Raw genomic sequence first — 72,089 nt, 5'->3', positions numbered from 1 at the left:
ATGCTGGTTGAGAGAACAATCTAGCAGTCTTTAATGAAATCAAGTATTTAAATACCAATGTCTTATCAATCTTGCTTCTGAGGATATCAGGGCCATAGGAGAGAGTTGTCCAAGTTGTGTGTTATGTAGTTCCAGGGATCTTTCACATGGGTGATGCAGATGTATGTTACATATGAAATTACATATGAAAGTACACAGTCTAGGGGCGCCTGGGTGGCTCAGTCAGTTGAGCGTCCGACTTCAGCTCAGGTCACGATCTCGCGGTCCGTGAGTTTGAGCCCCGTGTCAGGCTCTGGGCTGATGGCTCAGAGCCTGGAGCCTGCTTCCGATTCTATGTCTCCCTCTCTCTCTGCCCCTCCCCCGTTCATGCTCTGCCTCTATCTGTCTCAAAAATAAATAAATGTTAAAAAAAATTAAAATAAAAAAAAAGAAAGTACACAGTCTAAACAAATGTTAAGTTGTTAATTTTTTTAAGTTTATTTATTTATTTTTGAGAGAGAGACAGCATACACAAGTAGGGGAGGGGCAGACAGAGAATGGGAGAAAGAGAGAATCCCAAGCAGGCTCCCCACTGACGATGTGGGGCTCAAACTCACAAACCACGAGATCATGACCTAGCTGAAGTTGGACACTTAACTCACTGAGCCACCCAAGTGCCCCAAGTTGTTAAATTTATAACTAATTAAAAGATAAAATGAATACGTAAAAAATATTTTGATGTAAGTACATATAATTAATTGAAATAGATGGTTATATGCATTCTTCATAAAAGGGTGAAATACTAGGAATTCTTCATGTCTAAACTATGTTTTCAATAAAAGTCATCTATTATGGTTGAAGTCTTCAAAAATGTATGGAGACAAAAAAAGAGAATTATTTTTAAATAGATATATTGTACATAAAATCATATCCTTTCTTATCTTGTTTTTTAAATTATTTTGTCTTGACCTGTCAGTAAGAATTTTTCCCCTGACTTCTCATAATTCAATATCTGAAACCCAGAAAAATGGCTGTTTCCATCTGTTTCACTCAGAGTGATCAATATTTAGTTAAGTTCATGCATAATAATGAATATATATCTCCCAGAACGTGCTTTGTCAAATTTTGGTATATAATTTGGTCCAGGATCAGACCTTGACAGAAGGGTATCTGCATTTTCATTTTATTTTACAAGGGATGTGGGAATGCTGACTATCTACTTTCTACTTTTTCGCCATATTATTGTTTTGTAAAGGAAAGCATTCTGCCACAGTGAAATAGACATGTGTTTCAGAAAATTCTCCCTTTAGGCCCAAACATGGGCTAACTTCAATAAATGAAAGTGGCATAGTTTACAGAATTGGTTTTTCACTAAGTACTTGAGTTGAATCAGCTTTTTAGATGCCTTCAAATTTTTAAGGGAAGCAAAAGAAAAAGCATTCTTCCAAGCATCAAGAAAACACTTTACCACAGATAACTGTCCCATTTAATTTGCATTCCAATGCATACCAAACTGAAAAACAGCAATACTCAGAAGGCCAACCGATGGAAGGCTTCCCATCAAGTAATAAAGCGATAGGTAATAAGAGGGAAGGGGGAAAGGACTGGGAGAAATGACTTAGTAGAATCGACTGGTTAGCTGCAAATTTTCAAGTTCAAATGATCAGTTGTTCTTCCTGCTTTACTACTTACTACCAGCAACTCTTCTGCCAGAAAAGAAAGAAAGAAAGAAAGAAAGAAAGAAAGAAAGAAAGAAAGAAAAAGAAATAAGAAAGAGGAGAGAAAGAAATTTTTAAAAATTCCCAGACAGCGTAAGAAATCAGCTCACAAACCTCATTATTGATGGCGTCAGGTGGTAAATCAATGCCAGAGGAAAATCAATGGTAAAAATATTTTTCAGTGATGCATACAGATGAAGAGCCTCAGCAGCATTTCTTGATGGAAACCACAAAAGTCTGCAGCCACCCATGAGTCACCACTTCATAGGAAGCAAGAACTTATCTGGTGCTTTAGGGATACTAATTTGCCCCATATGAGTTCCTCTGTTGTAAGTGTATGCAACTCCATGAAAAGAAAAGAAAAGAAAAGACATGGAGAGTCTGCTGATAGTAAAATGTAATTTCTCAGTAGTGTTTTGTTTTTTGAACACTTACTACATACATGGATATTTAATAAATTTAGAGATTGGAAAGTTTAAAAGTTGGAAAGCATGCCCAAATTGAAAAGCATGTCAGTTTTTCATTTGAAGAGAGTATGTGAAAGTAATTTTCATTTCATGGAAAGATAATGTTCTAAAAATAATTCCATATCAAAGGATGCTTATTTAAGAATAGGAAAATGACAAGAAAGCAATTTTGAAGAATCCTGATTTATAACCTATAATACCAAAATGCCCTTACACTGCACAACAATTTTCTTTCAAAATCATAGACCAGCTCAGATCAGAGCACTTTCTGACCCCAGGGCTCATGGATCCTGTGAAGTGATCAGACTAAGATTAGTCCTTGGTGAATTGGGGAACTGATACTACAAAATCAGGCTTATTTTGTCATTAAAGAAGCATAATTTAGGTCCTCATTTATACAGGTGTATGCCAAGGTTCTGGGAGGAGCACCAAAAATATAATTATGTATATTTTCCTAAAGAAGGTCTCTCATTGTAAACTTCAGGAGCCTTAAAACTTGGATTTGCCCCTAGGTGTAACCCAGTCTAAGTCTACTGAGATGAATGTGCTCCTTAGTAAATGAAAGAGTGTCTATAATTTTGCCACAATTGTATCCTCATCAGGGGAGAAAAATTATCTTCTTGAAATAGATTATATGACTTTCACCAAGGCGAGAGAATGCAGAATCCTATATCAAGAGAAAAACAGTACAGAATTCCTAACAAGATTTTAGTTACCTCTTAGAGGAAATGAAGCACAGTTTAATGAGTATTATTACTGTAAGTAATTTATGAACTTCATATTTTTAAATGTTTTTACTTGCATTTGTATTATATTTTAAAAATTTGTATTATATATAGCCTGTTTCCACATACTGATTTGCAGTGAAACACCCAAAGTTGTCCTTAAAACTGTGGCAAGTGGCTGAAAACTGTCAAGCCAAGATGGAGACTTTCTCTAATGCCTCACAGTCAAGTTAACCCATTATGAAACTCCATTGGCTTTTACTCTAAAATATTTCCAGATCATTTTCTCTTGTCACCTTCTCTACAACTACCACCAACACCATTATCCTTTCTTGCCTGATTTTTCCAGCAGTCTCTTGACTCTCCTCCATAATTCTACCCTTCACCTCCCCCGCATACTTGCTTATTCTCTGCATAGCAGTCAGAGTGATTCTTTTAAAATAGAAGTCAGGTCACGTCATTCTCTGCACAGACTAAAGTGTAATTCTAAAAATGGCCCACAAGGTCCTTTGTGATCTTCATTTGTTACCTCTCTTCTCTATCATCTTTCTGCCTTATGTTTTACTTCTTTCTCCCTTGATTACTCTGCTCCAGCAATACTTCTTGCTGCTCCTTGGCCATATCAGGCACATTTTTATCTCAGTGCCTTCCCATTTGCTGTTCTCTCCAGACATCCACACGGGTCATTTGCTTCCTCCTTCAGGTTTGGCTCACATGTTACCTTTTAACCAATACCTTCTTTGGCTGTCATATGTAAAATTGCAGCTTTACCTTCAACACTGCCTATCTCTCTTCTCAGATTTATTTTTCACATTAGCATTTATTGCCTTTGATAACTGTTTTATTTTATTTTATATTTTTGCTCATTGTCTGCTATTTTATACTAGGTGTGAGGACTATAAAGGAAAGGCATTTCGCCTTTTGCTTACTGGTCAATTCCCAGTGCCTAGAATGGGACAGGTGCTTACTAACTGTTCAATAAGTACTCCTTGAAGGAATGAATACATTAATGAGTGATTGAGCAGAACAATACATGTGGGACTCTCAATTAGCTTCTTATTGTTTTCAGTATAACTTAAAGTATTTTGCAAAGTATTAGAAGTCCTTCATGGTGTGTCCTCAACTGATTTTTCCAGACTCATTGCTTAACATTTCCCTTCTATACTCTGCCAACCAGTCAGGAAAGACTATCCATTATTTCCTTAATACCCCAGGCACTTTCATGCCTCATTCTCTTGTTCACACTGTGCTATCTCCCTGGAAAGTCTCTTTTTATCTTTTTTTCATTCTTTCCTTAGCTAATTCCTACACATCTCTAGAGACCTAATTCCAATGCCTTTTTCTTCTGTGAAGTCGTCTGTGACTCTCCTAGACAGAATTAATTAATCCCTGCACAGTGCTTCCAGAGTAGATTTTATGTGTCTCTTTTAAAACAATCAAATTATATCACAGTTATTTATAACCCCAGCATGGAATACTGTGTCTGACACATAATAAATATTTGCTGAATAAATCAATATCTAAGAGCTCCATCTTTCTAGGCCCAAGATATCAGGTTAATTCATATGTTTTGCCTCCAGTTTCCTACCAACCTGACTATAACCATATTACTGTCTTGGTTATTGATAATTAGTATCCATTAATCACTTGCTACATACCTGACACTATTTTGAACACTCTAAAAATAAGATTTTAAATCATTAGAATGAGTGGTTTCTATATAAGTCCTGCTTGAGGAAACTGAGTCATAATATGGTTAATAAAGGTCTGCTTACTGAAAATGGGCTCTTGGCCATCAAGCTATACCATCTCCCAGTGAAATGGTTTATCCAGAAAGCCTATGCTGCATAAGAAACTATTCAAATATACAACATCTTTCACTTTCTGAGTGTCATTAGTAGAACATATCTTCACAAGGTATATAAAACTCATTAAAGAATATTAGACTAAATCATGGTCCATTGACAATATTTGAGTGATACTCCAAAATGTATATAAATTCAGGAAGATTTATGGGATTAACCAATGAAGCACTAAATATTTTAATAACTGACAAAAGATAGAAAAAGTGTTACACTGTAAGTAGAAATTTTCATACAAGAAATTCCCCCTCCCACACAAAGAGAATTAGCTCCAAAGAGAGAGTGGGGATTTATCAGCATGCCCATCCAAGCCTCTTCGTAGCCCTAGTTGCCTTCATTAATCTTGGATAACCTCTAAATAAAGGGAAGGTTCAGGGGTGCCTGGGTGGCTCAGTTGGTTGAGCAACTGACTCTGGCTCAGGTTGATTCATGGTTTGTGGGTTCAAGTCCCATGTCAGGCTCTATGCTGACAGCTTGGAGCCTGGAGCCTGCTTTAGATTCTGTGTCTGCCTCTCTCTCTGCCCTTTCCTGCTCATAATCTCTCTCTCTCAACAATAAAAACAACATTAATTTTTTTTTAAATAAAGAGATGGTTTAAAAAATGCAAAATGTACATGAAAAAGGGTGATGCATTTATGAAGGACTACTCTTATAAGGGAGTTGTAGAACAAAAGGGGTACTTATCACTTATATTTAATATTTCAAAAATACTCCTACTAGATTTTAATCTTATTTTAAGAAAAAAAATTGGATTTTAAAAAGTTAGTTGGGAATTCTAGTTTCCAGTCTAGCATGTAATGGAAATCATCACTCTGTCCAAACAACAAGTAAAAAGATAATCAAACTGAAAAATCAATAATCATTCTTGGATTCATCAGAGAAATGAGGTCACAGAGCAAACCACTGTTCCCCAAATTAGAGACAGAGATGAATCACAACTTACTGTAGCAGAAACCCCTGAGCGGGAACCTCTGCAGGACACAAGGACAGGAAATCTAAACTTTAAATTGACAAATTGCTGGAAACTCAGTGTGGGTAAGTCTGAGAGTTAAAAACTCCAGGGAGATCTAGTCCAAAGAAAGCCCCCCAGCTTCATGAGTTTTACCTTCAGGAACTCTACCAGGTCCTCATAATAAATATTAGGAAAAACTCCCCTCTACTTTCTGGCAAGGACAGGGAAAAAGGAATCATTTTGAAATATGCCAGAGCATTCTGTTCTTCACAAGGTCTGCTCTGAAAAAAAAAAAACAAAAAACCTGTTTTCTGAGACCATAAATTACTGGGATTTTTTTCAGAGCCTAACCAACCTGGAAGGAGAAAAATGCCCACCTCCATCCCATGTTGGCCCACCTGTCCCACCTAATGGTGCAGGAAAACTGAGAAGTACTTGTGAAGTTCACAGGCCAGAGGCATAGGTTTATTATTCACAGAACTATAGGACAGTTTACCAATACATTACTAAAGGTCCATTTATTGCAGTTCCTTTTAATTAATGTTCACTTATAGAAAATTATAAGGTATAATAAAAGGCAAAAACCCCACATGGTTTGATAAGATACAGCAAGCACAGAAACAGACTCAGATATGTCCAGGGTATTGGAAACAGACTGGAAATTTAAAACAACTATGACTAAAAGTAGATATGATAAAGTAGAGAGCATGTAAGAACAGATAGGCAATGTAAGCAAAGAGATGGAAATTTTAAGAAAGAATCAAAAAGAAATCCTGGAGGTAAAAGAGACACTATAATAGAAATGAAAAAATAACTCTGTGAGCTCTTTAGTAGACTGGACATGGATGAGGGAAAAAATCTCTGATCTTGAGGATATCTCAATAGAAATTTTCAAAACTGAAAAGTAAGGAGAAAAAAGACAAAAAAAAAAAAAAAAAGAACAAAATACCCAAGGACTGTAGGATAACTACAGAAAATGTAACATACACATATTGGGAATCCCAACAGGAGAATAAACAGAGAAAGGACCAAAAGCAATACCTGAGGCAATAATTACTGAGATTTCCCCCCCTCGAATTAATGTTAGATACCAAAACACAGAACTGGGAAGCTCAGAGAACATCAAGCAGGATAAATGCTCAGGAAATTCACCTAGACACTTCATATACAACTCCAGAAAATCAAATATTAAAAAAAAAAAAAAAACAAAACACTGAAAGAAGCCACAGGACTAAAACACCTTACTTATAGGGAAGCTAAGATAAGAATTATACCTGGCTTCACCTCAGAAACCATGCAAGCAATGAGAGTGAAATATTTAAAGTGTTGAGAGAAAAAAAAAAAAAAAACACCAACCTACAATTCTGTACCCTGAGAAATGATCTTTCAAAAGTGAAGAAGAAATATTTTCTCAGGCAAACAAAAATTGAGAAATTTATTGCCAGTAGACCTGCCTTGTAAGAAGTGTAAAACAAGTTATTGAGAAAGAAGGAAAATTATATAGATCAGAAATATTAAAAAAAAATAGAGAACATGAAGAGGATCAAAGGAATAAGTGAAAATAAAATAAAAGCACTTACTTCTCAAGTCCTTAATTGATTTAACAGATAACAGTTTAAAATAATAGTAGCAACAATGTGTTTACTATGTATACATATTATATATTTGTGTTCATGTGTATAAATATATATATTGTATATATTGACCCCTGAACAACTTGGGGGTTAGGGGCACCAATCCCCATTCAGTTAAAAATCTGTGTATAACTTTGGAATCCTCAAAAACTTAACCAGTACCGCTTACTATTGACTGGAAGCCTTACCAATAACAAAAACAATCAACTAACATAGATTTTGCATGATATATATATTATATACTGTATTCTTACGGTAAAGTAAGCTAGAGAGAAGAAAATGCTATCTAGAAAATCATAAATAAAAGAAAATACATTTATAGTACTGTAATGTAAAAAATCAAAGTGAAAGGGACCACACAGTTTAAACCTATGTTTTTCAAAGGTCAACTCTGTGTGTGTGTGTGTGTGTGTGTGTGTGTATACATATATATACATCCTGTATACGATATAGTGTCATTTGAAAGTCGACTTTGATTATTTGTAAATATATACTGCAAATTATAGGTGAATCACCAAAAAAAAAGCAAAAAAAAAGTATAACTGTCTAAAAAGGAGAGAAAATTGAATAATTTCAAATGTTCATTTTGAAACCACAAAAGTCAGAAAAATAGTGGAAGACAAAAATAGGAGGAAAGAACAAAGGCAAGAAATAAAAAAAAAACAGTAAATTATATGGTAGATATTGTTACAACCATATCAATTTGAACTTTAAAGTTCAATGGTCTAAATACAACAATAAAAGACAAAATATTTTCAGAATGGATCATAAAATTATATCCAATGATATGTTTTCTACAGGAAACCCACTTTAAAAGTAGAAACACACATAGATTTAAAGTAAATGAATGGAGAAAGACACACTAATTTGAACACTAATCAAAAGAAAGCAGGTGTAGTTACATTAATTTCAGATAGAACTAATTTCAGAGCAAAGAAAGTTACCTTGGGTAAAGAGGAACATTAAATAATGTTAAAGGGGTCAGCAATAAAGACATAATAATTCTTAACATCTATGCATCAAAATATGTAAGAGCATCAAAATATGTGAGGCAACAAATGATACAATTTCAAGGAGAAATAAATTAATCTACTATCATAGTTGGAGACTTTAACTCTCTACCAGAAACGGACATGTCTAGCAGACAGAAAATATGTAAGGATATAGTTGAGTTCAACAATGCCAACAATCAGATATAACTGACATACACAGACTACTTCATCTAACAGCAGCAGATTATACATTCTTCTCAGACTTACAAGGATCATTCAAGAAGACAGACCACATTCTGGGTCATAAAGCATACTTTAACAAATCTAAAAGAATAAAAATCATACAATGTCTGCTTTTAGACTACAATGGAATTAAACTAGAAATCAGTAAACAGAAAAGTAGCTGGCAAATCCCAATATATGTGGAAAATAAACAGCACACTTCTAAAGAACACATGAGTCAAGTAAGATCAAGAGAAATTATAAAATATTTATAACTAAATGAAAATTAAACTACAACCTATCAAAATTTGTGGGATGCAGTGAAAACATTATTTTGAGGGAAGGTCATAGCATTGAATGTATGTATTAGAAAACAAGAACTATCTAAAATAAATAAACTAAGCTTCCAATGTAGGAAACTAGAAAAATAAGAGCAAATTAATTCTAAAATAAGAAGAATAAAAAAATACGGGGCGCCTGGGTGGCTCAATTGGTTCAGCAACAGAATCTTGGTTTCAGCTCAGGTCATGATCTCACAGTTCATGAGTTACGAGCCCTGTATCAGGCTCTGCACTGACAGCGTGGAGCCTACTTGGGATTCTCTCTCTCCATCCTTCTCTCTCCTTCCCTCCTGTACACACTTACTCACTCACTTTCTCTATCTCAAAATAAATAAATAAACCATTAAAAAAGAAGAAAAAGAGGGGTGCCTGGGTGGCTCAGTCAGTTGAGCGTCCGACTTCGGCTCAGGTCATGATCTCACGGCTAAGAAGTTTGAGCCCCGCGTTGGGCTCTGTGCTGACAGCTCAGAGCCTGGACCCTGCTTGGGATTCTGTGTCTTCCTCTCCCTCTGCCTCTTCTCCACTCACACTCTGTCTCTCTCTGTCTCTCAAAAATAAATAAATGCTAAAAAACAAAAAAAACAAAAAAAACAACAACAAAAAAAAACCACTAAACCCGTGTTGGTGGCTATGTTGGTTAAGATCTGACATCAGCTCAGGTCACGATCTCGTAGTTCGTGGGTTCAAACCCCGCATCAAGCTCTGTGCTGACAGCTCGGAGCCTGGAGCCTGCTTTGGATTCTGGGTCTCCCTCTCTCTCTGCCCCTCCCCTGCTCATGCTCTGTCTCTCTCTGTCTCAAAAATAAATAAAGCATAAAAAAAAAGAAGAAAAAGAAAGAATTAAAAATTAGAACATGAATCAAGGACGTTGAAAGGAATAAATCAATGGAGAAAATCAACAAAACCAAAAGGCAATTCTTTGAAAAAATAAATAAATAAATTAGAAGTCCTCTCACCCAGGTAACCAGGGGGTGAAAAAAAGAAGAAACAAATTACTAGTATCAGAAAGGAAAGGGGGCTATTACTATTGATCCTATCATATCAAAAGAATAATAAAGGACTATTATGAACAACTCTATGTTCCCAAACTGGATAACCTAAATGAAATGGACCAATTCTTTGAAAGACACAATCTGCCAAAACTGACACAAGAAGAAATAACAATGTGAACAGACCTAAATTAATTAAAGAAATTGAATCAGTAATTAATATCCTTCCCAAACAGGAAGCATGAAGCCCAGAGGAGTTCACTGGTGAATTCTATAAATATTTAAAAAAGAAATTATACCAATTTCCTACAGTCTCTTCCAGGGGCTAGAAACAAAAGGAATATTTCCTAACTCATCCTATGAGACCAACATTACTCTAAAACCAGCACTAGAGAAAATTTTTTTACAAGAAAAGATCTTTTTACAAGAAAAGAAAATTACAAGACTGTATTATTCATTAGCACAGATTAAAATCCCTCACATAATACTGACAAATCGAATCCAATAATATATATAAAGAATTATACACACAACCAAGTTGGATTTATCCCAGGTATGGAAGCCTGGATCAACATCAACAATTAATGTAATCCATCACATCAACAATGTAAAAAAGAAAAATCACATGATAATATCAACAGATACAGAAAAAGCACTTGATGAAGTGCAATATGTATTCATGATAAAAACTCTCAGCAAACTAGGGATGGAGAGAGGCTTCTTCAATTTGACACTATCTACAAGAAACCTACAGCTGAAAAAAAAAGGAAGAAAAAAACCTACAGCTAACAAAATACTTACTGGTAAGATACTCAAAGCTTTCCCATTAAGATTCAGAATAGGGCAAGGGTATTCCTTCCTAACACTCCTTTTCAACATCAGAACTGGAAGTACAAGTTAATGCGATAAGACGAGAAAAGGAAATAAAAGCGATACTAATTGGGAAAGCTGAAATAAAACTGTCTATTTTTACAGATGATATGATTTCTATGTAGAAAATCTGAATCAATTTAAGAAACCCTGGAGGTAAAAAGTAATTATAGCAAGATTGTAGGATACAAAGGTAATTTACTTTCCTGTATACCTGCAATGAATAAGTGGGATTTGAAACTAAAAACACAATACCATTTACATTAGCATCCCACAAAATGAAATACTTAGGTATAAATCTAAGAATCTGTACAAGACATATACATAGAAAACTATGAAACTGATGAAAGAAATCAAAATAACAAATAATGGAGCAATATTCCATGCTCATGAAGACTCATGACATATTGGCAGGATGTCATTTCTTTCTAACTTGATCTACAGATTCAACATTTCCAATTAAAATCCCAGAAAGTTATTTGGTGGATTTCAACAAAATAATTCTAAATTTTATGAACAGACAAAAACCCACAATAGTCAAATACAATATTGAAGAAAAAGAACAAAGCCAGAAGATGACACTACCCAACTTCAAGACTTACTACAAGCTTACAGAAATCAAGACAATGTTTTATCAGTGAAAGAATAGACAAACAGATGAATGGCACTGCATAAAAAGTCAAGTAATAGAACCATATAAATACAATCAACTTTACAAAGAAGCAAAAGCAATACAATGACACAAATACAGTCTTTTCAACAGCGGTCCTGGAACGACTAGAAATCCACATGTAAAAAAACTTAATCCAGACATAGACCTATACCCTTAACAAAAATTAACTCAAATCGCATTATAGACCTAAATATAAAATGCAAAACTATAGAACTCCAAGATAACATAGGAGAAAACCTCAATAACCTCAGGTATGGTGATGACTTTAGATATAACACTAAAGGAATGATTCATGAAAGAAGGAATTGATAATGACCTAATTAAAATTAAAACAACTCCTTTGTGATAGGCCCTGTCAAGGGAATAAGACAAGTGACAGATTGGGAAAAAATATTTGCACATCACATTTCTGAGAAAGAACTATTGTGCAAAATATACAAATGGCTCTTAAAATTCAACAATAAGAAAACAACCTGATTTAAAAATGTGCCAAAGACTTGAACAGGCGCCTAACCAAAGAAGATATATAAATAGCAAATAAGCATATGAAAAGATATTCCATACCATATGTATTTAAACAACAATGATCTACAACATATCTATTAGAATGGCCAAAATCCAAAACACTAACAATACCAAGTGCTGAGGAGGATATGGAGCAACATAAATTCTCATTCATTGCTAATGAGAATGCAAAATGGTACAGCCACTATGGAAGACATTTTGGAAATTTCTTACAAAACTAAACATAATCTGACCATACAACCCAACAGTTGTGCTTCTCAATATTTACCCAAAGGAGTTGAAAACTTATGTCCACACAAAAACCTGCACAGGGATGTTGATGGCAGCTTTATTTATTATTGCCAAAACTTGGAGGCAATGAAGATGTCCTTGAGTAGGTGAATATGTAATGAATATGTAAATAAATTGAGGTACACCCAGACAGTGGAATATTATTCAGTGTTAAAAAGGAAATGGGCTGTCAAGCCAGAAAAAGATTTGAAAGAAAGTTGAGTACATATTACTAAGTGAAAGAATTCAATCTGAAAAGTCTAATATTTTATGATTCCAACTATATGACATCCTGGAAAAGGCACAATTGTGGAGACAGTAAAAGGATGTTGGGAAAATATATAACTGCCAGTTGACAAGTGAGCCAGACCCAAATGATTAGAGGCTCCTCACCCCATCCTTTGTCTTTGAAATGTGGGTTCTGCTTATCTTTCCCACTCCCAGAAGCTGTTCCAAGGACATGGCCTTGAGATAATGATGTGGTGTTGATAACACTTACATGGTATATGTGACTGAACCCAGTTAAGATTTGGCAGGTAGGTGCAGGGATCCATTCATTTGCTGCTGCCCAAGACAAGCTTTGTATACAAGTTCCTTTTGCTTATTAAACTGCCAGTTACCAAACTGGAGTGGCCTGCCTCTCTCTTCAGACTCTCCCTTATCTCTGCTTATGGGGGTGATTTAAGACTCTCCCAGGGTGCTCTGGAGATAATTGTAAATTACCAAACGATTAGTAGTGCCAGTGACTAGGTGCCAGGGAGGGGTGAATAGGCAAAGCAGAGAGAATTTTTAGGGCAGTAAAACTACTCTGCATTATTTTGAAATGGTAGATACATGTGATTATGCATTTTTCAAAACCCATAGAAATGTACAACATCAAGTGTGAACTCAAATGTAAACTGTGAACTTGGGTGACAGTGTTATGTCCATGTAGGTCGATTGGTTGTTAAGAAATGGTCCAATCATGTTGGCTGTGCACACATTGGGGGACAGAGGGTATATAGAAATCTCTGTACCTTCCACTTATTTTTTTCTCTCAACCGTAACTGCTTTAAAAGAAAGTCTATAAAAAAACCTCTCCAGAACCAGTTTTTATCAATAAAATTTACAGTTTTACTTAACAACTATTCATTTTTAAAATAATCAAAATAAAAAGCTAGATGTTTTGAAGGTTGTCTTCTTATATCCATTAATTCATACTTTATTAAGTATTTAATAGTATTTAATAAAACAAATCTTCTTTACAGTAACTATTTAGGCATTGCCCTTTTTGAACCAAAATGTCTTCTCTGTCTCCCTCTTTGTTTTGAGTTGGCCAAGAGATATTTAAATAAGTTGGATTGTATAGAGAGCATTTTTTAAAGTGAGAGAATAATCCTTTGCTTCTCTTCAATCTCTGCTAAGGTGGCTTTTTAAAAAAAATGTTAGTATAGGATGAAGGCAAAACTTGTCTATCTTTCAAATTCTTAGCTGTTGAAAAGATAAAATTTCAGATACTTCTTAACAGCACACAATGACTGGTCAGCACCTCTCTGGGGTATATGGATTTTGGATTATGCCATAAAAGATGACTTTTTCTTGATTGAGGTGAAAGGTGGAACTAACCTAGGAGATGAACTCATGGGTAATTCTATAGATAAACACTTTCAGAGTAAAACTGTAAATGTAATTTTCTGATGAAAACCCAGAAAGGTTTTTTTTTTTTTTTAAGCCTTCCAATCAAAAGTCATCTGAAAACTTCTGGAAAATGAATCTGGAAGATTGAGAAGAATTGCAGAAGATTTAAGAAGAACACGGGTACTGGAAAAAATTTAGAATTATTCTCCAATAGATTTATCCCTGCCGGTCCTTACCAATCTGGCTTACAAAGGGCCTCAGAGAAATATTTCCAATCCATGATAGTGAACTGGAAGCTACTGTTTAGCATGACTCAGGTCAAAGTACAGTACTAAGCCCAAAATGCTGTCTACATTCCTTTGTGGTAGAATTTGGATTCAAACACTGTCCTTTTGGAAAAGTTGTGGCTACTGTGATTTAAAATATCTACTGTGAAACAGATATGTTTATAGCAAGTGATATTTACAAATGTTGTAGACAGCTCCCCAACCACCTCCACCATCAATAGCACCTGCTTTTTTTAATTTTTAAATGTTTATTGTTAAGAGAGAGAGAGAGAGAGAGAGAGAGAGAAAGAAACATGTTTGTGCACATGTGCATGCATGAGGAAGGGGCAGAGACAGAGGGAGACAGAGGATCCAAGCAGGCTCTGTGATGTCAGCACAGAGCTAGATATGGGGCTTGAACTCATGAATTGAGATCATGACTTTAGCCAAAATCAAGAGTCAGCCTTTTAACCAAACGAGCCACCCATGTACCTCAGTACTTGATTTTTTTTTTAAGTCAGATAAAGTCATTAAGTAAGTCATAGTTACTTATGAAGGGAGAGTACATGGTGGCCCAAATGCAGAAGTGGTATTCCTTCTGATTTTCTATGTGCAGAACTCACTTCCTCCATATAACACAAGTTACCATAAAAATAAAAGTGAAAAGAGTCTTTTTGTAATCAATTATCTATTTTACGCGCACGCATGAGCACACACACACACACACACACACACTACTATATAGTAAAACAATATCAAAATCAGTGTGCCCTTTCAGTGTCTTTCTAGAAACCCTATGGAATCCAATCCAGTGTGCTTTGAAGAAATCTTTGCTCTCATATTGGAGAGCTATTTTCTAACGAGTGCAAAAATTATAAGGGATTAATATTGGTCACCATGAGAACAAATGGACATCTGTAAGAATTTCCTTTGACTTCTCAAGATCCAATTAGGACATCCCTAGTGATCCTGAAGGCAGTGGATCAGACCACAAAATATTCAGTTAGTTCCGGATACGTGCTGTTGGCTTCATGTAACATAATGTCTTGCCTTTCAACAATACTTTATATAATGGAATTCTTTTTTTTTTTTTTCTCAGCTATGGCATACCTGGCTCATTTTTCTTTACTTTTACTGAAAGAGGCATCACTAAATCTCTTAGCAGTCTTATCATTTTTAGACTTCTTAGGAAGTCTGATCATCTTTGGTCATCTCTGGTCACAGCAAACTCATTAACATTTCAAATCTAATCATGATCTGAAAGAATCTTTATAGCTTGTGTCCTATGGCTGGCATTTATCTCTGCTGTTTACTGATTTCCACAACTACTAAATGTGCCAATTAAAGTGATTAGGGAATATATAAGGAATCATATAAACTAAACATCAAAATGTAAAAGATTATGCCTTTAATAAGTGAATACTTTAGGAAAATATGCAATGTACATTTTGATAGCAACTTCATCAAGAAAGCATATTTCAATATTATTTTTGTTTACTTTAAGTTGTCAGTCATTAAAATTCATTAATGATTATAAAATCATTTACCAGTCCAACCAGACTCCCAATATTTTCACTGGGGAAAAGGAAAAATATATCTGCAAGCTCCTATGATAGGGAAATCTCATTTACAAAGCAGCCTGAGAAATGTTTATTTGGTAAGACTGATTAAAAGCATTATTAAATATTCATCAACTCTCCACTTCATTCCTTACTCTTCTTTTATTCTGCTAGCAACACTGACAGATAAGGTTCTATATATTCTAACACTTACATAATTGAATGCAAGCAGAAGTATACCTAACTTCATACAATTGAGAAAGACGTTCAAAAAGCTAGAACAGAGACTAATAGTTGGAAATTCTTCTTTTTTTTAATTCTTTATGGACAAGGGACAACAACAAAAAATAATGTTATATTTGACTATAGAGCATTTCTCTTTGTTTAAACAGGAAATATTTATCGCCTCAAGTATTAAGTTTCAGATTATTTTATTTTGGTTTAATTTTTTTCTGTCTACTTTACAGCAAACACTGAGATCATATAGGTGTGACTAAAGAATTACATCTTCAGTTCCCTTCCAACAAGGTGACCACTCTGCAAGAACTCCAATTCTCAGAAACAGTGACTCATATCCTGATCAAGCACATTAAAGGTCATCTAAGTAATGCCAGGAAAGGATGTGGCTCCCTGCCAAGCCTTCTCTTCCCAGTTTTTAAGTGAAAACAATGGTCATGTTTCAAATCAGTACATGCAGTCTTATTGACAAACTTTAGTGTTCTGGCTATAGCCATAGGATTGATATCACAAATGAAGTATTCTGAGCTAGTTCAGTAGCACCTGGAACATCAAGAGATTGAGATTTGTGACTATTTGTCACAGCACTGAAGTTAAATGGGCATCTGGTTTGACATGGGGCAAGAGGCAAAAAAATATATTATATTACACAATAATCATATTCTAATGCTTATTGTAACATTTCCTGAAGTGAATGACAAGAGTAGAATATCATTAACAAGGCTGTACAATTTAACACGGCAACACTCTTAAAAAGAAAAGAACATTGGCTTTTGTCATAATTCCATTAAGTATACCCAATTTGAATGACTGATGAATGGCACTTTACTACTTTCCTGTCTAAATTTTAGCAGCATGGTGGGATTGAACTTTTGAACTTGTGTCCACATGCATATTTTACTGGAGAGTCCTGTTTCATGTTTTAAATGGGTGCCTGCAATAGTGCCATAGGGGGAGATGGAAATGTTGACTGTTACAAATAAAAGTACATCCTTGTTGACAGCAGAATTCACCATCTGAGAATGTGGTATTGAGCTACAGAAAGGCTGCAAAGTAAAAAACAAGTAGGAACAACAGAGGGATGACTGTCATTCAGAAGATCACAAGTGTGACTGAAACTAGGTTCAGCTACTATATAACTCCAGTTTTCCTTGTCTCTTTCTTTTTTACCATTTCCTGCCTACATTTATTTTGTCACCACTTCCTTATTTTTCTCAGTAAGATTATTCTATATGTTGAAATTCACTGCAGATCTGCAAAAAATCTAAAGTCACTGCCCTTTTGGATTTTGCTAGGAATGAAATCATTGGTCTAAATGCCTCCTTTCCTTTCATTTTCCATACACCACTGACTTCCTTGCCCTTTTCTTCCTTCAGCGTATTCTTTTAGAAAAATTCTAATTCTTAAGGCTACTGCAGCCATGCTGGATGTAACTGGAAAAAAGCACCACAACCATATAGACAGTGTTTAAATGCAGTTTAAATTCATGACCATGAACTTTAAGGGTTCCCTGCTGGTCTCTAGCAGTCCTACAACACTTCACTTACCCATTCAATAGTACACCTTCCTAGGTGACTATTTTTGTAACTTCTCTCTTCTTAAACCCCTAATGCCTCCTCCTCCATTTCTACTCTCAGCCAAAGATGGTGCTTTCTATACCACTGGGAAAATAGAAACAGACAAAAGATAACTTGCTTAAGCTTCCGCTATCATATCTACCCAACCACCATAATCTGTACTTATGCATTTGCTTCCCTTCTTGTTAAAATAGATGGAGTCCTTGAATTTCTAAGGCCATCACTTCCACTTTTGCACTAGATCTCAGTTCTTGTCTGTTGCTTCTGGAATTTTCCCTTCTGAAATGCTTCATCAATTTTTATTTTTCCCCTTAGTCATATAAACATGCTCTTATTTCTTCCATTAAAAATAATAAAAACTTTTCTAGCTCTATATTCCCTTCTGATCCCTTCTTCTACTTCATAGCAAAAAATTCTCAAGAGAACTATCTATAATCCATCTCTAATCCCATTTTTCTCTTAAATTTATTCCACTCAGGCTTTTCCCTCACCACATACCAAAAAGGTGTTAACAGTCATAGATGATGTCCACAATACGAAATCTAATGGTTATTTCTCAATCAATTTCTTTAGCCATCAGAAGCATTTAATCCAGTGAATCTTTCTCTCATACTAAGTACCTCTAAATTTAGTTTTCCTTCAGCCTCAGTGACAGCTCCTCTCAATGCTTCACCAATTCTCCTCCTGTTCCCCAACATCTTGATGCTGGAGCGTCCCAGGGCTCACTCCTTTGTTCTTATCTCTAGACACAATCATTTCCTTGGAAGTCTCATTTAGTCTCTTTCAAAATCTCATCCAGGTTTTAACTACCATCTATATGGAAATAACTGTCATATTGTATCTTTAGTCAGATGTCTTTCATGAACTCCAGACTCTTATATCCAACTGTTTATCAGCATCTGCACTTAGATGTCTATTAGGCATCTCAAATTCAGTTTACTAACCTGACTCTTGGTATTACCCCTCAAATCTACTTTACTCACAACTTTTCTGTATCAGTTTACAACAACCCCATCTTCTCCTTCCCCAGGCCAGGTACTTTAAGTCATTCTTAACTCCCCTCTTTCTTTCACACACCAAATACAATCAGAAAATGCTGATTTTTCTCTCCAAGCCAGCTTCCTAACTTATCTCCTTGGCTTTTTCCTTGTTGCCTTATAGCCTCTTTCCAATACGGTATCCAAAGTGATTCTTTTAAAACTGGTATTAAATCTGTCACTTCCCTGCTCAAACTCTAATAATTTTACATTTTATTGCCTCATAAGGGCCAGTAGCTTACAAAGCCCTACATGATATAGTCCTTATACCTCTGTGACTTCATATCCTTCTGTGTTTTCTTTGCTCAGTTGGTTCAGCCCTACTGGGTCACCCTGCTGATCCTTGAGCAGTAGCCATAACTCAGCCTTAGATCCTCGGTTCTGCTGTTCCTCGTGCTCAATGACAGCCCCTCAGGTAATGGATGACTGCTCTCTCATCAGCTTCAAGTGTTCGCTGAAATAACTCACGTTCACTGAGTTCTATCATGATTACTCTAAAATTGTAAACTGCCTTCCACCCCTCACTCTCTGAAGTGGCCCCATTCTATGGCCCTGCTTCACTTTGGCTTTTATTTCTTAGAAGGTATAATATAATATTTTTTCATTTAAATGTGCATTATTTATTATTACATATTATTAGTATCTTAGAATATAATCTTAATTAAAACAGTTCTCTGCTATTTGGTAGTAGATCCTTGATATATATTTGTTGAATGAACAAATAATGCATACTTATAATCTGAGAAAAAATATGTCCACATGAAATCAGGGAGATAAAAGGAAAGAACTGGGGATAGAAAAACAAGAAAAGGCTGTAAAATATCTTTCAAATGGGTTCAAAAAGGAATAAAAAGAAAAGTAAAAAGGAAGTTAAAGGGGAGGATAGAAGTTGAAGTTTGGGGGAAATTACTGTAGAAGAGTTTCAAAGGATAAGGTGGTTACAATTTGATATAGTAATTTTAAGACTGGATAAAATAATTTCAGCATTGGAATTATTTTAAAATATTTTAATATATATTAATATAGATAATATATATTAATACAGGACATGTTAATATATGATAATTAATATATATTAATATAATATATGTTAGCATATGATAATATATGCATTGGCATAAAATATTAATAGTAATTAATTTTAATAAATGTTAATATAAATAATACATTAATATATTGCATATATATATATATATATATATATATATATATATAACGTGCAAAACTCTGCCTGTATTCTTCTCCATTAACATTGTTGCTGGTATGCAAATAAAACCAGCCAACAAACTGGCTTGCAGTAATACCTACTCCACATTAATTAACTCATAAAATATACATCAAAGTTCCTATTTCCCCTCTTCCTTAAAAATGACACTTTCTAAGGGTCAAATTCTGTGATTTTTCATTCATAATATACACAGATGTACCTGCTTCCCTTGATGAGTTTGATTTCTTTCTTGCCTTACTTGACATTTTTATGAAAAAGGGTCTTTTTATTTCTGACAACAGACAGATCAGTCTACTATTATAGACTCCCAACACTTGGAAACCATAATTAATAATTTGTGATTGAGATTGCCTATGGCCCTAATGTATTTTCCCCACAGTATTTAGAATTCCTCTGCTCCCACCTGCTCAGATCCCTTTTTGTAATCTCTATCTCCATTCTCTGTTTAATTCACCAATAACGCTATTAGTGTCCCACCTCCCCACCCCCTATCAAGCTGATAAGCTGGTTGTATTCTAAACTATCAAATATTCAAGTTAACCTTTGTACAATTATTCTTCTGATCACCCATACTTAACTTTTTTAGAGCCATTCTGACCTTTCACCTACTTTTGAGAACTTTCTACTATTAAATTAGTTTCAAATCAAGTTGCTTTGAGTTGTTTTTACTAAATCTTACTCCCAAGACTCTCTTTCTATTTATTCTATTAATCCTACTAATCTTCTGGTTCGAGTCATCTTGTCTCATCTCTGGACTTTGAATATAAGCTTCTAAATAAGTTCATCCTCTCTTAGGTCATTTCTTCTCTAAACAGTTTTCTATACCACATCCAGATTGTTCTTCCCACATGACTGTAGTGTTCAAGCCATATAATGATATTAAAACTTTAACGACTTTACATGGCATAGTATATTAACCTCAGATTCTCCAGACTAGCACAAAGGACTTTTTACAGTCAGGGATCACTCTGTTTCAAATATATATGGATATATTTTTTCAAATATATATGGATAATTTTACATATATAATATATGTTATATTATCCTACATATATATGTCATATAAACTTTTCACACATCTGTGTATATTAATGTACATATTTATCATTGTATATATATACATACATGTATGATTACATATGTGAGTATATACATCATATATGTATATATAGTGTATATATATAAATGTATTGTGAGCCAAATTATGTGCCAAATGTGTAATGACTATTGGAGTTTATCCCAGGAATGGAGAATTGTTACAACACTCAAAATTCAGTCAATGTAATTCAATGTCAATCAATGTCAGTTGACTGAAAAAGAAAAAAAAAAACACAGACTCATCTCAGTGGATGCAGAAATTTTTTAAACATTCAATATTTATGATAAAAAAATTTCAGTGAATTATAAATAGAAATCTCAATATGATAAAAGGTTTCTATTAGAAACCTATAACTAACTTACAGCAAATCATATTTAATAGTTAAAAATTGCTTTCCCAAAGATCAGAAATGAGATGATTGATTATGTCTACTTAGACTACTCTTATTCAAAGCTGTAGTGGAAATCCTAGTAAATGTAATAAAAAACGAAAGAAAGCCACATTTAGATCCAAAAGAAAGATGCAAATTTTTTAAAACTGATAGATACTATGATCATCCTAGAGAATCTAGAAAAGAGCTACTAAAATGAATAGGTGAGTATATTGGTTCTCAGTTTACAAGGTTAAATTTAAAAATTCAGTTGAATTTATATGTAGTAGCAATGAATGACTGAAAATTGACATAAAGAATACCATTTACCTTAGTATTAGAAAACCTTAAATATTTAAGGGCTGTATCTACAAAACTGTGTAGGATTGAATACTGAAAATTTCTAAACCTGTTTGAGAAAAGTTTAAAGAAAGACAGTAATAAATTTTTTTTTGGTACTGAAACACTTGAAGATGTCAATTCTTCCCCCGCCCACCCCCCACAAAAAGATGTCATTTATTTCCAAATGTATGTAGTTTTGATGCAATTCTGAACAAAATCCCCCTACTTTTTTGTAAATATTGACAAGTTGGTTCTAAAATGTTTATGAAAAAAGCAAAGGATCTAGAAAAGTGAAAATACTTTTTCTCTCCCCTCCCCCACACTCTCTCCCTCTCTCAAAGTAAATAAATAAAATTTTAAAAAATGAAAACAACTGTGGGGGGGTTGGAGAATACACTTTACCTAAATTCAAGATTTATCCTAAAGTTACAATAATTTAGATACTGTGGTATTGGGATAAGGGCAGACCTATAGATTTGCAGAACCCAAAGGGAGTACAAAAGTAAACTCATAGGTAGTGGGTAGCCTTTAAGATGGCTTGTAATGATTTTTTTTCCAGATATTCACATCCTTAGGAATTTCTTCCTCCTCAGTATGGGTTGTATTAATGCTTCACTTCTAATTAATAGCATACAACAGAAGTGATGAGATAGTGCTTCTAAGATTAGGTTGTAAGAAGACTGTAGCATCTATCCTGGGTGCTCTCTTATAACTGGATCTTCCACTCTGGAGGAAGAAAGCTGTCCCTATGGAGAGGACCACCTGGCAAAGAACTGGTATCTCTAGCCAATATCCAGTGAAAACCTAAGGCAGGCCAATAATTGCATTACTGAGCTTGGGAGCAGATCCTCCCTTGAGTTTTGACTAACGCCTTGACCTACATTCTGATTACAGCCTTGTGGGAGATCTGAGCCAGACTACTTAGCAAAACTGCTCCTGGATTCCTAACCCACAGAAAATATGAGATAATATATGTTTAATGTTTGCAGCCACTAAGTTTTGTGGTACTATATTATATAATGATAGATAATACAACATAGATGGTCAATTGGTATTTGCAAAGATGTCAAGACATTTTACTGGAGAAAGCATGATTATTTCTATAAATCATGTTAGGACAATTATACACCTGGCTAAAAATGAACCTGGATCCTCACCTCACACATATGAAACAAAACTAAAAATGAATTCTAGAGCTAAAAGCCTCAAACTCAAAAACATCTAATCTAAAAGAAAATGTACCAAAGTAAATCACTGAAACTTTAGGTTACATGATTATTTCTTAAATAGAATTCAAAAAGCAAACTTTAAAGAAAAACTGAATAAATTCGATTGAAGTTAAAAAGTCCTGCTGTTTGAAAATGACTTAAAATAAAAAAGCAAGACATAGGCTGAGGAAAAATATTAGCACAACACATATCTGATAAATGATATGTATCTAGAAAAACTCTCCAAACTCAACAATAAGGAAACCAATAATCTAATATTTTAAAAAATAATTAAAGATTTGAACAGATACTTCTATTCAGAAGTACCAATGGTAACTACATATCATAAACAGATCCTCCTCCTCACTAGTCATGAAATGGACATTAAAACCACAATAAGAGGTCATTATACACATATAAAATGGCTGAGCAAATAGCAACTTGGCAATAACAAGTGTTGGCTAGAATGAGGTGCAACTGCAATTTTCACGCATTGCTGCTGGGAGTGCAAATTGCATAGCCACCTGGAATCAGTGGCTGAGTATAAATCTAGTAGTTGCATTCCTAGCAATCCATCCAAGAAAACAGGAAAACACAAGCCCACACAAAGTCCTTTTTGTGAATGTTTACAGTTTATTTACAATCACCAAAATTCAGAAATAAGCCAAATATCCATCAGTAGGTGAATATATAAAAAAAATATGGTTCATCTTTAAAGGGAATACTACTCAGCGATAAAACGGAATGAACTGCTGATACACTCACAACATAGATGAACTTCAAAATCATTACGCTAAATGAAAACATCTAGGTATCAGATTCTGTATACTATACACCCTCCTATTTATATGACATTCTGGAAAAGGGAAAAGAATAGGAAGAGAAATAAAGTAAGTTGTTTCCAGTGGGTTAGCAATCACCTACAGAGGAGAATAATTTCATCTTTTTGTGGTGACAAAAATATTCTATATCTTTCTTGCGGTGGTCGTTATATAATTATTTGTTTATTCAAACTCATCCAACCATATACCAAAAATAACGAATCTTAATGCATGTAAAATAACATAATAAACTTGACATAAATAATAAACTAGAGAGTAAAGGAAATATGTGTATAGAATTAAACAACAAACATAAAGAGAAAATAATAAGAAAATGTGAAATCTGAATATTTCATTTAAAGAATTTTAAAAATTAAAAGAGACTGAGAAAAAAATATTTCAACATATAAAACAAGATAGATTAATTTCTAAATGTATGGAGAACCTCTATAAATCATTAAAAACATGATAGCCCAGTAGAAAAAAGAAATGACTGAATGGTAAGAATGGCCATCATAGAGAAAAAATTCAAATAGCAAAAAATTATTCCCACATCCTCCTAAAATACTAAGATCACAAGTAATCACAAGTATGAAAATAAATATAAATGAGATATATTTTTCACCAGTGTTGTCAAAAATTAATAATTTGATAAGACTTGATGTGGATAAGAAAAAACATACATATACATAATTTTTAGGGAAAAAAATCATGGTTATTCTACTTATGGAACCATACATTGGTGTAGCCTTCTTAGACAATTTAGCTATCTGCATCAGAACTGTAAGCATATATATTTTGAATCAGTGATTTTAAGCCTAGATATGTACCATAAAGGGATGCTTGAATGGGGACAAAAACAAATATGAAATATGATTTTTCAGCTTTATAGGTAATAGAAAAATGTTGAAAATTTTAAATTGTCCATATATATGTAAATATTTTAAATTATAATTCTATATCAAGGATTACTTACATCCATTAAAAATAATGTCATATCTATACATAACTACACAGAAAAAATTACCCAAGATATATTGCTAATGGAAATAAAAGTCATAGAATATGTGTACAATATGATCCAACTTATATACTATGTGTTTATGTACATACACCTATAGCTATGTAGATACAGAGATTGTATACAAGTATGAATAGATGTGCATAGATAATGCTTTGAGGGAAAGTACACCAAACTCATAATAATTGTAACCTAATGAAGAGAAATAGGATTTCAAGAGAGTGTTTGCAAGAAAATTTCTCTCTCTCTCTCTTTTTTTTTTCTGTGTTTCTATATCATTTATTTCTAAAATTATCATGTATTCCTTTTTTTTCTAATAAAAAAGTAACAGATAAATAAGACACAGTGCCAAACTTTAAGGAGCTTACACCCCAAGGTGAGGACAGACATCTCAACCAATAATTGGAATGCAATGTGGTATGTTCCTTGATAAGAATGGATACCAAACTGCTGTGGAACCATACAGGAAAGAAGACATCACACTGTCATGAAAACCTGGAGAAGGTTATACAGAAAAAAAAAATTATGATTAAGTGACTCATCAGTAGGTAAAGAAGAGAAAAATTATTCTCGAAAGAGGTTATCAAATACAGTGAATGAGCACAGACTTTCAAATAAATCAACTAACATGTGCTAAAATCTTGGCTACCTTATATACCAGCAGAATCATTTTGATGTATTACCTAACTTTCAAAGCCGTATCTGTAAAATGGGTATAATATGAACATCTCAGACAACTTGAGAAATGATAGTATCATTAATATGATAGGACAGAAAGCCGGAAGATTGGGTTTGAGGAAGACAATAATGAGTTTCATTTTTAATATGTTAAATCAATATTTTTGAAGATTACAATTTATGAGGCTGAGGATAAAGAATAACAAATCATGAACATACAGGATATATTTAAATTCATGGCAGTGAATTAACTGGCCAAGAAGATTGTGTCTACTGAGAAGAGGCCCAAAGATGGTTCCCCAGGCCTTGCCAGTCAATTGTGGCCCATGGACCAGCAATAAGGGCATCTTCTAAGATCTAGTTTGAAATGCAAAATCTCCAGATCCACCGTAGATCTGTTCATTTTTTTTTTTGAGAGAGATAGAAAGCGCACATGAGCATGAGTGGGGGGGCGGGGAAGAAAAGGATGGAGGGGGAGACAGAGAGAGAAAGAGAATCTTAAGAAGGCTCCATGCTCAGCACGAGCCCAATGCAGGGCTCAATCCCATGACCCTGGGATCATGACCTAAGCCGAAATCAAGAGTCTGACGTTCAACCAACTGAGCTGCCCAGGTGCCCCCACTCCGTATCTGTTCAATCATAATCTGCATTGCCCTCAGGCAATTTGTAAATGCAGTAAAATAATAAGCACAACACTAAGAGAACACCATATCTTGAGGGTCAATTAGAGAAGAAGGGATCAGCATGTAAGAGAAAGGTGTAACCAAAGCAATAAGTTGCATATTCCATGATATTTATAGACAACATGGTGAGAGGAGTCATGAAAAATCCATCAAGGACTTAAAGTTTATTTTTCTTAAGAGAAAAGCACTGGTGGTGTTAAATATTATTCTTTTTCCCTGGTCCACTCTAATCATGTTTATTGTGCATTTGACACCTTCCATTATCCTTTCCACAGCTCATTATTTTAGTAGAAATTGTGCTGCTCTCTTCACACTGAACATGATATTGTCTCTGTTGCACCAGCAGCAACTTTGTGTTCATTCATATACACATATTAAAGAGTGGATTATCATTAATTATGCACTAAAATGTTCTTGGCAACAGACTAAGTGACAAAACATTTGCTTTTGTCAGAGTTCTATTAGGTGAACCCAAGTTGAACCATGGAGAAATATGACACTTTTCTTTATTTTAATTTGTATCACAAGGTCAGGATCATGACAGTGACTCTATTTTGCACATTATTTTCTCTATCATTGTAATGATGCTAATGGAATTCTTTTAACTAAACTGTTTTCATCAGGTCTACACCCTATTTATTTCATATTAAGAAAAAATTTCATGTTAACATTACTTAATCTACTGAAGTTTCAATTCAACAATTAAAAAATGCTTTTCTGAAGGATATCATTGGTTAAGAGAGTTTAAATGATGTTTTTTTACCTTTAACAGCTAATTCAAGCAGAAATTGGAATAAATAAAATTACAATAATATGTCTGTATAAGTTCTAATTATAGATCAAAGAAACACTTCATTAATAAACAGCATATGTTATAAGTTGCATTTGATTATAGAAGTGATTGGAGACTTAGAGCTTACTTTTAAGTATGCATAAAAAGAAGAACTGTATAAAGAAATTTTTTGAGGTAAATCTAATGCTAGTTTTTATGCTAATGTAAATTACATTATAAATTTTCTATCGATGAAGAGTTCTGGGTCGGAAGTAATTTTAAACAACTTCAGTACATTTTCTCTTGGTACATGGTAGACCCTCAGTAAGTAGTACACTATACCTACCACATAGTTCCCTGAGTAAAAATTCCACAAATTAAGGAGTGAACTGTTGGTTTGCTACCAACATTTCTATAACTAAACTAAAATTTAGTTGCAGAAAGGCAGCATGAATAGGAGAACATGCTGGGTTCTTTAACTCATTTTTCAGGGATAGGCTACACTACACCTGGATAGAAAAGACCTTATCTATTCACTCTACATTTATTTGGTGTCTGTAGGGTGCCATATTATGTTCCTAAGAAAAACAGTATTGTGTGAGATTAGCATTCATATACGGCTTTGTTTGTCCATTCTTTTGTTTTTAAAGTGTATTAATTAAATTTAAAAACAGTTAAAATTAGGCAGAGTACTTGGAGCCTCTAATGGGGAAAGAAATGTGACTAAAACTGTATTTCCTGACTCCAAGTATAGTGTTTCTTTAAAACGGACAAAATCCTACTGACTAAACTCCTGCATTTGATTGAATTGATATTATGTAGATCTATTCACAGGCACCTTATATGGGAACAATTAAACAGAGACTTTTTTCCTTACTTTTGCTCAATCACAATGGATTTCTTGAGTCGCTGTAAAGCCAGAATAGGAAAAGATACTGGTTGAAATACCTTTATGTTAGCACTAGCAATTCTGAGAACCCTATGTGATATGTATTCCTCTATCATAGCACACTACCAGACGACTGCCAAAAATGTCAAACGTCACACTCACACACACACACACACACACACACACACACCACATATATACATTAGGTAGGATACATGATAAGCTATCATGGACCTTTGTGCTTTGCTTAACCTGATTTCTTTCTCTGATAGAATGTTTCTTTTATATAGTAATATGAGAGATGCTGCCAGACTTTCCATTAGAGTAACAAGTTCAACATGTTAACATGGAAACAATCACTGATAAAGAAGCTATGTTAGAGGGATGAATTCTAGTATAGTAATAAATGACTTAGATTTTCACACAAGTGTCAAGTCTATCAACAAGTAAAGGAGGCTTCTATTATCAATATGGGTTTTGATTGCAGATTTATAAATGGCTAAATAAAATGTTAGGAAGTTGAATTTGTTAGTGCCAATCCCAGACTGGCCAACATGAAAACAGTGAGGCTGTCAATTTGTTATATTCCTGTAACACTATTTTCCTTATCTCAAATATATACCCTTACCTTTCAGTAGCCTCAGGGTCTCTTAATGTCTCCTATGTTGCAGGATTGCTTCTGATGGTCCAGTGGGGGATTCCTTTCCTCTGCACAACAGAGTATTACTAACTCTTCTGCCCAACCTTGCCAGTCATATCCCATCAACAGATACTATACCTATATCTCACACCCATAGAATCAAACTTTATGCTCACATAAGTATGAATATTAAAATATGTAAGTGAGCATCATGTACAAACTTATTACAACATTTATATTTTACAATATTTCTTAAATACTTCCTTTGGATATTGGAACAGTATTTTACCTGATTTTTGTAAATGCCATTACATAAATGTAGAGGGACTTTCAACATTTCTCAAATGACATTTTGAGATAGCATCTACAACAGCTATGTAGGAATGCACTGTGTGAATGATGCACATAGAAAATTACAAATTACTTTGACAATAATCTTGTTACAAGTTTGCATAAATTGATTTAACTGCCTATTAGGGCAGAAATATATTAGAACTTCTTCATTTTTCCTCTATTCAGGCAAATAAGTCTTAGGGAGTTTAATACAACTTTCACAATCTTCCTACAGGTTACATATCTATTTCGGCTGTTTAATTTAGTTGCTTACAGCGCTGTATTGAGATTGAGGTCTGACCCATATTAGTCAGGTTGCCTATTTTAGCATTCTGAGTCAAGCTTTCCCCCTCTCCAGCTTTACTGAGGTATAGTTGACAAATAAAATTGTAATCTATTGAAAGTGTACAGCATGATGACTTGATGTATATATTTACTATGAAATGATTAACCCAATCAAGCTAACTAATCTATTTATCACCTCACATTGTTACTTTTTATTTTCATTTTTTGGTGAGAATACTTAAGATCCTCTCTCTTAGCAAATTTCAAGTACACATCACAGAATTATTAACTATAGCCATCAAACTGTATATTAGACCCTTAGCAATTTTTCATCTCACAACATAGGCCAAGTTTCTCAATGCAGTTCCATCACCATAAGCAATATATCCTAATGAAGACCCACAGAATCACATATGAAGATCGTAATAAATAAATCACAGTTCAAGTCTGAATGTCTAAATGGCCATTCTGTCAAGTCTTTCTTCTCCATCAAAGACATGGGCACGTTAAAGTTTATTTTCATTCTACACAGCAGTCAGAAAAGAATTTCCTTAATTGACGGTTGTTTTCAGGTTATAAGGCCATTATTACAAAATTGATTCTGAAAATTAAATAATAATTATTATATTTTCTTCTATGTTCCCCACTATCTCCTCTAAGCACCATTTTAACTTCTAGTTATAACAGAATGTAGATCATGCATTCCCAGAAAAAAATTTAACTCTGACACACACACACACACACACACACACACGCACGTATGTATGTATACATACACATGTATAATCTGAGTACATAATATACACATATAAATGGAGATACGGAGAATGGAGAGCCAGGTAACTACAGTGCATATGACTTCAAAGGACAACCTAGCAAGTGTGATTCATGTATATTTAAAAGAGCACTTGTGAGGATGTACATTATCTATGTTTCTCGTATAACTTCAGGAACATAGCTATTCGCTATCTATACTCCCCCCCCCCCCCGCAACCAAGGAGCCTATTTCTTCTATCAAAGGAAGTTAAGTGAAAGTAAAAGTTACAGAATGCTAGTTTATAATCTGATGTTTTAAGAGTAGAGAGCAAGCACCCCACCTGCCTTTTACAAAGTCTCCTTCCAAAACACTAACAGTATATTTTAGGTAAATTTTGGTGCCATTATAGTCCATCTGCTCCTTAATAACTCAAGGCTCAATGGAATTAAAGCTTTTTAACCTCCACATGCATGTTTTATAAATAATTTCTACATAGTTTTGAGTCTTCATTATATGTTTCCTTTGGCATTTTTACTTTGGCCTGATAATTTAAGGCCCAATACTTGAGGCAAGAAACAGAAAGTATACCCTCTTTTTCTCCACATATAAGGTGTAAAGCCTTCGTAAAATGATCCGTATCTCCTTGATAGTCTTTGGCCATATCTCTCCCTCTACCCCCAACCAGGCTACAGATTCTTCCAGAATTCTGTTTACAGATATGTAGTGCATTTTTCCCTAGCAATAGTATTTTTATTTTTATCTCACAGCTACCAAACCATTAACCAGAAGGAAGCTCATAAGCAAGGTACAAGGCAGACAATGTCTGTGATTTCCAGGAGAAGGTCATAACCCTGAATTTTTTTTTAAATAACTATTACAATGAGGAACAGGGTGCAGCCACAAAAGGAATAGTTATAATTTATGCCTGACTTACTTCAGCGGAATATAGTTTATTTATAAACTGCTTATGGCAAACTCTGTATGCCCCTGTTCAATGCATGTGCTGAACTGTCTTCTGGTAAATTATTTAAATTACACCTAGCAGTAATTCCTGAGGACTTTCATACTTCATTTTCTCTATTAATGTAACAGGGAAAAGCTGCTTTGCGAGGATTGCTCTAAATTCCCAGAGTGTGAGTTCCAGACTCTGTATGTGTTGCATTATGCCTGTCAAAAAACTTGTCTTCTCCTGAAATTTATTACTGAAGTTTCTCCACCCGAGCTACTCATTGAAGCCTTACAGAAAGCTCATACATGATTTAAGCTGCTAACAGCACTGAAAGAAATAGGTCAGGTTAAAAAAAAAAAAAACTGAATTTAAGCTACCTTCACTTATTACTTATGCAAGATTATGCATAATTTAGCACACTGCTGAATATGCAGGGCCAGAATAATTGTTTACCAAAATATTTACTCTGAGTTGGTACCTGTGTTTTAGTGAGATAAGGTGACTTCTCAGCATTTGCTAATCACTTTTGAATTAAAAAACAATGAGTGAGTTTTGATTGGATTGATAACTGCACAACAGTCTATGTAAACAGAGATCTTGTTTAACAACTTCATTCAAGTGAAATACATGATACTGTTGTACAGATTGAACAGTTTCATTAAAGTCATTCCATTTTAGAAAACATTTCTTCTTTTTTTTTTTTCCCCTTGACTAGAGTCCTATCGCATGCACATACAAGTGTTGCAGAAAACCTCTCTATAAAATGAGCTATTTTTTTCTTTCTAATTTAAGTTGAACGTTGCATAGCATTTTTCTAACATTTAGAAGCAGACCAAAGGGGTGAAGAGCCATTAACATGAAGGAGAACTTTGGGTTGAAATAGGATCTTTGCATCAGCTATTTTCCAAATGTAGAAGTGTTTAATAGAATAGAAACTATTCGGCATAAGAATACATTTTTTGCAGCTTTTCAGGACAATTTTTTAAAAAATAACCTTGTTCCTTACCAGGGAGTGTTTGTTGGTGTTTAATTTATAAAATGAAGGTTAGTATCCCCTAAATTAAAAGTTTAAAATTCCAAAAAGCCATCATACTAAAATGTTAACTTAAAAAGTTGGAAAAAAAAAAAGTTGAAAAACATGTTTCAGGGGTGATATAAATTCATTAATGCCCACAATTTGAATAGATCCAAATTTCATTCCCAATATAAATTTTTATAATTCTGAAAGAATTGTCTATTTAAAGGCTTACCTTGGACAAGTCAGAGTTTTTATTTTTTTTAAATAATGAGAACTCATGAGAGAAAACATAAGGATGAATCTTAATACATTTAACTTAATCTTCAGAAATAATTCCAAAGTAGACTTAATTAAAATAGTTTTAGAAATATAGAAATAAATGTTACTCAAAAATATAGAAATAAATAGAATAAAATACCATGAAAAGGAACATGGCCTACAATAAAAACTACTTATAACAACTATGGCCACAGGATTTATTTATGTTATATAAAACATTTAAAAATTGATAACAAGTATGTATGTATAAAATATATATATAAATATATATATATTACACACACATATGTAAAAAAATATAGAAATATATGTAAAAAATATAGAAATAAATATATGTAAAAAAATATAGAAATAAATAGAATAAAATACCATGAAAAGGAACATGGCCTACAATAAAAACTACTTATAACAACTATGGCCACAGGATTTATTTATGTTACATAAAACATTTAAAAATTGATAACATGTATGTATAAAATATATATATATATATTACATATATTACACACACACATATATGTAAGCAAATCCAAAGGACATAACGTGAACAATTTACAAAATAGAAATATAATTACTATACAGAAGAGAATATGTTTATAATTTAAACAATTAAGTAACATTGTTTTCTATCAAACTTGATTTTAAAATTATGAGTCACCCTAATGAGGGTGAAGTAGAATGAGAAGTTAATGGCAAAATCATTTATGTAAACAAAAAATGTTAAAATACTCAAAAAGCAAATATAAATCTTCAACATGTTATTTTATTTGTTGACATTGAATATGAAAATTATGAAGTCAAGCAACATGGAACTTTTTCATAAAGTACATTTTTTTAAAGCTTAATACAAAATTGTAACTACAAGATGGTATACCTAACATGTATATCGATATGTACTGGGGTTAGAGAGAGAAATCAAATGTCAATAGTGGGGGAATCATGGCTTTATAAATAAGTTTATCTTTCATTTTGTTTTAACTGATTATATGACAACATTAATTATAACATACTAAACTATGTTATAAGCACGTTAGTACTTACTGATGTTTCTGAATTAGTTCCATTTAAGTCTCACTACGATCCTATGAATTAAGAATTAATGTCTTTCGGGGCGCCTGGGTGGCGCAGTCGGTTAAGCGTCCGACTTCAGCTAGGTCACGATCTCGCGGTCCGTGAGTTCGAGCCCCGCGTCGGGCTCTGGGCTGATGATGGCCCAGAGCCTGGAGCCTGCTTCTGATTCTGTGTCTCTCTCTGTCCCAAAAATAATAAACGTTGAAAAAAATTAAAAAAAAAAAAGAATTAATGTCTTTCTAAATGGTTTAAAGAAATTTCTTTGTGGTAGATTGGTGGAACATTTGCCCATTTAACAAAATTTTATTCCCTGATATATTTTCAGTGGCAACAAAAATAAAATAATTGCCCCAGAACTAATGTTTAGAGTGGGATGATACTTTATTGACATATATCTATTATGTTTTATAAAATTAATGTGGCTATAACCAGCTAAATATGTTCACATATATTTAATGGGGCAATGTGTAACACTTCTGGTAGACAAATTAATAAATATTCTAAAGTATGCTGCTGTAAAAAATGGGAAATTGGTTGATATTTAAGTCCATTTTGTCACTTTTTTCCAATAATTGTACTGACTTGAAAGAAAACTACCGTGAGCACTTTTGCTCAAAGACACCATACGTTGGTCCTACTGACTAAATCAAATACCACAAAAATCAAAAAATCATTCTGAAGAAATTGGAACAACAGATTGCCAACATATGGACAAATAACCATATATTAGTATTAATCTTACAATTTTTCAAATAATGATAATTTCAAATGGTCACAGCATAAGCATATGCATAAGATTTATTGCATAAGCAATAAATCTAACAAGGCTACGTGGTCATAAAATACATGAATTCCAATTAAATATTTCTCTGTATTTTTGTGTTCAACAAAAATATAACTCAAATATGTCATATGGATAAAAATAGAGTATTTTTAATAAGCATATATATCTTATTATATTTATTAATAGGCTGGGGGTCATAATTAAGGATACTCATCTTAATATTTATACACACAAATACAACAAAATTATTTATATTTTTATGATAATTTTATTATAAATTTCACCCTAGTCCCCAACTCTTATTTTTGCTTTTTATTTTCTCATAATTGCTTTTGCACTTTGTTCATGCTTATATGAAACTGAATAGGGTAGAAATGAGAAATATGAGCTAATGACATTAACTTGATAATATTTTATGTGTGACAGAAAATTACTGTTTTCTTTTCTACAAACTCAATTTTAAAAGGGCACTTCAGGGGCGCCTGGGTGGCGCAGTCGGTTAAGCGTCCGGCTTCAGCCAGGTCACGATCTCGCGGTCCGTGAGTTCGAGCCCCGCGTCGGGCTCTGGGCTGATGGCTCGGAGCCTGGAGCCTGTTTCCGATTCTGTGTCTCCCTCTCTCTCTGCCCCTCCCCCGTTCATGTTCTGTCTCTCTCTGTCCCAAAAATAAATAAACGTTGAAAAAAAAAATTTAATAAAAAAAAAATAAAAGGGCACTTCATCAGATTGTTTGTTTGTTTGTTTTTTAATGGAAGCACTAGAAACTAGCTATGATGTCAGACTTCCCACCAGGAGCAAGTTACCACAGACTATCTCATAGAATATTGGATATTCCATCCATATTAGATAAAAAATAAAACAGAAAGTATCTGCAAGGCATATATAAAACTGATAATTAGTATCTATATTACAGGAAGAACTCAGAAGTTAAAAAACAGGAAAATGCCAAAATATTAAAATTAATTAAAATATTTTTTTTAAAGCAAATGACTTGAAAAGATAATTCACAAAAGAAGAAATCTAGGGGCACCTGGGTGGCTCAGTCAGTTAAATGTCTGACTTCGGCTCAGGTCATATCATGGTTCATGGGTTCAAGTCCTGCATCAAGCTCTGTGCAGACAGCTCTGAGCATGGAGCCTGCTTAGGATTCTGTCTCCCCCTCTTTCTGCCACCCGCCTCCCCCCCCCGCATTCACACTCTGTCTCTCTCTGTCAAAAATAAACATTTAAAAATTTTAAAAAAATAACAAAGAAATCTAAACCTCTCCAACTCCCTCTCTCCTGTCCCCATTAATCAGGAAATAATCCAGTGAGATGTTGTCTCACATTCAATAAATATGGAAAAAAAAAAACTGGAATTCTGGAAATATCCAGTGTTGTCAGGATATAAAGGAAATAGTCACTTTATTTACAGCTGGTAGAAGTATTAATTGTTAAAATAACATAAGAGAACCAATGTAATAATATCTATACAGACAATGGTTCAAGTTCTTTGCAACTTTAGTCAGAGTATATACTCTCTCCCTATATTCTCTCTATATATACTTGAGAGGCGAGGGGTTGAGGACATGGGCAGGTGGGTGAAGAGGAATGGGATATACAAGCTTCCAGTTATGGAATGAATAAGTCATGGGAATAAAAGGCCCCTCCCAAAAAAGTATATACTCTAAAGACACTTCCACATGTACACAAAAGGCATGTACAAGAGGCTCATAACATCATTGCTTGTAATAATTTTTTAACAAAAATAAGCCAAGTATATTTTAATAGGTGAATAAACAAAAATTGGCACAAAGTGGAATATCATTAAGGGACAAAAATAAATGGAACCACAAGTCTCAGATTTTCAAAAATATAATTTTTGGTGCAAAGAGTAAGTTGCTCAAATATTTTTGCAGTATAAGCCATCTTAATTTAGAAACATATAGCCAATGCTATATGTCGTTTAAATGTATTTATTATAAATATAAAGAATTGCAAACTCAGGATGGGAGTTAATTCTTGAGGAGAATGAGAGATCTGACAAACACAGGGGTTTCTAATGATTTTAAAGTTTTATTACTGAGGCTAGTGGGTGTTTCTTATATAATTTATACTTTCTAATACCTAATATATTTTATAAATAAAATATATCAATGCCTATTTGTCCATCTATGTAGGCATAAATTGGACTACAGATTATCATAAACACACATAGCATCAGGATATGTAATTAATATACATCTAGTATAATACCTAAGTAAGAAAATTAACATTTTAAGAGAAGTGCTTAAGAGAAGTAGTAAACCAAATTCAGTATTTTTCCCTTATTACTTGAGGCTAAATATCTTCTTTTGTCCTTTTTAAAAATAGTCTGTGTTAGGTATAATCAGCCAAATACTTACATAAAATAATGCATTTTTATACTGCATACAGCTAGAAATATAAAAGGGATGTTATTGCAGTTTATTTCTAATCTGTGTGCAATGACAGCTTAGTGCTATGTCCTCATTACGGACTGTGAATCTTAAAATTCACAGTCCTGCTTCCTGATTGGAAGGGTTGTGTGCTATTCAAAAGCCCCATAAATCAGGCAGAATAATTTTTTCATTCAGTAGCCTTTTCTGAATCAAATGAACTTATTATGAAAAAAAAATTGCACTGTTAATTAAGGTATTATTAACAATAACTTATGTGAAATGTTATTTTTCAACCAGAGGGTAAGTGCATTGTCAACTGCTATATGAGAACTAGTAGAAGCATCATGCTTACACTTAGATTACTGGTGTGAAATATTCTGTTCCTAATCATGATTTCCATATTGGTATGCTATACAGGCCAGGAAGCAGGAGCAATTAATTTTAGGTTTACAGTCTCCCCAGTAAATATCATGCCAAGTCTTGCTATTGCCTATCACTGGGGGTGGGGGTAATTTATGTAATATAAGATCCCTCACAACCAATATAATCATTTATCCTATGATCCCATATCATAACCAAAGCCTTAACTTCAATTCTCAATTTGAGAAAAAAATTTCAATTTTCAATTTGAGAAAACAAAGTTGGGGTTCTCTCAGACCTACTTTAACTATTTTACCACCTTCTTTACTACTATGAACCATTTATTCAATAATTTTCATATAAAATTCCTAGATACATTTGTTCATTACTACTTTATTTATTACTGAGGAACTATATGCTCTGCACTGTACTAATCTCTGATGATACTATGTTCAAAATGAATACAATATATACTCTGTAGGAATTTACAATCTATTGATGAGAAAATGATTAGCAAACAGGGCGCCCAGTCAGTGAGACTGCCCGGCATGAGCTAGGGATCAACTGTTCTCAGAGAGGCATTTACCTCAGTTTTAGAAAACTAATAGCAGGCTTCCTGAAGGGGGCTCCATCATCTGGGATACAAAGAATGAATAGGAGACAGGCCAGAGGTTAAGGGTGGGGTGGGGTGGGGAAAAGGTGTTCTAGGTTGAGGGTGGGCCACCTGGTCAGCAGCTCTGAGTTGGGAGAAAGCATTTCTAAAGCTCATCCTTTTGGTTAAGTGCTCTTATTTGGAACAGTAACTAAACCTGCATATATAGCTACAGTGAGCCCTCGATTTATGTCTTTCTTTCATTCAAAATGATACAAAAACTTTTATTGCAGAACACCCACAATTAATCCCACTCCACATTTATCAGTGTTCCACTGAGGATATGGATGCTTTAAACATGGTAATAAACAGTTGTTTGTATGTTGAACTGTATAATTTTTTACATTTATCAAAGCATATCCAACTATCCCATAATTCTTCTCAGAGGTTATGCATTCCATTTTATATTTATCTCACCCTCCACATCTAGATGAGTGCTTTGAAAATAGTGCATATTTAGCAAATATGCTAACTGATAATGAGTAAAAATAAATATCCTACTTAGGACTGTGATTAAGAAAATACTGGCAATAGGAGCTCCTTTTGGATTTTACTAGTAATTAGATATTATCTTACTAATGTAATTTTTTCAATTATAAGAAATACACAATCAATATGTCACTGAATGTTATTATTCCTATACATATAGAAGAATATATGTCTCTCTTGTGTACAAATATAAAAGCATGACTATTGAAATTTCATATAGAATTATATGGCTTTTGTACTAAATGTTAGTCACTAAAGCCCCTTAACAAATGAAGAAAATGCTACATAACTTACATTTTTCTTTCTGTCACAAATGTTTATCAGTTTCTTTGAATTTTATCTAGCTAAAAATATAAATCTCAGTATTACCAAATAATGTTTTATATTAGTTAGTCATTTTTTTATTCCATTTAATGCAAATTGAACTCTCCTTAGCTTCACAAAAATAGTACGTGCGTGTTTGGGAGATCCATCTCAAAATTTCATACTCAAAATGAAAACCAAAACTACTACGGGAAGCTGAGAGATTTGAACCTTAGAGGCAACCGGCCCTAGAATTTTAATGTTCCTGGGATATTTCATTTATTTTCTTTGATTCCTTCTACATGTTATTTGCATTCTCTTTCTTTGTAGACCTGCACTTTCCACGTGGCCACTGACAGTTCCAAAGTTATACATTTTACCAGTTTTAGCCACCAGAGAGAGATAGAGAGCCCTTTTTTGAATCCCAAATTTCCAGGTAAGGACTATGGTCATTCCCTAGGTCAAGCTAGGGTCAAGTGTTTACTGCTGGACTGAGAGTGAACATGGTAAGAGATTACTATGATGGATTAGCTTGAGTCAGGGAGAACTTTTGGAGGGCTAGCTGTCATATCATTTGGATAAGGTTAATTCCCAACTGAAGGTGAGAAATCTGATTAGCTAGCTTGAAGCACACATGCTAATTTCATTTATCTTCCACTAATAATAATAATAAAGATTATCCAGTTGTTACCCAGTGAATTTCAAAAAATTATTTCCAGAGATTAAAGGATATCTGTTTTAATACAGAGAGGAAATATCCTATGCTAAATATATATTCTCTATATCACATTAATGCACCTGCGGTTAAACAGACATGGTTCATCATTTATTAGGGTCCTTAATACCTGATAATTTTATAGTATTAATGATTTTAAGCATTTGTATCTGCGGGTGCTCAGGAAAAAGTAAAGTTGAAAAACCATCTTAGACATCATTGGTGCTGAATCAAGATAAACATGCAAAAACAGGTCAATTAAATTATCTTTAAACTAGCAAGACCTGTCACAACAGATGTCATTTAGTCATCTGTATGAGGAAATCAAGAAACTATCTAGTATTTCAACCTCCCAAAGTAGGGTCTTTGCTAAAATGAGAAAGAGCTTTGGTTACACTAGCTTGAGAATTCTGGACTGATCAACATTTGTATTTTTCATTGTAAATAAATCATCATTCAATGTTTGATGTAGCATTTTCTGTGAATGTGATTAATGGGTGTCCAGCTCTGTGGAACCTATGAACTCTTGGTGTGCTGACCAAAACAAATTGCTGATCCTGAAAGGCTGGGGACCAGGCACAGGGACAAGGCAAGTTTATCAATGGAGACATAGTATGTTAGTGACCTCTGAGTGGTCAGCCTGCATCACCCATCAACTCCCTGACATAGTCTTTAAAGTGAAAAAGATGCACTTATTTTGTTTTGGTAGTTTTTATATAAATACAAACATTAAACAATTATTAAATACCAGAGAAAACATCACTGTTTCCCCCAACCCTTTTCTTTGTAATTGATTTCTAAGGGAAAACATTTTCATCACTTTTTAAGGAGACCACAGTCTTCTTACCACGTCAGCATCAGACCCCTGATTATATTTCATTCTGGGCTTACTGTGCACAGTCTGTTGGCTGCAAACATATATTTCTGCCAAGTTAAGTTTGTATACGTGTCTGCTTTTCTATATAATGGAATGTTTATGCCACCAAAGGGTTTCAAATGGCATAACTTTGGAATAAAAACTTTCAGATCCCCAAAAGTGATTCTAAACAGGATCAAGCAAAGCTTATATAGCCAAACAAAAAATCTTAATCTCATTTTGTCTTTTTTCTCCCTTTAAAAAAAAAAACAATGATTCTTAGTAAAATTACAGAAAGCAGTACTGGCAGCAATTTCATTGTTATGTTATCAGCAATGAAAAAGGAAGTAAGAATCAGTCACTGATTATTAAATCTTTTTATAATCCACTAAAACATCATAGCTGATTTCTCCAGCCCTATTAAGCTCTTGTACTTAGGTCAAGTTTGTTATTAAAACACATCTCTCAATCACAGAACTATTTAAAACTAGCACCCCAACATGAGACTAGATGTTAAAAAAGTGGTTAGCCATTCATCAGTTGATGGACATTTAGGCTCTTTCCATAATTTGGCTATTGTTGAGAGTGCTGCTATAAACATTGGGGTACAAGTGCCCCTATGCATCAGTACTCCTGTATCCCTTGGGTAAATTCCTAGCAGTGCTACTGCTGGGTCATAGGGTAGGTCTATTTTTAATTTTTTGAGGAACCTCTACACTGTTTTCCAGAGCGGCTGCACCAGTTTGCATTCCCACCAACAGTGCAAGAGGGTTCCTGTTTCTTCACATCCTCTCCAGCATCTATAGTCTCCTGATTTGTTCATTTTGGCCACTCTGACTGGCGTGAGGTGATATCTGAGTGTGGTTTTGATTTGTATTTCCCTGATGAGGAGCGACGTTGAGCATCTTTTCATGTGCCTGTTGGCCATCCGGATGTCTTCTTTAGAGAAGTGTCTATTCATGTTTTCTGCCCATTTCTTCACTGGATTATTTATTTTTCAGGTGTGGAGTTTGGTGAGCTCTTTATAGATTTTGGATACTAGCCCTTTGTCCGATATGTCATTTGCAAATATCTTTTCCCATTCCGTTGGTTGCCTTTTAGTTTTGTTGATTGTTTCCTTTGCTGTGAAGAAATTGTGGTTTATATACACAATGGAGTACTACGTGGCAATGAGAAAGAATGAAATATGGCCCTTTGTAGCAACGTGGATGGAGCTGGAGAGTGTTATGCTAAGTGAAATAAGCCATACAGAGAAAGACAGAAACCATATGTGTTCACTCTTATGTGGATCCTGAGAAACTTAACAGGAACCCATGGGGGAGGGGAAGGAAAAAAAAAAAGAGGTTAGAGTGGGAGAGAGCCAAAGCATAAGAGACTCTTAAAAACTGAGAACAAACTGAGGGCTGATGGGGAGTGGGAGGGAAGGAATGGTGGGTGATGGGTATTGAGGAGGGCACCTGTTGGGATGAGCACTGGGTGTTGTATGGAAACTAATTTGACAATAAATTTCATATATTAAAAAAAAGTGGTTAGTTTTCATATAAATAGTATTGGAAGGTTCTACCTTTAGTTATTTCTTTGCATTGCACTGAAGGCACTGTAGAGCTACTTACACAAAGTAATGTATTTTCAAACAAAAGCAAATAAAGCAACTATATTCATTGAAGAGATAATGTTATGTATTTTCTGTGATAACACTGAGCTTTAATATGTACCCACAAGGCTATAGGAACTCCCTAGATACAGTTGAAGTCCACAAGTGGTTGGCATTATGCCCTCTACTTTTCCATCTGGAATTCTCTACCAGCCCTCCCCTATCCATCAGTAGGCATCTTTTTTCCCAAGGACCAGCTGAAACTTCACATGCTTGAGATAACTACCACAACTGAGACCATCTTTTACCACAATGTATATGCTGTTTACTAAGCTCCTCTTCCTCACTGGTCTCACACTTGGGGACACTCAGGTTGCATTATTCTCAGGTTGACTCACATGTGTGCCATTTCTTTCCAAATAGGTTTTAAGTTTATTGTCCAAAGGGCCATATCACCTACTTCTCCTTTCTCGCAAGAATCACCTGTATATCCCACAGCAGTAAACCAATTTATTAATATCATACATAGTAGTCATTTACTAAAACTGTAACTTGTGAATTGAAGTTTCTTTAAGTGTCTTTTCTTCCTAGGCTAATTTATAATTTTTCCATGTCTCTAGCTAGGACTCTGCATTCTATTCTTCCTCAGTCATAGAAGGAAAATGATACAAAGAATCAGATTACATGATAAAACCTTTTTGAAACAAGACAGTAGGATATGCAATACATCGGTATATAATAAATAAAACAGAGGGTCAATCTTTATTTTTCACTCTGATCCTTGTTCTCCATCATAATATAAAAATGTCAAAGGTTATGAATAAATTTTTATTAATTACATGAGCAAAGTCATGTAGGTTGAAATCTAACTAGGTGATTGGTGGGCTACAATGTGCATTTAGGGAATAGAAACTATAGTTGCCTTATTCAAAATAATGTTTCCATTTCTTATATTTGTGGATTCCTTTTTTTTTTTTTTTTGCTTAAAAGATGTGGATGGATCTTACATCATATACAGAAATATTGGAATCCTATTCTTATGTTTCAACTAAACCATGTAGTTTGTACACTTTGGTTATGCTGATATGTCGCTGAAATGTAGGCTATACAAAGTTGTTCTAATGCACTTCCAACAAATTATTTCCAAGAAGATGCAAAGTGAGTAGATCTCAAGGACTTCATCAGAAAAAACTGACTTGGACAAACATGTATGAGTCAATCTTCCAGCCACATGAAGCATGCATTTTAATGATCATCTTTAGATGCACAGAAGCTGTCCCCATTATTAGGAGGGAAAATAGAGGACTGGAAAAGAAATCTGAACAGACCTAGTATAACACAATCAGCTCAATATTTTCTCGGTTTTGTCTGCATGTTTGATTTGGCTTCCACTGTAACATATCTGAGCTTGGAAAATTCAGTCCTCAGTATCTTACAAACAGGTAGTCTCAAAGGAGTTTGGACTCTGCAGCCAGACTGTCTGGTTTGAATCCTTCATTTACTAGGACTTATTAGCTTGTGAGCTTAGGCAACTTCCTTAACCTCTCTGCATTTCAGTTTTGTCACCGGTAAAATGAAGAAAGAATACTTTGAGAATTAAATGTCTTAATACATTTAAAGTGCTTAACAGAATGTCTGGGATATAGTAAGTATTCAATATATGTCTATTATTATTTTGTCATTAAGTTTTCATAAAAATCTAGCCTTGCACTTGTTTTAGCACCCATTTATACAGTGCCCATAATAAGGAAGAATATAGAAAGATCAATTCAATCTTCAATGATTCAAGCATTGCAACGCCTAAATATATTTCTTACTCATTAACAACAGCCTTTCTTGGGGAAAAAAAGTGTTCTTAGTGGGCTGTGCTGTTTTGCTCTAAGATTCCAGTCCACAAATATACTCCCCCCACCACTCCCACCCCCTTAAGGAGGTTACAAAGTGAATACTGAACTGACATTATGCTCAAGATGATAATGGCTACCTTGCTATACACAGGCAGAAAAAAAGGGGGAAAAATCATCTCTTTTGCATTAGAATATACTGTCCTTTCGTCCCTTCACCACTGCTTCTGGTTTTTACCTACTTTCTTGGCAACCTACTTGCACAAATCTCTCCCTCCCCTCTCCCACACACTACATTTCCTGGTCTTCTGAGGCCCAAGGGCAAGCAGTAAAATCACAGATGTTTCACACGTGAATACAGAGAACACTCATCATTCTAAACTGAATAAAATGAACAGATATTTTCAGTCTGGGAAACTTCATTATTTATAATATATTGGTTATGTTAAAAACTTAAAATCTCATCATAAAGATGCAATTAATTCAGAACAAAATATTCTATGATTCCTAGGTTCCTTTACAGCTTCTTCTTAGAGGCTTTTCCAGACAATATTTGGTTAGTTTAACACTTTGGAAGTTTTTACTTTTTAATATAGCAAAACGCTAACAGTGTGAATGTTAATTCTGAATTCCATGGGCTTTCAATTATCCCTGTTATTCTGTTCCAGTTTAACAAAATATCAAGAACTTCTAATGTGGGCTTCAGTAAAAACAAACAGTATTTGAGGAAAGAAAGTCAGGAAAAGAAAATGTATTTAAAGAAATCTTTAACAGTGCAACGCAAACCACAGATATTATGCTCTAGGTTCCAATATTCCAGAGAGTTAAGACGTTTTCTCAGAAATTTACTTTCCACACTATTAAAATGTAATATGCAAATTGTCCATTGTAAATGGGATCTAGTGATGAATAGGTGTTTCTGGATTCATTTACACACAACCTGGACACGGAAGCACCTGGAACCAGTGGGGCATGGGCATCTGCTCTTCTTGCATGTTTACAATTCATCTCACCCAATTAAGCAGCTTGGGAAAATACGATGTGTCTTCAAGCAACTTGATCTTATATAGCTCTCCCTCGCTTCCTTTTCATATTTGCCTTTCTTTTTTGTTACCATTTCTTTTGTTCGAAGCAACTTTTTATTAACAACCTTAGAAGCATCAAATGAATTACCTGAAAACTATGTGAGGAGACTTGCAAAGATCAGTGTTGTGTTTACCAACATAAACTCCCATCAAAAGCTGATCTAGGTGAAATTAATGTCGAAAGGGCAAGAGGGCTGGGAGCCGGGAGAGGGTTCCAGGCAGGGAGAGAGAGCAAGGTCTCATTCAGGCAGCATTTCTAGTAAATTGCCTCAGTTTACTGGAGCAGAACCTGTATCTTCAAGCCTCTACTAACTTGTTGTGATTTATTTTTTTCATTCTAAATGAATATTCACTTCTGTACATAATTGTGCAAGCACAGTATTCTACTCTTTTATTTAAGAAGGTGAGTGTCCCCTCTCATAAACTGTACATGTGTCTAATCCCACAACACCTGTATATGTGTCCTTTTCTCCCATAGTGGCTGATATTTCTTGTGATAATTCACCTTCCTGCAGTGCTTTTCTTTATTATCTGAATGAAAAGTTTTTTGGTACTAGTAGCAATAACAAATACAAATACTTATTTTAAAGTTTTCAATGCATTTCGATACCTCATGTGATGGCCTTCAAAATAAAATGTAGATAAAGGGGACACTGATATCACCTTTCTATTAAAGATTTAAAACTTAAATCCACACATACTAATTAATTCACATAGACACCTTCTATTGCACTCAAGCTGAGAACAGGTAAAAAAGGTGGGTTAGTGGTATTTTGACACGATCTTCCTGTTCTTAAAGTATGCATTCTTTATTCTGAGAGAAATAAAGTGAGAATTAATTTGGAAGGAAACCAGGTTCCGCATATTTGCCATATTTCCCCACCATACACTAAATGCATGCCAAAAGAATACTAGGTGACTTAATAACAAGAAAATTGAAAAGTGAGCATTACACTTAATAGGCTTACTTTGAATTTTTCAACATGTAGCCAGGATTTAATTGTTAAGCTTGGTTTTGGGTTTTTTTTTTTAATTTTAACTAAATGACAATCATTGGTATGTATGTTATTTGTTCCTTAATAATTCAATTTAAATGACTTCAAAATATTTTACAGAATTATTGCTCTTATTTTTTAAAATAAGCTGCATCGTTGCAGAGCCCCATAGAGAAATAGCAGCAATGCCACACAAGGTGGTTAAACAGCTTATGAATTAAGCTCCATATAAGCAAATTTCTTTGTAAGTAATTTATATTGTATGGTAAACTTGTATCCAACTAGAACAGCAAATTAAAACATTAATCACATCTGTAAAATTTAAGGCCTTGTGCATACAGAAAAAAAATATTAGGGAAATACATTTTCTTGTATTGCTGAAATAAATATTCCACATATGGAAGCCAGTCTAATCCTTCTCATTATAGTGTGGATGAAGATGAACATTAAGCCCATATAACATTTCTTCCTGAATTAGTCGATAGCTCATTTTAGTAGGTAGCACATATTTCCAAACCTGAAATGCCCATGTTCAGTCAGATTTGCAGTCCTCTTTTCCCTGGCTGCTCTGGCTTTCCATCACTGTTAGGTAACCACTGTGATTATTCCATATCACATACTGATGAGATGGCAAAACAGTTACAAGCTTTCCTCCCTGCATTAAGCAGGTTGTAAGCCATGGAAAACGAACTTGCCCTGAAATTATCAAGCGTTCCAGTACTCTGTAGCTGCACCAGGGCAGGCAGTCTGCCAAAAGACATCCAAGACACCAGCCCCTATTCTCAAGCACATTTTAATCCAGCTGTTCCTCACAAAACATCCAGCATGCTTTGATTTACTGCTCTACTTAATTAGAATGTAGAGTACGGGAGACCATCTTATGCATAAGATAAGCATCCTGAATGATCTTTTAAACTTTGTAAAATGTGGTAGGGGTGTGTGTGTGTGTGTGTGTGTGTGTGTGTGTGTGCGTGTGCACGTGTGCACTTTTATTCTTATAACCAGATATTGAAATAAGTGTGTACTGCATTCTGGAATTAGCCAAATGAAATTAGAAATTAAGGGTGAATGTATATATGTAAAGAAAGCAAAAATATATTTCCAATCTATATTCTATACATGCTTAGGGCAGCATCCACTTTAAGCTCTCAAAATTGAATGAAAACACCACTAATGGGACTCTGTTGAGCCTAGTTCAGGAAAGAAAAAATAAAATGTCTTGAAATTCAGGGTTTCAAATGAGAATTTTAGGGATTTGAATGGAATTCTGGGGAAGTTTTACATTAAGAAAGTAACTGTGTGACTATTAGACCTTTATTCTGAGGATAAAGCATTACTAAGAGACTGGTCCAGAAAGGTTCGGACAGAACCTCCATCTGCCCTGCCATATAGAATACGTGAGGATTATCTAATAAGAGAAATCTCAAAACTCAGAAGTCATTGTGTGGATGACAATTTTAAGCATAAGCACCATAATCTCTCACACCCCTTACCGATGAAGACATGAGAATAAATATAGTGAAATACTGAAAAATTTGATATCTGGGTGCTTTGATGTCTATGATAAATTAGCCTCATTGTTTCACAAAATTTAGAACTTTTGTTTTTTATTCTGTACCTGGTTATGGAGAAGAGATATTATTTCTTTAAAATGTCCAATATTACTTCCCCAGATGAGATAATACATAACATAAAACCTATACTTTAGAAATACATATTACATAATCATGATTCAAGTAATCAATTGAATTTAAGGTTTTGTTGATTCCACAGAAAACATTAGATTTTCAGTACGTTTTCAATCCATATGCTCTTCCAATTTCATATCTGTGTTTTTTGTTTTTATTTAGTTTTTTAATGTAAGCCACACCAAGAGCCATGAAGGAAAAAAAGAAATTTTCTCAAAAGAAATTTTCCAAAAACAGATACCACCTTTAGAACTCTAATATTTTGGGGATTTTTAATATGATAACACTGATTTTTATAACATAAGAATTAAATGGTGTATAGAATATAGCTAATTTAAAGGGTATACTAACATGACATTAAATTTGCGTATTACTTTTTCTCAGACATATTTCATGACCAAGGCAAAAATATTCTTTTAAATAACAATGTCAATGACCTATTTTCAGCAGGAGGTACACATTCACTTTAGCTTATATTTTAGCATTTTTATTTATACATTTACAGAGAATTGCATGGAATATTTTCCTTCCAATGTCTATTTCAAGTCTTTAATGGTTAATTTAGCTTCCAGGCTGATCTTTACATAATTGTATATACGTGGCACCAAATCACTTAATTTTGTAGATAAGTATTCAGCCAAATCTTGGGTTAATATTACTTAGGATGAAACACCTTTCAGCTTTTGTTTTGTTCTGTTTCCTTTCATTTTGTTTTGTTTTGCAAGTGATTGTTTCAACACCGGGTATTCATGATCTGTATTCTTACTCTCAAACCAATTCCTATCATTCCTGGAATTCTTAATCAAGGAATGTTACCACATAGGTTTCCTAATATGTACTATGTACTTTAAATTTGTTGCTTATTAAGCAGTGAGCATTGTAGGTGACACAGCTCTGTAAATGAAGGCATATAGACAAAGATGAAAGTTAAGGAGAAGGAAGAAAAGGAGAAGGAGGAAAAGGAGAAGGAAAACAGACTTTGGGAACTGTAGAAATTAGCTTCAAACAAGGGCAGTGGTAACCCAAGTAGGATCTACAGAACACTAGAGGCACTTAATGAGAACAAAACATATAAGTTCCAAGGTTAAACACTGTGGATAACACAGCACACTATAACCTCTCTTGAAGTTTCATCAATATTCTAATACATTTTAAAATTTCTGCCAGTTTCCCCAGGAAATAAACAGCTTTGGATTTTAACTACCATGGAAGGCATGGAGACATACCACCCAGATCCCCCTTCAAGCACTTGCTCCTAGCTGCAGGAAAAGGATATATAGCAGGCAACCCCAGCCTTTAGCTACTACAGGAGAGCACCAATCTGTTGTCTGGGCCAGGAGTCTCACCATTCTGACCCAATGCACATCATTCTGGCAAGCATTCCTTGTTGGTTGGTGTCCCTCCAGGTTTGCTCATGCTTCACCCCAGCATGCATGACCACTCCACTTATTCCCCTGCCTGGTCTTGCTTCTTCCCCTGCCTTTCACGTGTGTTGACTTCCCAAATTCTGTGTCAGAGTCTGATTCTACCCAACCTGAAACAACTAGCATGTAAGAACTTAATTTGACCATGTGATGCATTCCTCAGTACCTGCTTTGGGAAAAGCAGAAATAAAGGTTTGAAGGCAGAACTCTGTTTGTTACTAAGACCAATGAACAGGCTGTGCTGAATCTAAACTGAAAATAATTTGACTCTGCCTCTGCATCTCTGTGTCCTACAGTACAGAAATCAATGGATTTTTCTCTCCCTGACCTCTTTTCCATCTCTACAATTTTACTGCAAACATGATCTGGAATTTTTTTCTCTTGAATTTAATTAGAGTTGTCATTTTGTGGCATGCTTAAGTCCTTACATGATAATACAAATTGATTTCAATAATTAATGTGTTTTCAGTTACTTTTAGGATCTATAACATAAGATTAGATGGTTTGCTCTTTCAGTGAAGACATGATTTCTCATATATCACATTTCCACATTTCTGAAGAGTATACATAATATATTCATCCTTGGTACTTTATAATTCTTAGGAAAAAATCTGAACATTGACCCAAAACACTGTTACAATATAAAGTACTCATCACCACTAAAACTACTTTGCATCCTTGCATGCCTAACTCATCAGTAATTTGATTCAGATTTTAGGGTTCTTAAGTTCACTATTGTAGCAAGTAATTTCCTGCTTTGATGAGTAATTCTTGTTCCCAACTTCAATTTTCAGTTTAAATTTTTTAAATTTCAATTCTATAAATATAACCTCTAAATACTCATTTTTCACAACAATAAATCATCTAATATGAGATATTTGACTTAAAGTTAATACATTTTAATTGTTATGAAAAGGGTCCAAAATAGAAGTCGTTATTGGAACAAATTAAAATTCTTGCATTCTGCTACTTTCCTCTATGACTTTTAATAAAGAAATGAAATTCTTCCTCTTTCCTTGTTTTGAAATTCAGATAGGCCATGTTAGGACAAGACAAAGACAACCAGTTGTAAACATAAACTAACTATATATGTAATGGATTTAAAACATGGTTGCACTTAGGGTCTGAAATCAGGTTAATTTTAATGGTCAGTGTTTTAAGGATATGCTTTGGATTTTTCAATTTTGAGGTTTTTTGTCATTATGTATGAGATCATTTTCTTTCAAATGTCTAGTGAATGATTTTACTCATCTCTTTGGACAAAGACAATGAGAGCTGTTATATATTCTATCTCTAACCTGTATACACATTAAGCATGAACATATTATACAGAACATATATTTAGAGCTTGTAGCCAAAAGGAAACAAAGAAATATAAAGAAGGAAGCAGAATGATTACCCAAAAAAAGTCCCTCAAAACAACAACCAAAACAACCATGATCTTCACCCATGGTACCAGAGTAGAGAGAGGTGACAAATTGCCATTTCTTCAATATTGAAGTAGAACTTCAATTTCCTTTCTTTTTGGAGAAAGGGTGGAGACTCAAAACTTCTAACATATTTTGTCACGAGGGCAAAAAGGGATGTTAAATGGTTTTCCCCAAGCTTACAGCATATAGGTCTCTGCTGCTAGGTATACCAGTAATTCAGTTGCAAGTAAGCTAATGAAGAAATTAAATCACTTGCCTTTTTCTTGTCTCTTTCTTAAAGAGGTTGCATTTTGTGCTGACAGTGCATAGCTGATAAAATAGCAATTTTTGAAAAGCTTGCTCATTTAGCTACTCTCAGAACCCCCGCTGACATCACTGACATTTTCTCCAAATATGCAAATACTGTAAGTCACTTTCTAAGATGCATGCATATATTTCCAAAAATGTTATTATTTTATGATCAACTAGGCATAAATGCAGAGGCAGACTAGTTTGCTGGCTTTGTAATGCCACACTCATGAAATGACTTTTTTTTTTAAATGAGGTTTCGTAGGAATCTGTCACAGCCTCGTAGATCTTTAAAGGTGAGTTATTCCTTTTATATAAAGTGGGGGTTATTTTAAGGCCTTCCCATTATATAAACATAAAAATAGGAGTAAAAGCCCATAAGCTCAGCAAACTTAAATACCTGGGTGACAATGGCAATATTATCGTTAAACTCGACACACAACTTTTGAAATACAGTGTGCACACGCAGTGGGCACGAATACTATCTTATTTAAATGTCTGTATTAAGCACAACCACTCTCTGCTAAAAATGGGGAAAAAACAAACAAGTCATATTCATCAAAGTAATTGTGTAGGTACTTTCAGTACCAAAATGCCTAGAATGAAGGATTGAACTGCTAACGGCAGCAGTGACAGCCATGAATCATGGTAGGCTACTCCGGGGCCTTTACCACCATAAAACAAAAGATGTAGATGAAAAATGCTGCAATTAAGTGATTTGATTTCTGCCCCCTTTTTCCTACTGCATTCGTGCATGGCTGCACAGCAAAGATTGATGGGAAAAATTACTCTACGTGATCTCTGACAGAGCCTTGGAACAATTCTATAAGGGGGAAACATACAAATCAAACCAGCTTTCTTGTATTCAAACAAAATAATACATATAAAGCAAATACTTTAGCCTATATCCAAAGCACCAAAATTTGCATGCACACATAAATTGTTGAGGAATGCTCTGCTATCAAAACCAAACTCATGGATTTTCCAGCTAGTTGGGTTATACTGATATTTGTTTAAATAAATATTCAATCAGTACTGCCGAGTGGCATCCTCAATATGTCTGTGCACCAAGAACAAATTACAGATACAAATTTGTGGAGGTAAAACATTCTTATCTTTTATATCAATAAATTATTAATGAAAATACACACAAAATAAAATAATAGAAAATTTCACTGACTATTCAACTCCCCTGTCATTATAGTCATTTAGAGGGACATTTTAAATGGGTATTCACAACTCAGTTGGGGTCCTACATACAAAAGAACCATACTTGAATGCCAGGGAATATTTTATTGTGGTTGGTATGTACATTTAAAAGATGCTAAATTTGCAACATCCACTGAATAAAACAAACAATACTGCTAATATGAAGAAAGGATAATTCCTATTATCAGAGGCTAAAGTGAAATTATGTGGGTTTCATTTCCTAAAGAGAGAAGGTCATTCAATCTCAGTCTGCTGTAAGAAATGTACAGTTAATTTAACTTGAATTCATACAATAGAATTGCCCCCTTCATCGAAGGGGAAAAACGTGTATATACTTAACTTTTTTATGAATATTGAGGCTGTTATTTAAAGGCTGCTAGAATAGTGGTGTCAAATTGGGTAAATTCTTATGTTCCATCTATAAACCTTTGTATATCTTCTTTCAAATATTGGGGTGCTTTATAAAAAGGGATAGATGCAGATTTTGCAAGACAGTAAACATTTTCAATGTTACTGTTGATTTCTGCCTCGTCAGGACATTTTAGAAATATATTCTACTGAAACTAGTATTTTACTATGGTTTTTCAGGGAGAGTTACCCTAAAAAAATGTGTAGCTATTGCTTATGAGCTTAATTGTTGTGGTTCTTTTATTGTCTCTAAAAATTGAAAACCTCAGGATCCCAGGGCAAGAACTCATTAGTGGATTCTCTGACTTTAATCACGGGACGTCTGCAAAATACTGGCATGGTTTGATGAAATATCACAGACTTGGAAATCAGGAGACCTGGGTTTGCCGTTAATTAATATTAGGTTGAACCTTATGTAATCGCTGTTCCTGTAGGTTGAAAACAGTTGACTATCACAATTACAAGTGGCTCAACATGTATTAGTTTAGGATAGGGTAAGCACTCAGTTTCAGTTTCCTCATGTATAAAGTAAGCAAAGTGACTATTTCTAATTCTTAAAAGTAGGTACTTATGCTTTAGTCAAATTCACATTTTATCTTCATCTGATTAGTAAATTTTTTTTTGCTTTACTAGTGATCACCAAAACCACCAAATACAAACAATTATCATTTCACCAAGTATCTTAAGATATAATTAAGGTATCCATTAAGTATCTTAAGAATTTATTTTGTATAAAATAAAGAACTCATTCAATCCTTCCTCAAGAACTCATTTAATCCTTCCTTTTATAGATGGGTTTTTAGTGTATTTATTGGACATTGGAAACATTGTTGATTTTATTTTCAGTAGATCATCACTTTCTTGTATAAATCAAGGAATATTAGCAGGAAAAAAAAGTCATGCCTAAAGACCAAATGGAAAGCTAAACACAATAATAAATATGTTGTAACTGAACTCAAAATTTGGTTTTGAGCTTCCTGGAAGACTGAATGAAGAAAAAAACTTGTTAATGTTTTTTTTATATGTTTCATCTTTTATATTTAGAATCTTAAAGCAAGGAGGCATATCCTCTAATTCATCTGGATATTCTAAAGTAGCTCCTCTTTCTTCTCCTCTTCCTTCTGTTCATCAGTTTTCTTCTACAATGAGACTTTTGGCAAACAAGTAAATAGATCAGTGTAGAAAGCTATATTCTATAGAGAACTCTCATTATTACAGTGCCAATAGTTTATATTTTGGGATACAGTGGTGTATGTGAAAACCCTTGCAATATAACCATACATTAAAGAGAAGGTCAATATAATCCTTAAATATGTGACTTCTCAATAGCAGTGCAATGAAGTTACACTGTGGAAATAAGAACGCCATACTGGTATCCTAAGAATTTTAGACTTTTCAATAGTGTCAATGACAGTATCTACTAAAATTAAAAACATAATATATAAAAATAAGTATTTTCCTATTCTTTTTATGTTTCAATAAGGCATATTTGACATGAAGTAAAATAAATGTTTAAAGTATATAATTTGATAAAAGTTGGCATATTTCATGCATACATGAAACTATTGCCACAATCAACATAATGAACACATCCATCATACCCAAAAGTTTCCTCATGCTCCTTTGTAATCTCTCTTTCCTGCCCCTCCTCTCCTAATGATCTGTTTTCTGTCTATAACTTATATGTAAATAAAATATACAGTATACCTTCTTTTTTATCTGGGTTCTTTCATTCAGTATAATTATTCTGACATTCATCCATGGTATTGTGTTTATCAATAAGTCCCTCCTTGTCAATGTTGAGTAGTACTCCATTGTATGGATATACTACATTTTAAAAATCTATTTCCCTGTTGATGGACATTTGGATCATTTCTAGTTTGGACTATTACAGATAAGGTGCTACAAACATTCATGTTTTCTCTTCTTACTGTTAAGAGAATGAAAAAGCCATAGATTGGGAGAAAATATTTGCTAAGCATATATATGATAATAGACTTGTATTCAGAATATATAAACAACTCTCAAAACTCAATAATTAAGAAATCAAATAATCCAATAGGTAAAAATATTTGAACACATACTTTAATAAATAAGTTATACAAGATGGCAAGTAAGTACACATAAAGATGTTCAAGATCATTATAGTCATTAGGGAGATGTAAATTTAAACCACAATATGATACCCCCTGCTGGAATGGCTGAACTTAAAACAAATGGCCATACCAAGTGTTGGCAAGGATGTGGAGGAATAAGAAATTTGTGCACAATGCTGGTGGGAATGTAAACTGTTACAAACTTGAAAACAGCTTGACACTTGCTTAAAAACTTAAAGATATACCTATGATTTGGAAATTATTCTTAAACTAACTTTATTATAAGACTATCATTAGCAAGCTTGAGGCTAAGAGAGAAGAAAGCTCCTTGCTTGGCATAATCTCTATCAATTACCTCCTCACTCTAACAATACAGGTTTTGAATACCATATATATTATCGATGATATTCAAATATTGACTTCCAATTTTATGGCTTCTCTGTTGAACTCCAAATTTGTATACCCAATACTTACTTAATTAGCCTCTCAAAAGTTGTTCTCATGTAGGTTTCCCCATCTCCAGAAATAGCATTACTATCCACCTAGTCACTTGACCCAAAATTCTAGGAATCTTACTTAGCATCTTCCCTTCCTTTACTATTCCCCTCTTTGTCCCCGTATCTAATCCATCAAGATCTGTTGGCTCTACCTCAAAAATGTGTGCAAATTCTATCCAAGTCTCTTCATTTATGTTAATATTTCTCTAATCCAGACTTCCATTATCCCTCATTATATTGCTATAATAAATTTTTTGGAGCTCTCTTTATATCCACTCAAAATCCTAACATCTAAAGTCCATCCTTCTTAGAGCAGCAAACACTTTACAAAATCCAAATCATATTGTATCACTCTTCATAAAACCCTCCAATGTATTTCTTTTGCATTTTCAATAAGATCCAACTCCTTATCATAGCCTAGTTCATCAAATTTCTGGCTCCCTCATACCCAACTCAACTCTTTTCACTGTTTTATACGCACTGTCCTTTATGCTTTTTGAAACACTCTAAGCTCATTCTCACATTTGGGTCTTTCTACCAGACCCAGTGCCTCCAGATCTCTTTAATGACTGGTTCCTTTTTGTCATTCAGTCATTCAGATAAATATCATCTCTCTAGGTAATATTCTCTGACTACTAAATCAAAATTAGCACTCACCCATCACCTCTTCTACCATTGTCTCATTCCATCACCATGGTATCTTAATTAATTTATTTTCTCGTGCACTGTCTGTCCCACTTCTTCTAGGACCTTGTCCATAGTGTCAAAATATTGAAATCTTGTCAATATTATCTATCCGACATCCCCAGTGTTTGGCAAATGAGGGCAATTAATATTTAATGAATGAATTCTCTTTGGAAGATACATTTACACAGAAGTTAAAGTAATTTTACCATCAAAATGTCATTTTTTTATGTGTTTGCTTTTGCTTTTTTTTTTTTTTGCTTTACTTAGAAAAAAATTGGAAGCTGAGGGTGAAAAAAGAAAAAGAGAAAGAAAAAAGCACTAATTTGAATGCAAAATTTTGTCACAGAATAATAGTTCATATACCTTTCATTTTAACTAACTGGAAGGTTAGGGAACTGTGTCTTGATATGGCAACCACTCTGGGGAAGAACACTAAAGAATAAAGCATGCATTCATACTACAGTCTTCTGTCTCCATTAATCAAGTTTATAGCAGCCACATGTAACACCACCAGATGCTGGGATTTTTTAGTGCCTAGAAAATCTTGACTTTGCACCAGACGCCCCCTAACTATGTGTGTGTGTGGCAGGTGGGGATGGGGGGCAGGGAGGGGGTCCTGAAAAATTACATTATTGCTTTGTAATCCACAGGATTAGAGGTTCTTTGATCAGCTCCCATAGCCCCAAGAGCAAGTACTCCCTTTGAGTAGGAGTTCCATAGGAGATTTGGGTGTCACAGGATCTCAGCAAAAGAAGAAAAATACCAAAACCCTACAAAAACTAACTTTTCATTTCCATGGATGATAATGCTTAGTGGTGACATCCTTTCAAGATGGTGGTTAATGTGACATTCAAAAGAAAATAAAATGGCCCTATCAAGCATAGGATATAAAATATGGAATCAACAAAGTCAGTGAACCTAAGTGACTCACTGGCCATGGTGGAATCATTAAGTGAAAAGCCTCCTTTAAGTCAGTCACAGAGCATACAAGCTGAAGTGAAGAGGTGGGAAATGAAGAGCAGGAACATACAGTGACCACAGGAAAAGAGCAAAATAGATACAAAGAAAGTCCAGAGACAGTGTCCTCTTTGAGAAAAAGTGATGAGAGAATAGTGAAGGAGAATCATTTAATGTGCCACTTACAGAGAGAAATGATGTAGGGAAAAGTGGAAGAAGGTGAAAGGGCTAACAGTGGAAGCAGCAAAAACCTTGAATTGTTACAAATGAAACACTGAAAAAATAATCTGTAAATTTCCTCCCATCCTATGTGGGAAAATGGGCTAGATGTACTGAGAAAACCAAGCATTCATTGCATGAAGAGAGTTTAAAAGGAGGAATTAGCATTGACACTACACACAGTTATATTTAACTTAACTGGTTAATAAATATGTATGGTGTAAAATCTGTTTATCAATTACATAAACCTACTTTCAAATTTAAGCTTCAATTTATAAGTTTATCAGATAATTGGCTATTTCCAATATAATAGAGATTTGAATACCAATCAGGTGCCATGAAGAAAGAGCAGACTATTCTTGATTTGATCCGCTATACCCCAACTTCCCTGATGAAGTAAATGGAGAAGAGGAGAATAAATTGGAATATTGAAAAGGCATGACCATAAATAAACAAAATGAAAAGTACAAACTACAAATGGAGTAGATGACGTTTCTTTTTTTTTTTAAATACAGGACCCACAGGGAGTATCTTATAGGAACTACCAATAGGAGTAGAAGAAAGTAGATAGGTTTTTCTTAGGGGCAGAAAGAAACCTAGACTCTCTGGGAGATTGAAAAATGTTTCCTTTCTTCTGCGTTTCTGAGTGCTTATGGAAAAAGAAAGAGAGAGAGAGAGAGAGAGAAGGCTAATCTAATCAGCCACAATAAAAGAATATTAAAAGAAAAGACATGTCAATCACTGATACAATATCTAGAAAATAACTTTAAACACACATTAAATCTTATGCTTTTTTCCCATACTCTTTGAAACAAGATTCCCAAAGATTTATCTATGAGACCCTCTTTCTCTCAGATTCTTTAGTAAATATGTTTTGACCTTATGTTTCAGAAAGTCTTTTAAAAGATAAGCAAGAACCTAAAATATACCAATTAAACCTACTTATCTCTATTTACATCTATTTATCATCTATTTATCTTAAAAAGCCTAATTCTTTTAGAAATCAGATAGCTACAAAAACCAAAGGGGTAATACAGAATTCACCCAGAGCAGAAGAATATGAGTATTTATTTAGGAAACAAGCACAAAACATTATCTTAGTTTCTACAACTGTCTACTAAAAGCTCCACATTGCCTTGATTCGTTTTCTTTTTATACAGTAAACCCACACCAGCTCCATGATGTTAAAAAAAAAAAAAAAAGTTCAGTATTCACTCAGCAAACATTTATTAAAAGTTTCCTTTGTAAAGGATGTGCTTGGCCCTCTGCTCAGGGCCATCATTCCCTTGGAGAGCAAGAAGAGAACTTTGATCATGTTCTATATTCTGTAAACTGAAATACAACATTTATATTCCCAATATGGAAATGCAGCCCCTAAGATAAAATTATAGTTTTGATCTCAGATTATCCTTCAAGAACTATTCAGGCTTTATTTTTTTAATGCATTCTGGTATCTAAAACTTAAAGTCTTTGGTAACTTCAAGTAGATTTCATGAAAAAAAAATGTTGTTCAATTAGTTTACTATATTTTATCCATGATAATCAGAGTACTACTTAGTGATTTGTTTAAAGTATAGAGACTCCAAGATTTAATAACACAAAACTTCTTTAACTAAAAAACAAAACTATGGCTATATTCTTTATAATTTGATAAGTCTTATGAGGTAATTATTACTTTTAAGTTCACATGTCTTAAAATCTGATGTTGTAAATGGCTTCAAGGGAAATAATTTAGCTTTTAAAATTATTTTAAAATTTACTATATAATGTCAGGAGTTACCCTGAAGATCAGCCAAAATTTACATGTTTTTTTTCCAGTTGCATAGTTCAAATATACAATGTATAATGTTATTTTATCTCAAATATTTACTGGTTGTAAGTTATATACTAACCAATCTTGTATGAGTAAATATATAGTGATGAAATTTGATTTTTAAAAGCTAAACATATTTAAATCAAGAGAGTATATAACACTAAGGAGATCAATCTTTTAGGATTTTTAGAGTGGGAATAAATATAAATGAAAATTTAGAGCTTAATTTTTACAACCTCTCAAACACAGTTCTATGAGTTAAACAAATTTCCTTTATTTAAAGAAAATTTTCTTGGGGTGCCTGGGTGTCTCAGTCAGTTGAGCGTCCGACTTCGGCTCAGGTCATGATCTCACAGCTCGTGAGTTCGAGCCCCGTGTCAGGCTCTGTGCTGACAGCTCAGAGCCTGGAGCCTGCTTCGGATTCTGTGTCTCCCTCTCTCTCTATCCCTCACCCGCTCACACTCTGTCTCTCTCTCTCAAAAATAAATCAACATTAAAAAAAATAAAAAAAAAAAGAAAATTTTCTTTATTCTTTTTATTGTCAGGTCTATAGGTACATTTAACTAAAGCCTGTATTTTATTTGGAAAAAGTCAAAAGTTTACAATAATTTTTAGCAAAAATAATTAACTTTCTAAAAAACAATTTCCTCTTTTTTCTAAATAAATTAAACACAAAGAACTTTAAATATTAGTCTTCAAAACAATGAAAAATTTGAAGTAACAATTATCTTTGTCTTCCTTCAAGTAGTGCATAGGTACTATGACTACATTCATTGATTCTAGAATAATACATTTAAATTATAAAATACAGGTATATAATTTGTACAACTGAAGTTATGAGTGATAGATTGGCATTATTATTAAAGATTTACACATACCTTGGACAAGAAATATTAACATCATTAATGGCTACCATTTATTATGTGCCTACTAAGTCCCAGGCCTTATACGAGGCCTTTTGCATATATCATTATTAATAGTCACAACAGCCCTGCAAGGTACAGGTTATTTTTTCATTTTTACAGCTGGTGCAACTGTAGTTCAGTCTGGGGAAGCACTTGCCTGAGGACGAACAAGTAGAAGAGCTGGAATTCAAACTCAAATCTCTCTCACTTCTGTTTAGGAGCTCTGACTATATTCATTAATGATAAATTATGTGCAAATATGCTCCCTAATTTTTCAAACCTCACTATCAATTAAAATGTTTCCAAAAGGAATATCTGACAACAAACCAACCATAGGCTTCATTAAGGTACTGAGACATTTGGGGACCATGTTGCAGACATTAACAATGCCTAAAGTTTGAATTTTTAAACTTCATTGTTTGTAGTATAATTGTGTTAGTTGAGACAGTAGTGATTTCAATTTCATTTCCAAACATCTGTTTAATACTGCTTTTGAAAAACAAGGGGTAGCTGTACTGTCATAACTATTGTATAATACCCAACCCAAAGTTGAGTTACACTTCCGCCTAATACAAATATACACATTTACCGAATGCTTACTTGGGATGGTTAAGTGCCTCAAATGCATTATTTAACTTTCACTGCAACCCTGTGAGAAATGCTATTATCAAGATTTTACAGGTAAATAAACTGAAGCACAAAGGCATTAACCAGTTTACGCACAGCCAAGAGAAGTTTCGACCAGTTCAGACACCAAATTTGCCCAGCTCCAAAGTGCAACAATCACCACTATGCTTTCCTGAACTAATACAGTGGCTTTTAGAGTGGACATCATTCAAGTCTCCATACAAACACTAGGGTATGGGCCCATGGTCATATGTATCAGTGGGCTGAGTCTATAGGAAGAAAGGCAATGACTACAGCAGTGTCTTGGCTTCTTGCCTCATAAACTCAGTGAGCGTTCATTATTTCGCTTCAAAAGTGAATGGTATGTATTAGGTAATCTCTAAGATCCACTAAAGGAATAAAATTCTTAAAATCCAGTTAATATACTTCGTTTACGTAACTGAACAGTGCTGCCAAAAACATAACCAACGATTTGTTGTTGTTTTACTATTATTTCTATTTGTCCCCACAAGCATTATAGTGGTTTTAAGGGTGACCGGAGTGGAATCATGGAAAGATGAGTCCTATCCCTGATCTACTAAAGCATGTGTGACCTTGGGAAGAGGCACAACCTGTCCGTGTTTCAGTTCATTAATCCATAACATAAAGAAGTACTAGTACCTATCCCAATGGGTTGTATGAGAAAAAAATACATGTAAAAGTTCCTGGCACAGAATAACCTCAAGAAAAGTTAACTATTATTATTTTTTTAATATTTTTATACTATGAAACTGAGAATGTTATGTTATACAATATATGTTAAATCACTAAAATATTACAAAACATAATTAAGGCAAAATGATCACTGCTAGTGTTTCCTGAATTTTACAATTGTATTTATACATGTATGTGTGTGCATGTATAATACACATATATGTGTATATGTATATATATACACATACAGACATACTTACACAATGACCTGGTATTAAACATCTAGTTAAACATTCCGTTTTTACATGCATTTTGGCCTCTTTTTTTCCTATTGTTTTTAAATGGCATGGCTGACAAGATCAGCATTAGATTTAGATAGAATGATAATATGCAAAAGCACACAGAATTCTCACATGTAAAAATGCTGTCTAGTTATTTTAAAACATTTTGTGGAAACTCCTAAAGTGGTAGGGACGGGACAATGATGCATCAACCGAATTAATCACTATCATCACTCTTCTAAAGAAAAAACAAAGCAACTTCAGCACACTCAATCATCATGAACATGAAGAGAATGGAGCCGCATAAAACCGAGGCTGGGTCCCCATTCTCTGGTAGGCGATGTTGTTAAAAATGTGCAGCCACTGATGATGTACTCCACAGTTCCCAAACTCTGAAATCCCTATTTGTAAATATCACAAAGGGGGTATTTTGCAGGTCTGCTTTTTATTTGGTTTTGTTTGTTTGTTTCCTTACGAATAGAAAATGCAACTGTTTAACAGAACTGTGGAAAGCCCTGAAACCATACGTTCGAGCCTATCACTATCAGTGAAGAATTTTATCTGATGGCAAGAGTTGAAATGACACAGATATTAAGCAGCAAAGACACATCATTGAGAAAAGTAGCTTTCTTTTCTTAAATGCTGGCAATTCTAAGAAGATGTGAAGCTAAGTCTCACCAAAACTCACACATAAATATAGGAACAATTCTATGGCTTCAAGCTTTTTGTACTTCTGTATAGACATCATTGCTTGCCACTAATCCAAATGCATGTCTTCCTTATGTACTGCTAACTCAGAAATAACCCTAATACCAAGAAAATCTGTACAAAGGGTTATGAGGAATAAGCAATAGACTCCACATTGACTTGCTTCAGCAAGAACATAAAAAAAGTAACATAATCAGTTAATCTCAAGGGCTCATATACTCCCACAACCGTTTAACTAACTACTCTCTTATATTTTGCCATGTAATTTATTTAAAAACATAGAAAAGTTAAATGCTGATTATATTATTGCCAGCAGGAAATATATGTTAACCAATACAATTGAGACAACTTATAAATAGATTAGGAATAAATGGCTGATACTGTGCATTTTTAAAATTTACATTATTTTTATATATGTATGTCATATGGCCTTATGAGATATTTTTCCTTTCCATAGAACACTTCATAAATTTTATCCTATAGATCAATGTTGGGCTTGCCACTGCAGACCAGAAACAAACATAATACCGCAAAGATGGGATATGCTGAAGCAGCAGCTATTAGTAATTTCTCACATATGTGTGTGAAAGGAGAAAAAGAAAAATGGCTTAGTGTATTCTAGTTCATTCATAGAGCTTTGGGAATTAATTACACTTATATTGCTCAACACTAACAGTGAGGATCAGGAAACAAATATGAGGGTATAAATATAAGAAGTGCGCCTATTATTTTATGTTTGCCTTCTACATTTATAATATATATACCTTTATAATATGTATACATTTCATGTTCATGTATAATATAGATCTGTATATGCATATGTTATATATTCGTATGATAAAAGCTCTTTCCATATATGGGAATGAGGAAAAATAAAGGCAAATCAGTAACTTCTAAGCAAAATCATCATCAAAATATACTGCATATGTTCTGTCTGGAGAGTATGATTCAAATTATAGATATCAGAGATAGCAACGGTCTTCTGTTTACACCATGTGAAACAGCAGAGAGATGATCACTTAGCTTTTGTTTTGGTTCCAATTCATTTTTTTTCAAGAAGTGTAATTAAAAACTGCATTAATGCCACCAATTATGGCCTCCAAGGGACCAGAAACCCCATGTTACTCCGTGATGGAACACAACTGAGCTGCAAACATCCATTTACCATTATAATACTCATTAATCCTGCCAAAAACAACTCATTACGGGACTTCAAGGAAATCATCTCATAGGCAAACACAGCACAGAATCTGTCATTGCATTCCTCACAGCAAAGTTACAGAGACGGAAACAGTTCAATGTCATTTATGAAGCTGAAAACTCTGGTTTTATTTTTTATCAAGCTAAGATCTTATAAGAACTGGGCTAACCTCTCACCCTTTAAGCAAAGTCTTAAGAAAGGAGTAGCTTGACTCAAAATCTCAGTAATTTAAACCTGAAAAAATTCACTAACCTCCTCTCAAATTCTTCCAGAACCCAATCTCACCTAATTGGCTATCAACACCATCAGTATTTTTCCTCCCCAATCCCACCACCTCCATTGTCATCTTTCTAACTGGATATGAAGTGAAATATAAACCCACTCTTTAGTCAACTGAAAACATTCAGATACGTTTATTCCTTTTTCTATCCCCAGATCCAGGGAGGTGCTGCACTCTGCAAGATTTTGCTGAATACTTACTGTTGATTTGGTCACTGTTCTAGAAAAAGTAGCCCTAAAATACCCTCCAGAAAACATAACAGAGCTGTCAATTATCATTTGATAAGCTATTATGGCAAAGACGAATGATTAGAGACATTTATTTAACATTAACAATCCTGTGTTTCAAGATCAAAAACAAACTATTTTCTTTCTCTTCAGTGCTGTATTTCCTCTGATATTTCAGGAGTCTTTGCTTGAGCAGAAATTATCTAAATTAGGTTTCTGAAAGGAGGTTCTAAAATAAGCTTGGATATAATACTTATAAACTACCTTTAAAATACTTGGTTATGCTCAAGGCACCTGAGTGGCTCAGTTGGTTGGGCATCCGACTTTGGCTCAGGTCATGATCTTATGGTTCATGGGTTCAAGCCCTGCATTGGGCTCTGTGCGGACAGTTCAGAGCCTGGAGCCTGTTTCGGATTCTGTGTCTCACTCTCTCTTTCCCCTCCCCCACTCACACTCTGTGTGTGTTTCTAAAATAAAAAAAACATGAAGAATAATTTTAAAAATATTTGGTTATGCTCAATTGTTTTTTACAAGATTTGAAAGAAAGGAAGAAAAGTTAGTAAAAAAAAAATCACAAAGATTGTATTTTCTTTCATAAAATTGTAAAGAAGTGAGAGTAAGCAATATTATGCAGTACCTGAAATCTATTCAGTAGCTGTCTTTAATCAAGATTGTTTTCTTGGAGGGACGTCTGGGTGGCTCAGTCGGTTGAGCTTCCAGCTCTTTGATTTCTGCTTCGGTAATGATCTCAGGGTCATGGGATCGACACCCAGGTTGGGGTCTGTGCTAAGCATAGAGCCTGCTTAAGATTCTCACCCACTCTCCATCTGCCCCTCTCCCCTCCTCATGCTCTTTCTCTCTCTCTAAAATAAAATAATTTTCTAATTGTTCTGTTGGCCCACATCCTGACTGTTTATGATCAGCAGAGCCTCTTGACATGATCCATAGTGGACGTGATAATGAAAGAGAAATAAGCTTATCCAATTTAATCCACTAAAATAATTTTTTTCAAGAAATTATTTTCTTAGAGTTTAAACTAAACATTTCATTTATTTTTAAAAATGGCTTATTCCAGGGGTGCCTGGGTGGCTCAGTCAGTTAAACTTCTGACTCTTGGTTTTTGGCTCAGGTCATGATTTTGCAGTTTGTGAGTTTGAGACCCACATTGGGCTCTACACTAGCAGTGTGGAGCCTGCTTGGGATTCTCACTTTTTCCCTCCCCGCCCCCCTGCCTCTCCCCTGCTTAGTCTCTCTCTCTCAAAATAAATAAATAAACTTAAAAATTTTTTAAATGCTTATTCCATGCAATTTTAATGGAATTGACAACAAAATTAGTTGAGATAGAATAAATCTCAAAATGAGGCTTTTATGACTCCCTTCTACATAAAAATTCTGAAAGTTCGCCACTGAATTATCAGCTCTTATCATTATGTGGAAGATGATCAATAAGTGTTTATTGAATGAGAAAACCACTGAACTTTACCAGGATAATCATCTGAGAACATGTAAATACCTACATTTTATCTTTTTTTTCTCTCCCATCTCAAGAAGATGGATTGGTTTTATACACTAAGTTCTAAACTTCTTTCTTTGAGAAATTGAGGATATTATGAACAGGCAGCAGAAATTGTCAAGAACTAAGGGGAAAACCCCACAATCTGGTTTTCATTAATAGAAGAAAGCTTGCCTGAGATAATAGGTATAAAACAACTAAAAAAAAAAAAAAAAAAAAAAAAAAAGATGAGTGTCTTAGACTGAGTCTTGTCCTCAGTTTTTGAAACCTTGATTTATTCACTGCATCCAGGGTCCTGGGTGAGGAGTTACTCTGGAAGGCTTAAACCATTAGAGGCTGGAAGCTTTGCCCAGAGCTGGAGAGGAGCAGAAGAGCAATCTGAGGGCTGACCTAGAGCCATACCTGTAATGTTGGAAAAGCATTTTTGACTATGCCAAGAGCTGATTGCACTGTTAACGGCAAATAAAAGAAGCAAGAGAAATTTTGGCCTAGGATGCAACTCACCCATCCCACCCATCTGGCCTCTGATAAGATCAGGATCTCTTCATGATGCCTCTTTAGGCCTGGGCATCAGGAACAAAAATGGTTTAAATATGACTTTCAAAAAAGGAAATTAAATTTCTTGTAACTCTAGGTTCGTGAACCAAAATTTATATCCATACAGAGTGAATGCCAAAACTCCCATATTATTATTCCTTCCTGTTAGAAATTTGCCATTGATCTCAATTTATCAGACTAAAAGCTGATCTAGTTAAATGGGAGCGAAGTTTGGCTGGTAATTCCAACTCCTCCTCCAACTGACTAGCAAATAAGTAGCTGTTTCTTTGATGACATCTTTGTCCTAGACAAGCATCAACTTAGATGGGAGGACATATTCTTCTTGTTTTGTTTTCAAACCATGACGTAGGATGAGCAAGGAATCCTTAGTACAGTGCTAGTTATGTATTAGGTACTAAATCTGGAGTAGACATTATATGAAGTAAAATATAGAAGGCTTTCCCACAAAATTGATATTTTCAGAGTTTGAAAAATGAATCTAACTACAAATGGAAGTGGACCGTGTTTGGATAACCATCATATTCTAAGAAGGCTTTTCTTCTGGAAGTTACAGGAACTTTTCTTAGGCAATTTTCTGTGAAATAAATTTTAAAATAATTTCAACATACCAACTTTTCAATTTCTTTTTCTTTTAAATTGATTTTACAGGAGGAAACTTACTTCAATATCTGTGGCTATGTATATTTAATTTCAAATTAATGTAGAGAGAGAATATCAATCATAATAAAAATAATGCTTAGTCTGCTATATTTTACATTTCAAAAGGACTGATGTAGAGACAAAAACTCATTTACAATTTGTAAGTGGGCATTATTTGGAATTAGAGTAGTCAGTACATGAGTAAGTGTTCAAAGTACCAAGGGCTATGTGGTTGCCAGGGTACAGAGTAGAGGACTTCCAAATCTCTCTGAGATACGGAATACATACTGTCAAAAACACCAGCTAATCTCTGGATGGCCCAGACCAGTGTATAAAACTTGGCCACATTGGAAAATTTAAAAAATAGTATCTAACATTTTCTCATTATCGAAATGAAGGGTCACCTTCAAGGTGTTGCATAAGGATGAAATATTTGCATTTATTTATACAGCTAAATATATGTTTTTTTGTTCAGAGTTCTACGAATGACAAAGAACTCCAATTACATAAATAACATATACAGTAAATGACCCATCAATACACACACAGACACATATGAAAGTGAAAACATACCAAAAGGGAGGGAAGGGGCACCTGGGTGGCTCAGTGGGTTAAAGGTCTGACTTTGGCTTAGGTCATAATCTCATGGTTCTTGAGTTCAAGCACCATATTAGGCTGTCTGCTGTTAGTACAGAGCTTGCTTTGAATGCTCTGTCTCCCACTCTGTTTGCGCCTCCTCCACTCACTCGCTCTCTCTCAAAAAAAAAAAAAAATTAAAAAATTAAAAAATATATATATGGACATTTTTTTTAAAAAGTGAGGGAACAATCCAATAACAAAAGGAAATAAGGCATCTAAATTAGTAAGGAAGAAGTAAAACCTTTCACTATGTGCAGATGACATGATACTATATATAGAAAACCCTAAAGACTCCACCAAAAACCTAGAACTGATAAATTACTTCAGTATACAGAAATATGCTGCATTTCGGGGCACCTGGTTGGCTCAGTCAGTTAAGCATCCCACTTTGGCTCAGGTCATGATCTCAGGGTTTGTGAGTTTGAGTCCCGCCACGGGCTCTGTGTTAACAGCTCAGCACCTGGAGCCTGCTTTGGATTCTGTGTCTCCCCTTCTCTGCCCCTCGCTCACTCACACTCTGTCTCTCTGTCTCAAAAGTAAATAATCATAAAAAAAAATTTTTAAGGGGTGTCTGGGTAGTTCAGTTGATTAAGTGACAGACAGGTCATGATCTCATAGCCTGTGGGTTCGAGCCCCAGGTCGGGCTCTGTGCTGACAGCTTACAGCCTGAAGCCTGCTTTGGATTCTGTGTCTCTCTCTCTACCCCTTCCCCGCTCACAGTCTCTCTTTCCCTCTCTCTCTCTCTCTCAAAAAATAAACATTAAAATATTTTTTAATTAAAAAAAAGAAATACGTTGCTTTCTATGTACTAATAATGAAGCAGCAGGAAGAGAAATTAAGAAAACAATCTCACTTACAGTTGCACCAAAAATAATAAAATACCTAGGAACAAAGAGGGAGGGAAAAAAAAATCTACCGTACCTTTAAGCTAGATAAAAAAAAAAAAAAAAAAAAAAAAGATTTGTTCAAGAACTTCCTTCCAAAAGTCTTTGGAGAGACTAGTTGTAGTCACGATCGATCTACTGTTAGTGTAAAACTCATCAGTAAATGCACATATGTTTCAGAAACTGTTTAGGGTTATTTCATTGATAATCATTACTGCCAGAGCCAAGTTAAAACTAATGTATGCTTCTATTTTAAGAAAGAATTGCTAAGCCATGGTTGCATTCTGATTCCTAATTCAAGTAGTTGCTCCTCTTGCACATTTTCCCTGCCCACCCTTACTACACATGCTTCATTCTCATCATTAAAGCAACCTAAAATAGATCAACAATTAAGAATGTTGCTAGAAAATGCATTCAAAAACAGGTTGGAAAGTAATTATCAAGGGTTTGCTGAATTATTGTTTAAATTTTAGATCTTCCTTTGATGATGATGTACAGCACCTACCTGGATTGACATATAGAATACCACTCTTCAAGATTTTATTGCATATGTACGCAGGACTTATTCTGATGTGACTTCATTCAGGATGTTTCCAACCCTTTTTCTAATTTCACACATCACTGTAAAACCCAAGAGCATCTTTGCAGGTGCTAGTTTCTCCTCTACCCTGGAACAGTCAACTGCAAAAACCATAATAACACACACATCTCTGACTGACATATATCTCAATAATACATGTGAATGCCTGTGGCATATCACTTCTAATGACATTAACTAGCTGATTTTCAGTCTTCAATGATTTAATGTGACAAAAGTGATAACCTATTGTCTGATATTTCTTTTTATTGTATTTCTTCAACTGTCAGCCTCATAATATGGCAATCCCTAACTTATGTCTGGTGATATAGATAACTCACAATATATAGACCCCAAAATATAACGTTAATGAAGAAAATAATTGTGAAAGAGGGGTTATAAATTTTCAAATTATCTTACTGGAAAGGTTTATCTTATTAGGAAAAAAAAAGTTATCACATGTTCCTTCTTGAAATATTTCAGAATACCAGACAAAAATATTATAAGTTAAAGCAACCCTATAATAATGGAATATCTTGGCACTGTCTCTGAGAAAATAAAAGGCATAATGTCTAAATCTAAAAGTACAACCTACCCTAGACATAGACTCTGGCTTTGGCTTAACAGGTTCTATGATGTAAAAGACATGAGGTTGATTTTAAGGCAATGCCCACACAACCCAAGGCAATAAACAAGTTATGCAAATTAGAAATTTATGAAATCCAACCTAGAGACACCCAACCAAGAGTCAATCCTTGGCTAGAAGCTACAGAAGAAAGTTACAGATGTTTTACTAATTCTGGAGATATTAAATATTTAAAAATTCAAATGCTATATTTAAAAAAAACTGAGAATTTTAAATAGTTTTCAAAATTTGTGAAATGGATTTTTAAATCGAATGTCTCACATCCCTGAATCTTTTGTCTTTTCTTTGGACTGTGTATCAGGCACAAAGTAGGGGCTCAATAAATGATGAATGGATTAAATTGAACTGTAATGACAAAATAAAATTTATTCAAATATAACAGGAGGGGGCACCTGGGTGACTCAGTCGGTTAAGTGTCTAATTCTCAGTTTCAACTCAGGTCATGATCTCATAGCCCCATGTCAAGCTTGTCACTGACAACACAGATCTGGCTTGTGATTCTCTCTCCTTCTCTCTCTACCCCATCCTTGCTCTCATTTCTCTCTCTCTCTCTCTCTCTCTTTCTCTCTCTCTCTCTCTCCCCCCCTCTCCCTCTCTCAAAATAAATAAACTTAAAAAAATAAAAATAATTGTAACAGGAAGCATAATAGCATTCTGGCAAAAGGTACGTATCTTGTGATTTGAGTATTGGCTCTTGCACTATTTTGCTGTCTGACCCTCAGTAAATTGTTTAACCTCTTTTCATCTGTTATTCATCTGTTAAATGGGGATAATTATATTTCCTTTGTTAAGTATAAGATTTACTGAATTACATTTACACCCATAGTAGACTTGGAATAAGGCAGAATTGAAGACATTTTGCTATAATAAATAGGATATAGCATTCTTTAATTCATAATTAATATCCCAAAGTTTTATTTTTATTCCCTAACATAGGTGCACTATAAATTCAGTCAATCCATGAATGCTTATTATCTTCTATGTATACAGAAGCAGTAGTAAATATTTTATAAAGATATACATGATCTAAATTATCAGATAAAATAATGGGTACGACCATTTGAAGGAACTCTATAATGTACACTTTTAGAGGAAAAATTATTTTAAAAAGTCCCTACCTACCACAGGTTAATTTGTAGAGCAATACGAATATTGTATACCATGTTATCTTCTAGTAAGTGTTATTCAAAGGATATCAAGTCTAAGAATAATTGTGTTTGAAAGGGCATGGAAGAGGCATGACAATGCCCCAGGGTTTATATATACAGTTTCCTCAAAAGCCTACAGCTTTGAAAAAGAGCTTTACTAATCACAAATCTAGATGTTGCATGAGAAAATATAAATATGCTGGGTGTTTTTAGCAGATGTGCCCTTTTACTAACACAATGTCTTGGAGATGGTACACTAGAAGTTTAGCTGACACGAACATCAGTAGACTGTGTCAGAAGATATGTCTTACATACACCAGTGAACTGGATCTTCATGCATGTCCCTGGATAGAGAGTTTGAATCATTTCCTCTTTGTTTGGGAGAGAGTAGGAATGGTTTCATTCTCCACTGGGATCATCACAGAGATGAAGGAGTTCTCCATCTTGAACAAGATAAAGAACTAGAAGATGCTATAAGTAGCTTCAAGAATTCCCTGAAAGGGAAGCAGGGGAGAAGGGGGCATTGACTGAGCAATGGGACAAAATGTTAGCTGGCAGCAGTTTAAGGAGCTCCTCAGACTGGAAAAGACTCTAGGACATGGACGGATCCTGTGGTTCTGAAATTGATAAGATATTCCGAAATTTCATTTATCCTTGGAACCCCAGCATTAGGTTAAATATAGTAAAATTGTCAAGGCAGAAATTTCTTCTTTTAGCTTTTTTTTTACAGGTCGTTATAACTTTCTTTTTTTTTAATTTTTTTTTTCGACGTTTATTTATTTTTGGGACAGAGAGAGACAGAGCATGAACGGGGGAGGGGCAGAGAGAGAGGGAGACACAGAATCGGAAACAGGCTCCAGGCTCCGAGCCATCAGCCCAGAGCCCGACGCCGGGCTCGAACTCACGGACCGCGAGATCGTGACCTGGCTGAAGTCGGACGCTTAACCGACTGCGCCACCCAGGCGCCCCGGTCGTTATAACTTTCATGTCAAAGAGCTAGATCTTAATCCAATAATGCTGAGTTAGTTTCTTTTCCAAAATTAAATATTATCTCTAACGTGGTGCTATCAGTTCAGCCATTGACACCAAACAAAGCCAACCATATCACTCACTGGGCTTTTCTTAGTGTCTTAATGTTACCTCACAGACTCAAATGCATTGGTCTGTTTTATAACTGAAAGCTAATCATTTCTCCCCAATGCTCTCTAATTTTTCTCACTACACAGAATACAGCAAAAAGCTGAATATTAAGAGTGTGTCTTTCAATAATATGTCTTAATAATTAAGAATAAGTTATTTTGTTAGTAGTATTTCTATGATGAAAAGAGACTAAGAAAATTAAATACTGAAAATAATAGCTGAATATAACAAAATATTATTTCTAATGATATTTTGAGTTATGGTCTTTAGAACTAAAGGTTATTGACTCATTGTAAACTTCCAAATACTAGGTTCTTAAGTTGCAAAGCAATACAAAGCCTAATAGCTTTAAAGATTTCAAAAAGGCCTTTTGCTCATGATATATGCAGCACAGTAAAGTAACAAAAGTATAGATCTGTCCATCTAAATGAATGAAACATATACAGTAAAGTTGTAGTATCTGATGCCAGATATTGATTACTGAGAGCATAATGAATTGTATGATCTATAAAACCATAATCCTGCTATTAATCTGCCTTTCAGGTCATAATCACATATACTTCAAAACACTAAGCCAAATAGCATGAGTTCTTCAATTGAATTCAAATTATTGAAATTATATACAAATTAATGTTTGCAATTATCCTATGAAAACTGAATGCCTTTAAATGCCTGGCATCAGATTGACTTTAAGGAGACAGAAACATCATCTCTGTATTGATCAACTTTGTACAAGTAAAAACATTAGCATGTTTGGATTTTACAAGGTCCATCTACATTTGTTATCTTCCCCACCTAGATGTTAAAAATAAACTTTAATACAATAATGTATCCATTATCCTGCTCCCAAAAGATTATAGTCAGTGAATTGGAAAATTCAGAGTTGCTTTAAGGATTTCATAGGTCTTCTGGTCCAATTCTATGCCTTTAGCAGGACTTGCCCCAAACCACACCAGTTAGAGAAATATTTCTTCTGTATAAAAGGTTTATAGAGGCATGGTTCATTGTAACTTTATTATTGTAAATGTTAATGATACTGCAATATAATTTTTCTTTCCTTCTTTGTTCTCTCTTGCTCATCTGCCCTATTTCTGGGTTAGGGAAGAAAAAAATTAAAACAAACATCAAAATTCTATGAGAAACAAAGAAAACGTTATTGTGGTCACATTTTCTTCAAAAAGTTCAAATTTCCATTAAAAAATTTTTTTCCACACTTTGTTTCATGACTTGTTCTTAGAACCAAATAATTTGATGCCTCTTTGATTTTTTTACTCTTTATTACCTGTATTGTCACATTTTTTTCTTCTTTCTGGAATACAGATTTGCTTAGAGACAATATAGTAAAATTTCACCTTTTTGTCACAAAAATGGGATTCCTACAGTCTCCTATGACAACCCAATTACTGGGACCAATAATATCTGCTATGAAAATTTCTCCCTAGATCTCTGTTTCTGCAGGTTAGGACTTTTTTTCTTTTGTTCCTTATTCCATACAGATAAGCAAGTGGTCATGATAAGAAAACTCCATACTTTTATTATTTTTACTTATTTTTTAGTGTTTATTTATTTTTGAGATACAGGGAGTACAAGTGGGGAGGGGCAAAGAGAAAGGGAAACACATAATCCAAAGCAGTCTCCAGGCTCTGAGCTGTTAGCACAGATCCCTATGCAGGGCTCGA

Source organism: Lynx canadensis, chromosome B2, assembly GCF_007474595.2.
Source record: "Lynx canadensis isolate LIC74 chromosome B2, mLynCan4.pri.v2, whole genome shotgun sequence".
NCBI classification, from domain to species: Eukaryota; Metazoa; Chordata; class Mammalia; order Carnivora; family Felidae; genus Lynx; species Lynx canadensis.
This window is presented reverse-complemented; position numbering follows the sequence as displayed.